Source organism: Oncorhynchus kisutch, linkage group LG1 (assembly GCF_002021735.2).
Source record: "Oncorhynchus kisutch isolate 150728-3 linkage group LG1, Okis_V2, whole genome shotgun sequence".
NCBI lineage: Eukaryota > Metazoa > Chordata > Actinopteri > Salmoniformes > Salmonidae > Oncorhynchus > Oncorhynchus kisutch.
This window is the reverse complement of record NC_034174.2, coordinates 58,545,744-58,617,832: the sequence shown is the minus strand read 5'-3', so window position 1 is coordinate 58,617,832 and position 72,089 is coordinate 58,545,744. Positions and strand designations below refer to the sequence as shown.

Genomic DNA, 72,089 nt, shown 5'->3' with positions numbered 1-72,089 from the left:
GGCTCCCGTCTTTGCAAAGCCAGGTAAAATGAGTCAATCTAGATATCCTGCAATGTCCTGGCAGATAGGAACACCGTTGAGAAAAGTCCAATGGCTCTATTGAACAAGGACAACCATATCTACCTGCGTGATCGTGCAGTCGGCGAAACACAAAGGACACAATAATTGCTTAGAAACGTAACTCCATTCATTTTTTGATTAGACAGCAAGCTCAATCAACCAATGACATCATAATTGTCTGAATCACCCTCTCATCACTCTCTGGAAAAACACCCCAAAAAGTCTCTAGCGGTGAAGTTTCCCTTTAAGGGAAGTACACAAACGCTGGCTATCCTTGCATAGGAAAGAGAGTTGTGAGGAGGGCAAAGCACTGCCACTATTGGTTGATTTCTTCCACAGGTGGAGCCCTACATCTCGCTCAAATAGGCAGGCTTTCAGCTTGTGATGACTGGACAGGCTTTCAGCTTGTAATGATTTTACTTTACTGTAACCTACATCCCAATACAATAACATTAATGTTGTTATTTGGATCATGGACATTCGTGTAGTGAACTTGTATGAAGGGTACTCTATAATGATAAAGTTCAATGATACACTTACTGGGCAGTTTATTAGGTAATACCCGTTCATGAAAGTGGATCGCTCCATTTTCCGTGGCTTGCTACATTGTCTTCAGAAAGTATTCATACCTCTTGATTTATTCCACATTTTGTTGTGTTACAGCCTGAATTCAAAATTAATTAAATAACATCTACACTCACCCATCTACACACAATACCCAATAATGACAAAGGCAAAACATATTTTCTGAGGTTTTTGCAAATTTATAGAAAATTAAATACAGAAATGTCTAATTTACATAAGTACTCACTACACTTTTGGCAGCGATTACAGCTGTGGGTCTTTCTTGGTAATTCTCTCTAAGAGCTTTCCACACCTGGATTGTGCAACATTTGCCCATCATTCTTTATACAATTCTTCAAGCTTTGTCAAATTGGTTGTTGAACATTGCTAGACAAACATTTACAGGTCTTACCATAGATTATCAGTAGATTTAAGTCAAAACTGTAACTTGGCCGCTCAGGAACATTCACTGTCTTCTTGGTAAACAACTCCAATGTAGAGTTGGCCTTGTGTTTTAGGTTTTTGTCCTGCTGAAAGGTGAATTAATCTCCCAGTGTCTGGTGGAAAGCAGACTGAACCAGGTTTTTCTCTAGGATTTTGCTGTGTATTTAACTCTATTCTGTTTCTTTTTGATCCTGAAAAACTCCCCAGTCCTTAACGATTACAAGCAGCCATAACATGATGCAGTCACCACTATGCTTGGTATTATATGAAGAATGGTACTCAGTGATGTGTTGGATTAGCCCCAAATATAACACTTTGTATTCAGGAAAAAACGTTTTTTCTTTTGCCACATACAGTATTTTGCTGTATTACTTAAGTGCCTCATTGCCAACAGATTGCATATTTTGGAATAGGTTTATTCTTTACAGGCTTCCTTCTTTTCACTCATTTAGGTTAGTATTGTGGAGTCACTTCAATGTTGTTGATCCATCCTCAGTTGTTTTCTCATTTAACATATACTAATAGGTGCCCTTCTTTGCGAGGCTTTGGAACCTCCCTGGTCTTTGTGGTTGAATTTATGTTTAAAATTCACTGCTTGACTGAGGGAGCTTATAGATAATTGTATGTGTGGGGTACAGAGAGTAGGTAGTCATTCAAATGTATTTAGGCTTGCCATAACAAATGGGTTGAATAAAAAAAAAAACATTCTAATTTGACATTATTTGTTTGGTATTTTATTAGGATCCCCATTAGCTGTTGCAAAAGCAGCAGCTACTCTTCCTGGGGTCCACACAAAACATGAAACACAATACATAATACAGAATTACATAATACAGATCATTAGACAAGAACAGCTTAAGGACAGATCTACATACATTCTTAAAAAGGTACACGCTACGTGTACCTTGTGCATCCACACAAACTAGGTCAAATTGGGGAGAGGTGTTGTGCCGTGAGGTGTTGCTTTATCTGTTTTTTGAAATCAGGTTTGCTGTTTATTTGAGTAATATGAGACGGAAGGAAGTTCCATGCAGTAAGGGCTCTATATAATACTGTACATTTTCTTGAATTTGTTCTGGATTTGGGGACTATGAAAAGACCCTGGTGGCATGTCTGGTGGGATAAGTGTGTGTGTCAGAGCTGTGTGTAAATTGACTGCAAATAATTTGGGATTTTCAACACGTTTCTTATAAAAACAAGGGATGCAGTCAGTCTCTCCTCAACTCTTAGCCAAGAGAGACTGGCATGCATATTATTAATATTAGCCCTCTGATTACAATGAAGGGCAAAACGTGCCGCTCTGTTCTGGGCCAGCTTCAGCTTAACTAGGTATTTTCTTGCAGCACTGGACCACACAACTGGGCAATAATCAAGATTAGACAAAACTAGAGCCTGCAGAACTTGCTTTTTGGAGTGTGGTGTCAAAAAAGCAGAGCATCTCTTTATTACGGCTACACCTCTCCCCATCTTTCCAACCATTGAATCTATATGTTTTGACCATGAGTTTACAATCTAAGGTAACGCCAAGTAATTTAGTCTCCTCAACTTGTTCAACAGCCACACCATTCATTACCAGTTTCAGCTGAGGTCTAGCACTTAAGGAATGATTTGTACCAAATACAATGCTCTTAGATTTAGATTTGTTAAGGACCAGTTTATTAATGGCCACCCAACTCTTTGTTAAGGGTTTCAGTGACTTCATTAGCTGTGGTTGCTGATGCATTTATGGTTGAATCATCAGCATACATGGACACACATGCTTTATTTAATGCCAGTGGCAGATCATTGGTAAACATAGAAAAGAGTAGAGGACCTAGAGAGCTTCCCTGCAGTACACCACACTTTACATGTTTGACATTAGAGATGCTTCCATTAAAAGAAAACCCTTTGAGTTCTAAAAGATAGATAGCGCTGAATTCACGATAAGGCAGAGGTTGAAAAGCCATAGCACTTAAGTTTTTTCAACAACAGGTTATGGTCAATAATATCAAAGGCTGCACTGAAATCTAACAGTACAACTCCCACAATGTTCTTATTATCAATTTCCTTCAACCAATCATCTGTCATTTGTGTCAGTGCTGTACATGTTGAGTGCCCATCTCTATAAGCATGTTGAAAGTCTGTTGTTAATTTGTTTACAGAGAAATAGTATTGTATTTGGTCAAACACATTTCTTCCCAACAGTTTGCTAAGAGCTGGCAGCAAGCTGATAGGTCTGCTGTTTAGAACCAGTAAAGGCCGCTTTACCACTCTTGGGTAGCGGAATTACTTTAGCTTCCCTCCAGGCCTGAGGACAAAGACTTTCCTCTATGCTCAGATTAAAAATGACAGATAGGAGTGGCTATAGAGTCAGCCACCATTTCCATCTAAGTTGCCAATGCCAGGAGGTTTGTCATTATTGTTAATGATTGTTAATCGTTAACAATCATTTTTCCACCTCTCCCACACTAACTTTACAAAATTCAAACTTGCACTGCTTTTCTTTCAGTATTTGTTTTTTATACATACATATAATTGCTCACTTTTTGTTGAGGGAATTTCCTGCCTAAGTTTGCCCACTTTGCAAATGAAATAATCCTTAAAATAATTGGCAACATCAAATGGTTTTGTGATGAATAAGCCATCTGATTCGATAAAAGATGGAGTTGAATTTGTCTTTCTGCCCATAATTTAATTTAAAGTTCAAGTTTTTTTCCATCATTCTTTATATCATTGATCTTGGCTTCATAATAAAGTTTCTTCTTTTTGTTGAGTTTAGTCACAAAATGTCTCAATTTGCAGTAAGCCAGCCAGTCAGATGTACAGCCAGACTTATTAGCCACTTCTTTTGCCCCATCTCTTTCAACCATACAGTTTTTTAATTCCTCATCAATCCATGGAGCCTTAACTGTCAGTTTCTGAACAGGTGCATGTTTATCAATCGGAAGAAGCAATTTCATAAATGCTTCAAGTGCAGCGTCTGGATGCTCCTCAATCACATCAGACCAACAAATCTTTTTAACATCATCCACATAAGAGTCACAGCAAAATCGTTTGTATGATCTCTTATACGCTATTTTAGGCCCAGCTGTTGGAAATGTGGCTTTCCTGGATATAGCCACTATATTGTGATCATTGCATTCAATGGGTACGGATATAGCTTTAAAACAAAGTTCTACAGCATTAGTAAAAATGTGATCGATACATGTGGATGATCTTGTTTGTGTAGTGTTTGTAAACACCCTGGTAGGTTGATTAATAACCTGAACCAGATTACAGGCACTGGCTACAGTAAGAAGCTTCCTCTTGAGCGGACAGCTTGATGAACACCAGTCAATATTCAGGTCCCCAAGAAAGTAGACCTCTCTGTTTACATCACATACACTATCAAGCATTTCACACATATTATTTAGATAGACTGCTAGCACTTGGCGGCCTATAGCAACACCCCAAAAGAAAAGGCTTTAGATGTGCCAAGTGAACCTGCAATCACAACACTTCAAAAACACTTGACAAAAGATCTTCTCTAAGCATTACAGGGATATGGCTCTGAATATATACAGCAACTCCTCCCCCATAAGCATTTCTGTCTCTTCTATAAATGTTATATCCTTGTATTGCTACTGATGTATCATCAGTAGCAATTGTGTGTAGGCCAGTGACCCAAAAAATCTAAATGTAATACATTTCAAATTCAGCCTGTAATACAACAACATTTGGAAAAGGTAAAGGGGTGTGAATACTTTCTGAAGGCACTGTATAAAAAGCAGGCATACAGGCATCCAGTTACTGTTCGATTGAACGTTAGAAAGGGCAAAACGAGTGACCTAAGCGACTTTGAGTGTGGTGTAATCATGTGGCAGGTGCACCGGATCCAGTATCTCAAACGGTCGTCATCATGGGTATTTCACGCACGACAGTGTTTAGGGTTTACAGAGAATGGTGCGACAAACAACATCCAGTCAGCGGCAGTCCTGTGGGAAAAAATGGGTCATTGATGAGAGAGGTTAAAAGGATAATGGTAAGAATCGTGCAAGCTAACAGGCGGGCCACAAACAGACATAACGGTGCAGTACAACAGTGGTGTGCAGAACGGCATCTCGGAACGCAGAACTCATCGGGCTATTGCATCTGATGACCACACTGGGTTCCACTCCTATCAGCTAAAAACAAGAAGCGGCTCCAATGGGCACGTCCACTGGAAAATTGAGGAGTGAAAAAACATTGGCTGGAACACGACAGCAAGTTCAGTTTGATCGAGTGGCCTGCGCAGACCTCAAACCTCAATCCAATGGAGCATCTTTGGGATGAGATGGAACGGGCTGTTCACAGCATGAATGTGCTGCTGACCAATCTGCAGCAACTGCGTAATGCAATCGCGTCAGCTTGGACCAACATCACTGTGGAATGTTTCCGACACCTTGTAGAATGCCCTGAAGACACCTTGTAGAATGCCAATTCAGACTGTTAAAGAGGGAAAGGGGGGTCCGACCCGGTACTAGATATGTGTACCTAATAAATTGTCCGGTGAGTGTGTGTTGCATCCATGTTGAGAAAAACAACTCTGCAGATCCTCAAAATATTTTTTATATTTAAAACTACTGAAAATGTTGACACAGTTGGTTCACAAAATTATTTTATTTCTGTCTTTGATGGGATGAACTCAACATTGTAAAGGTTGACTATAATTGACATATATGGTGGCCTTTAAGTGCAATTTAAAAGTTGCATTTAGCAAACTAATCATGTCAAACTTCTGTTGTGGGTTAAATGATAACAGAGCATTCAAATGACTTCTTCAAACAATAAATAAATGGCATAACAGGCCTCAGAATGACATTTAAAACTGTGAAGATATGAATGTTACAGGTCAAATCAAGCACGTTAGAAGTTGAGAAGCTACTAATTCCTTTAGGGCAGGCCTCAGGGTGGATACTTGCTGCGGTGCTTTGTCGCTGCTCTGGCAGTCAGTAGCGAGTGCCAAAGCCATGGATTTCCAGTTTGGGGATGTCCCTCTCGTTAGAGAACTCGGCGTGGTCAATGCGTGAGCTGGGACTCCCCACCTTACTCAGCCACACCTTCCTATGGAAAGAGAGAGAAAAGGCCCACAATTCCGAGTCAAAACAACACCTCACAAACTGTCACTGGTATTCAAAACCAGGACTATAAAAGACACGCAACATGATTTTCAGTTTCAGGCAATAATCTCTTCTGATAATATAGTATGTAGTTCAGGTGTTTTAATTAGGCTTTTGGGACTACTCCATTGATTCCATTGTACTGGACTAAACAAAATAAAGGGCAGACAATGTATTAAACAATCTATTTGACCCAGGTCTGGTGTCAATGCAATAACAATAAATATTGCCAGCTACAGCCAAGATTTGGCTGTAATAGGCCATATGTTTTGAGTCCCCAGCATAACGCAAACACAATGGGAGCAATTCATGTTGGTGATAATCATCTCATGGGTGCAAGCGATGAGCTACCACCAGAGGACCTATGTTCCCTTTCCTCGCAGTCTGTACGCTACATCCCTCATGCTGTATTCAAGTGAATCAAGAGGTCACTAAATGCATTATGGTCCTCTGAGGGCCCATCACTCCATTCTTATTGGATGAGTGCGAGCAGGAAGGCGCACCGTTTGGCAGTCGGAAGCTTTTTTTCAAGGTGTGTCTGTGTTGAGACTGCCGGGAAACATCTTGCGTTGGAGGCTAGGATGGAGGAAATTGACTAACAACCAAAGAGAGATGTATGTGTCGTTGCCATGGAAGAGATGTCTCATTCTCTCTTACAAGGGTGCATTGATATTCCCTTTCAATGAAATACAAGTAATTCTACTGGTAGTTCACTAGGCTATGTAATATCAAGTTGAGCACAGAGAGTGTCTGAGCTTTGGGAATACAGGATTTTTTTTAAAGCCTAGAAAATACAGACTACCCAGTAATAAAAAAATGCTGTCTAGTTAACTCTGACAATGTAATACCGCAGTGCTGTCAAATATGTTGATTATTGTGCATTGTCCCTGACATAAACTATATAAATAACTCAAATGTTATCAATACTGACATTGTAAATATAGGATACACACCAAGGTGTATAAAAGAGAAAAAAAACACTGAAAATTACAAATCTACTAAATAAAAAAATAAACGCAACATGTAAAGTGTTGGTCCCATGTTTCATGAGCTGCAATGAAAAGTCCCAGAATTGTTGCATACGCACAACAAGCTTATTTCTCTCAAGTTTTGGGCACAAGTTTGTTAGTGAGCATTTCTACCTGACAGGTGTGGCATATCAAGAAGCTGATTAAACAGCATGATCATTACACGGGTTACACCGAGTGCTGGGGACAATAAAAGGCCACTAAAATGTGCAGTTTTGTCACACAACAAATTTGTTTTATTTAACCAGGAAAAGCCCATTGAGACCCATAGTCTCTTTTTCAAGGGAGTCCTGGCCAAGAAGGCAGCAACAATCAATACATTACAGAATTAAAACAAACAACAATACAGCATGATCCAGCCTACAAAAGCATTTACACTCCTCTGTAACAGAGTCTCCCATCAATATTTTAAATTCATTCAGTGGCACTAACATATCTAGATGAAGCATGGATTGTAGACTATTCCATGCCTCTGGTGCACAAGAAGAGAAGGCATTCTTGCCTAATACTGTAAATGTCCTGGGGACTTTAAGTAGCAACCACCTATCAGACTGGGTATAGTAACTGCTGGTGGTGAAGGAGACCAGACTACAGAGGGAGTATACCCAAAAGGGCTTTGTAGATGAACACATTCGAATGTAGCTTTCTGCGCAAATAATGTCTCGAATTTTGAGGGAACTTTCTGACACAGATGTCTCAACTTTTGAGGGAGCGTGCAATTGGCATGCTGACTGCATAAATATCCACTAGAGTGGTTGCCAGAGAATTACATTTTTTTTATTTGTCTACCTTAAACCACCTCCAAAGTCGTTTTAGAGACTTTGACAGTACGTCCAACCGGCCTTAATCAAATCAAATTTTATTTGTGACATACACATGGTTAACAGATGTTAATGACCGGAGGGTTGCAAGTTCAAACCCCCGAGCTGACAAGGTACAAATCTGTCGTTCTGCCACTGAACAGGCAGTTAACCCACTGTTCCTAGGCCGTCATTGAAAATAAGAATTTGTTCTTAACTGACTTGCCTAGTTAAATAAAGGTAAAATAAAAAATAAAATAAAAAGGGCCTAATCAATTTATTTAAATTGACCGATTTCCTTATATGAACTGTGTAACTCAGTAAAATCTTTGAAATTGTTGCATGTTGTGTTTATATTTGTTGTTCAATATACATTGACAAACTACTATAGCACATTTCTGAATCACAGACCACACACACACAAACAGAGCATTTTAAATAGATACTACATTCGGACACAGGCTATTACAGTATTATACACAATGTATTAAGTGCACAGATCTGCCCAGTTTTTCAGGAAACTAAACCCTAACAAAAGAAAACAGGGAAATTGGAAAATAATTGCACTTGCTAGCTGCCGAGGGAGGGAGGTATTTAGTCAAATTAATCCTTTATGAACACCCACCCTTGCTTGTTTACATTTCCCTATCTCACATCTCTGAGTGGTTGGCAGAGGAAGACCTTTATTGGATGTCTATAACCTTTCTTTCCCCTTTGCGTTTTCTATAGAGGTGTGAGTAAGAGCTTTGAAAACATGCTCCTTCTCTCTCACTCTACCACATCCGCTGGTCAATAACCCCCCCCCCCTACCCCATGTACACAGTGGAGCCCATCTGTGTTCTCAAGCGCAGGCTGCTACTCATTGTTTTCAAGGGAAGAACTGGGAGGTTCCAACCCTCTCACTGGTTTGGGGAAGTTAGATAGCATTGAAAGTGTGTGTGTGTGGGGGGGGGGGGGGGGTGTTTCCCACATTGCTGTTCCTGTAAAGTGCCTTCATCATAAAGTGGTACCATTACTTTGTGTACTGCTTGACAAGAGCTCTTTGAGACATAGCTAGATCTAACATTCCAACAACATCTTGGATTAGTTCAAATTAAGCTAGCCTTATCTCCATACTACTGAAGAGGATCAATTCAGATACAAGGCCCCAAAAGATACAGATAAAGTGATGAAGTGGTAGATATCAGGACTAAGACATGGAACAAAAGGAGTTAAGTCAGCAGACTAGCAATTCCAACCCTGCCAAAGAGAGGTGGAAAGTAAAGACAGGGGAAATATTTATTGTTCATGAAAGAGAGAAAAAAGAGGGGGGGAATGCAGGCAGACTCCAGCAGATTCCAACCCCGCCTGCTCTGTCTGTTTCAATATTTAATGACCAAACACATTTCTGTTCTCACATCTCGTGTTCGCAGGCCGGAGTGAAAAGGAACACTTTTTTTTGTGCAGCAAAAGCTCAACCCTCAAAAGGCAATGTCAGGCACAGTTGAATGACTACAAACACTGCAGTGTGTACATAAAAAAATACACATACTTCAAGAGGAACCCTCCCCCCAAATTTCAGAGCTAGATAAATACTCTATAGCCAATGGGTGGAGGAGCTGCCCAGAGAGATTCATGTTTAGGTAGTTTAGGGTAGTTTTTATAATGTACCATTTTTCATCACATAGCACATTTACCATTATGTAAGTCACAATACAATAGAAATTAGAAACAAGCCAAAGGATTTGGAGGATCCATTGCAATCAATATCACACACACACACACACACACACACACACACACACACACACACACACACACACACACACACACACGGCATTGTGAAAGGAAATACTCCCCTGCTGGCCGGACCCTCCTCCAGCTCTCCAGTACATCTTGTTCCCATTTCCCAGTTCGTAGAGAACCTGGTGATGTAATCCACAGCTCGACCCAGGCTGACTTACTTTCCCATGTACCTCGGTTTTATGAACTACAGGCTGAGCCACACCCACCAAACAGGTCAGGGAAGTAGTAAGATGAAGTTGCCCCTCAACACTGATCTGAAGTCAGTTTAGCGTCCTTCAGTTTTGTGCAAGCATGGGCAAAAGGAAGTTCCCTGAGATAAACAAATGAGAAGCCGGCACACTGAATATTGCTGCTCCGCAGTGCTTTATTTCTGCACCCAAATACTAATTCCTTTTTCTCAGTAATATCCATTAGTCCAGCACCGGTATTCGCAAGTTTAGGATGTGCATATCACCCTCCTTTTCTTCAGAGGGAGTTTCTACCATACACCAGTCTATTCCTTTTAAATCCATGAGGGGGAGTTTGTGAGCGCACCTTTTGGGGATAGAGAATCAGGCCACATCCTGTGACTAGGCATGGGAAGCTCTATTCTAGAGTATTCCATGGGGCAGGGATCATCAACTAGATTCAGATGTGTGCCAATTCCTTCTTGAGCAGATGGTCAGGGGGCCCGAACATAAAAATATTTTTTAGACTGCAAATTGCCCGCAAGAAGCACAAACAGATATAACATTTGACTAAAACATAATCCTTTCAAACCATGCTTATATTTGTATATGATCACATATATCTCTCTATTAAATCCCCCCCAAAAACCCACCAGTTGGGGAACCCTGGCAAGTCTGGGCATATGATGACACCTACTGGCAAAGTACTACTTTGCATTCTAAATGAACAAAGGTATTATCTCTAGTAAAGACAGTAAGTAAGTAAGTAAAAATGTATGTCCTCTGTTAAGCTCTCACAAGTGTGATGATATTAAAGTAGCTGCATGGTGTCAGTGATACTCTTGCCTGGTTTCAACCAATGTAACTGCTCTGAGGTATGCCTACATTTTATTACGTTTTTTTTGCACTGATTCTTGCATAGGCTCGATGTACACTCACTGGACTCTAACCACACACTCACACATACTACACTGACACTAACACACACACACACATTGACGCCACACACACACACAAATTCACACTCTTCACATACACTGCTGCTACTCTCTGTTTAGCTATAGTCACTTTACCTCTACCTACATATTACCTCAATTACCTTGACTAACCCCGTACCCTTGCACATTGACTCGGTACCCGTACCCCTTTAATATAGGCTCGTAATTGTTATTTTATTGTGTTACTTGTTTTTCCTTTAGTCTATTTAGCACATGTTTCTTACTTTATTACAACTTTGCATTGTTGGCTAAGGGCTCGTAAGTAAGCATTTCACAGCAACCTGTTGTATGCGGCGCAAGTGCAAAAAACTATTTTATTTGATACATGTAGTATAGGTATCATTAAACACTTTACTTACATGTATGAAGCGGTATTAGTTGTTAAAAGCATGTATGAGCCTTTATGATTAGAATAAGGCTTATAATATGTTCTCTCTCTGTGTGGCAACCAACTCAAACTGTCTTTAAATGGTAATGTAGAATACAAATATTGAGTGTTGTGATGCTGAGGGCAAAATTCCATTGAACCAGCATTGCAGTATCATATAAAAATTCCCCCAACAGATTGGGGTGCTGTAAAAAATATAGAATAAGATGTGTTCAGCAGAGGAGGCTGGTTTGATTCCGTTCCATTGATTCCTTTACAAACATTTCAATGAGCCCTTCCTCCTATAGCTCCTCCCACCAGCCTCTTCTGGTGTGCAGTAGTTTGTAAACCAAGGCATTGCTTATGCAGTAAAATGGAATGATTCATTGAATCGTGTCCTGTCTAATGAATTGTATTGTCTATCTCAGAGTGGACTTACATTTCCTTGACCTTGTCATGGGGCCCCTGTAACTGGCCAACCACGGTTCCTTCTCTTGTGTTCTTCACCCAGCCATTAACACCGAGCTTCTTCCCCTGGTCTTCTGTGTACTGGAAAACAAAGGACCAAAAGAAAGGAAGGAAAAATGGCACAGGGGGTGTCATGTCAGTGCAGTAACTGGGGTTATCTTCTTATAAAGATAACACTGTACAATGTATTTTAGAAACGGAACCAAAGATGCTCTACACTTTGTGGGCTAAATGAAAACGCTAACACACTTCACTTTATCAATACGTATGGAACACAGAATTTAAAAAGAAGAGTACAGTTTGATGAAAAAGGGGAAAATACTAACACGTTGCAAATCAAAATGGAATGTGATAGGTTTTAAAATATATATTTGGTTCTACTTTTATTTTATTGTTAAAAAAAATAAAAAATCCTCAACATGTTAAAGGCTAAGTGAAGTTGCTCACCATTCTGAAGCAAACACCTGTAAGAACAAAAGAAACATGAAAAGAAATTGGGGTAATTCATATCCAAATATTCCAGATTAGCTATATCTTGCTTTATTGACTTGATGACCTGATCCTTTCAAGAGACTAGAAACTGTAGAGAATCCAAAGGGCCATACACAGTCCTCTTTGGATCTCATTCAAACCATTGACCACAGCACGGCCAATGTGTACAACAGTAAATTCATGCGTGTAATACGGTTTTGGAAACATCAGAAATTCTACTTTCATATCACGCCCAAATATTTTTTTTCAAATGCAAAATATACACTTACTGTGCACCGTTTTAACACAGATTCCAATTCCCTTTACCTGAACTATGACACTTCCTGAGCTAATGGAATCTAAGGCAAAACAAAATTATAACATTGTCTCGAAGCTATTACACTTCTTCCCCTGGTCTTTTGTTGTGTATCTTTTATATTTGTGAAGTTATTTTGGGATGATAATTAAATTCGCATCAAGGATAAATTGTTTTTAATTAAGAGCATTTCATGCCTAGATCAATTCCCCTCAACAATATTCAATGGGCTAACTTGCACCGTGCAATAGGGGGAAACAATTGCATTTGAAAATATGGATAGCAGCATGCTATGTTTCGGGTCGCACAGTGAAAATTGTTACCAAACTTGCCTACTCAGTGAATCTACTTCAGGCAGTGTGCATTGTGTGAGTTGACCATTTTACATACAGACACAGGCTCACCCCCCAAGGCAGACAACTGAACATGCGCAGGGTAGCCTAGTCAGCCTACCTACCCTGGACGTTCCCGAATATCTCGAAATCTACAGAGGCAAGCTTTTCACCTCCAACATCAACGTTGGAAGACATGGCAAGCAAAATAACCACTAAGGATAAAACTAAACTATATAGGCTTCCCACACTACCCATACAATAAACCCAGAACCTCTCCCGGCTAACAGATGTAGCTACTTTAGTTGCTTTCCTCAAAGATAAGTCTGAGCTATGCCCTGCTCACTGCCACCATTTTTCTTCTGCTTATGCGTCTTCTTCTAATTTAAGCAACTTTAGTGGTGAATTACTACCACCTACTGGACCAGACAGAGAAGGTCTAAAACCTGCTTAATCTCTGAACCCCTGATTTTAAATAATGCGTAAATGCGTCATATCCTCCATACTGTCTGTCCACGAGAGGTTAAACCCTGTGATAATATATTCTTTTTTTTGTGGGGGGCCTATGTTTGTCCTGTTACACACAAGTGCGTATTGGTAATGTATTATTTTGCATATCCCAACTCCCCCTGAGACACCCACAATTATAAAGGACCTCTGGGGCAATTAGGGCTAAAGGCCATGCTCAAAGGTACAGCAAAATATCTATAAACAGCAACCTTTACAGTTACTGGCTCAACACTCTGACCTCAAGGCTACCTGCCATCCCTTATTCTGATGTTTAGCTGATGTTTAGCTGACACTGATTTTGTGCTCAAGTACTCAAATTTTAATGTTAGCTGTCCCCCATGGCGGAAGCACCCCAGCTGCTGGTAGAAAAAGGTTGAGAAACATTGATTTAGCATACATATTGGACGGTACAAAACTATCTGTAGATGAAGTCTCAATAAAAGGATGGCAAATATTTTATTTAGATCTTCATTCTTTATGCATTAGGGTTCTGGTTGGCTCAGTTGGTAGAGCATACAACTTGCAATACCAGGGCTGTCGGTTCAGTTGCCATGGGGGCTCAGTATGAAAATGAATGCACTTACTACTATAAATTGCTCTGGATAGAGTATTTACTATAATGTTTTGACGGTACAGTTGATTCTGTAGATCAGTGAAACAAAATCATAATTGAATGAATTTACGTTTTAATGTATAAGGTCACTAAATGTGAGTAATTTCACACAGTACATTGGAATGGATATTGTACAGTAATGTACATCATTCTCAACTCATAGGTAACAGCTTTGAACATGTTCCAACATTTGTTGAAAAAATAAATAGGCTACAGTATATTTTCACGTATCAGTATTACCAGTACTGCAAATAACGAATATCATTTTTCAAGTTTACAGTATATTTTGTCTCCTGTGTTAAAAAAAGTGTTTTATTGCGGAGATGTCAATCCCAACTAGGGCTTGAACCCACGACCTTGAACCTGTCAACCCAACAGCATAGCTGTTACGCCAAGAGATATAGATTTCTTCAATATAGGATGGGTTGTCTGGAGAATGCATCTTTGTGCTTCACTACTCCACGTACCTCGAGAGGGCCACAACCGGGGGCCCATCCCACTACTTACACGGATGTTGCAAATGGCGACAGTGCAACGTCCTATAGGTGTCTCGAAAGGTCTCCTAAATAGGATTTACCCACTTGGGGAGATCATAATTAGGGTCCCTACAATATTATGATGGCGATTTATCTTGACTGTGAATGCCAATGTGGATATATGACTCGTGATGAGCAATGTGGCCTATCAATCTTAAAATAAGCCCCTTTGACACTTGTTCAGGAGGGTAGGCCACAAATATTTGGTCATGTGCATTTTCCGAAAGTAAATCTGATCAACAGTCTATTCCCACCACCAGAGTTATGAGAAAATAACTATTTCTTAAGCAATAATTTTGCTAGGACTGTCTGGGAGGGGTCTGAGTGAGGAGGGGAAAACTGAAAACTAGCTGTTATTGACAAAGAGGTTTGGAACTCTCTTTGTTATTGATCTATTAACCAATTTACCGCTTGGTGATCTCACCATGGAAAGCCGAAACTTCTGCACATGCAAACCTGCTGATTAGAAGGTCCTGTGTATATTGTATTTCCAAACAGCAACTAACACTGATCAAATTCTGTCACACTTTTACAGTGTTAGTTTCATCAGCTGTTGTACAATATGAAAAAAATGAATTTTGACTGCACCGGTCTTTTAAAATATTTCTCAAACTGTGCAGCACCTAGCTCAAATCAACACTATTGATCAAGCAGTTTGTGAGGGGGTTGGCAAAGGAATGGTATTGTGGTTCAGTTTTGTTGTATTCCTGCCCCTGCAGGAGTAAAGGGAAATGATAGAGTAGATCTAATCACAAAGGGTGCAGTGAAAAATAATATAGTGGATCAGTTGGGTAGAGGTGTGGTAAAAACATTGATTATAAAAGACTGGGTTGGATTGCTGGAAGAGACAATGGGATTTGAGTAGTAAGGGGAGACATTTCTATAGTATAAGGACATCTGTACGGGAGGTAGTGTCATATAATGGTAACAGAAGGGAGGAAGTTGTCTTGTGCAAGATGAGATCTTATGGGATTAAACTCTTCTTTAAATTTATACTGAAACATGACACTGGAATGTGCAATGGGTGTATGATAGATACAACTTTTGAGAATGATTGATTATTGTGAAGCGTATTAGCGAGCAGGCGCTCCACGTTAAACGAATGGGGACAAGAGAGTTTAAATGTTCTGCTCTTAAGAAAAGGAGAAAGGAGTGATTACTGGGGTATTAGTAAATGTGAAAGTTGACCAACCGAAGGGGAAGATTCCCGGTGTTGGTGATGCTCGTCATTTGGTGCAATGTAGACCAGGTGTCGTGAGAGGTGAAACAGAAGAGCTGTTGTCTTTTGAGTTTTGATGTTGTCTTTTCCCGACAAAGTGATGTTAGGATATATAAGTTATTCTGTATGAGCTTTTGTGCCGAATACATTAAGTTGTTACAGGTGTCAAGCTTAGGGGCATGTGTCAGCAGTGTGTAGGAGGGAGGTTCCCACATGTGAGAAGTGTGCAGAAGGGCATGAGACAAAGAAATGTGTGGCATTGGGGAAAGTAGTGGTATGTGTTAATTGTAGGGGTGCCCATGGGGATGGGTATCAGAAATGTCCAGTGCGAGAGAGGCAGGTTGAGGTTTCCAGGGTTAGAGTAGTGCAGAAGCTGTCACATGCTGAGGCAAGGAAGAAAGTAAAGGAAGATGGGTCAAGGGGGAGCGATCCTGAGAGTGGTGTCAGTAGTAGATATGTACCCGTACAGAGGGATATGCCAACAAGTGATATATGCTTCAATAAGATTGGATGTTTAGCGTTTTATAGCAATGGTTATTAACCAATGGAACATAAGTCAAAGAAAATTGAGGGTGTGGTGGCAGCTGCATAGAGGTATTTGGGTGTATGAGACTTGACGTGAGAAGAGTTACAGGGTATGTTGAGTGGTGGTGTGCCCTCTTTCAGGCTGTTGGTAATACAATACATTTAAATCTCTCTAGTCCTTACTAGAGAGATTTAAATGTATTGTATTACATGTATTAACATGTATTGAATGCTGTTAAACCTCAAATAAGTAGTTTGGAACAGAGTTTAACAATTTATTTATTTAACTAGACAAGGCAGTTAAGAACAAATTCTTATTTACAAGATGGCCTACCCCAGCCAATTGTGCACCACCCTATGGGACTCCCAATCACAGCCAGATGCGATACAGTCTGGATTTGAACTAGGTACTGTAGTGATGCTTCTTGCACTGAGATGCAGTGCCTTAGACCACTGTGCCACTTGGGAGGCCCTGAGGTAAGAGGCTAGACCTGCTATCTCTTTAAGGTGCAGGTGTTACTTGTTTTTATAGCCTTTTTAGTATATTCTATCCCCTTTGTCACCCCATCTGTTTTAAATCAATATTCATACATTTTTTAATTACTTTTGAGTGTAGTTGTATTTTGAACTTATGTGTATGGAGTGACTGCCAGCTCCGTCACAGATTTAGATTGGAGAGTTTGTTTGATAGGGTCAGAGAGGTTGGCCAGGGATAGGATTTGGATGGGGGATTAGTAAGGTTTGTAAGGCTTTATTTTATTAGAAATACTGGGTTAAGTAAGATAATGTGGTGATAGAGTTATAGGATGTGTTGAGTGGTGGTGTGCTTTCCTTTCAGGTAGGTGGCGGTGTAAGCACCTTTCAGTTGGTTACGATCCACAAGTGCACATTTTAAAGAAGAAGAATCAGCTCGCGAGCTACTTCCTTCTACAGAAGCCAATGAGAACTTAGTAAATGGGCACGAGGCATCTCCTGACTGAAGTTCATGGTCTGTTGTCGTTGCAGAGCGTTAGTAAGTTGTTTCAAAATTATCAAGTGCACATTTTAAAGAAGAAGATTCAGCTCGCGAGCTACTTCCTTCTACAGAAGCCAATAAGAACTTAGTAAATGGGCACGAGGCATCTCCTGACTGAAGTTCATGGTCTGTTGTCGTTGCAGAGCGTTAGTAAGTTGTTTCAAAATTATCCTACAAAGTTATATTTGCCCTGTCGAAACAGCATGTATCACTCATATGAATAGTTAGATATTTAATTGCAAATATAACGTTATGTAATGAATCTCCGTTGCACACGTTTGCTGTGTAGATCAATATAGTATTTGCTTGTAACAACAATTTTGCACGCTGAATAGTTCAAACAAAAGAGTATGATTCTAGCCATTGGATTAACTTGCAAATGAATAACAAAGTACTATAGGAAAGTGTTTTAAACTGCGAGGAAATGCCATGGTAAAAAAAGAGATGAGGTTGACATGCCCTCAATTCTTGTCAAACCTAGCCCAATATGGTACTAAAGGAGCCTAAACATTACTCCTTAGTCCAAGGACCTTACCTCAGTTTCAAGATGCACTATGCAGAAATCGCTCAGCCATTTCCTGGTTGCTAAAATCTAATCGTTTACCTAATTTCAGTTTATGTAACTAACAAGAAAGTACAGTAACAAAGTAAAATCTTTGAAATTGTTACATGTTGCGTTTTATATTTTTGTTCAGTATCTAATTTCCATCTATAGTTTGATGCATGTAGATTCTCTTCTGTCATAACTTGTTGCCCCAGAAGACGAAAGTAGTGCTCACCAGAATGTCTTACATCGATTAAATGAATGCATTAGTAATCTAATTGACACCGGTAAAGTTGTATGTTTTGTTTAGGGACCGGGGGAGAACGCAATAACTCCAAAACAGTGGAAAGATGGGTCCTGTGCAAAATGGCCAAATGTCATCAGTTTGACCAGTTTTAAGGAAATTTAAAAGCTGAGAAAATTAAGACACATTTCTGATTAGACTTCTGTTAGTTTTGGGTGCATATTTTGTGGTTGAAATACTGTCTGCTTCCATAAGTGTCAAGTTACACGCAGATTCATATTTTCTCTAGAGATGCCGGAAGAAAGAAATCATATTTCTCCACTCATGTTCCTGAGATAATTAACATTTGTATAGTTTTACTGCAAGAAATGCATAATTCTGCTGGAGTTAATATTATATTACGCTATGTGAGAGGTTGTAGGCCTACAGTCCGTGTCCGTATTTCAGTTACTATTCCATTTAACCCATATAAACTTAAATGAGTATTCTGAAAAGGGTGTCTACTTTGAAAAATCTCAAATATATAATATGAAATAGTAAAAAATAAAGAAAAACCCTGGAATGAGGTGTGTCTGAACTTTTGACTGGTACTGTATATATGCGCACATCTCAGTGACCTAATCCATTTCGGAGGCCTAGACTAAAAGCCAATTTATGCTTGATCTGAAAATGTGGTCGGAGGCTCCATATGGAGGGTGTGACGCATTTGCTGAGCCTTCAAAGGCATGCAGATGCCAAATCGAGCTCCGTACCGCATCGCTATGTGCTTCCCAAATATTCTAACAAAGCGGAGGGCTGACTTCTACTGAGGCCATATCACCTTAACTGCTGCATGGCCAATGCAGATGTCGGATTGAACATGCACTCAGATGCACAATGCACTTCTCTCTCCAGAATGTGCTCTTTCCTGCCAATTTGTGCACATTCATTGTTTCATAACTTCATTGTGTGAATTTTTGCATTTGAGTGTTAGTGTATATCAATTCCTGCCTGAGTGCAAATGTAGGCATATAAATGTGCACATTTGGGGATCTGATAATATTTCTGATTGGCTTAACGCACCACCACACACCACCTGTGAAGCTTCTCAAAGTAATGTTTTATTTACCTCAAACAGCAAGCAAACAGTGTTTTTACATCCATTGATAATTACAATAGTTCCTCAATGTATTTGAAAAATCTTTACAGCTCTCTCCCTTTTGTTAAATGTCATAAAATAAGTTACTTATTAGTGCTTGACTTGGACTGAAATAAGTCCCTGTACTCATTTTGGGTGCTGGCACTGTTTATTTAGATGCAGGAGCTCCACAATACTTTTGAACTAATATTCTATAAGAGTAACAGCAGTAGACAATTTGAGGTGCCGGTAATCAGCTCCGGTGAGCTCCTGCCCAAGTCACAGTTGTCTGTCCCGAGCTAACTGGTGCACAAAATCTGAGGGCCCAGAATATTTATTCAATGTTGCAAGTTCCCTCGTGCAAGCTTTTGGCTGGACCCAAGTTAATAGTTGATACAATATTAAAAATTTTGTTACACATGGCCTGTTTTTAACAATGTGATTTATAAGATTTTTTTTTTTGTCAGGATATTTTCTACATCAGACTGCAAGTTTTTAGTTGTTGGCAATAGAATTAACTTTTTAGGTTTGTGTCATTTGGATAGAATTTTGATTAACCACATGACAATGATTATGAGATATGAAGACGTTCTAATAACTTTTTCACAATTTGCACATGAACACCATAACTGGCATGCAGATCGTTAGAAATTGTAAGATAAATTGGCATTCAACGTGAGAAAGGTTGCAGATTCCTTGTGTAGCCTATTACTGGCAACTTCAGGAGAGTAATGGCAGAATCTGCGAAAGCCAGCAAGAGCGGAAGGAGAATAGTTGGTTGAGGATATGTTGTTTTGTTTTTTTCTCTCGCTCTCTCTTCTGATTATCTAGATCTCTGGCGCCCTCTTGAGGCATTTGACTTATTTAATCAAACCTCAAAGCATCAGACAAGTTCAATGTATGTAGTTGATTTTATTAAAACACATAGACACCCTATCAAATCGAGGCTATATACAGGGGGTACCGGTACAGAGTCAATGTGCAGGGGCACAGGTTAGTCAAGGTAATATGTACATGTAGGTAGAGTTAAAGTGACTATACACAGATAATAAACAGATAGTAGCAGCACTGTATAAGGGGGTAGGGGGATGACGACATTGCAAATAGTCTATGTAGCCATATGATTAGCTGTTCAGGAGTCTTATGGCTTGGGGGTAGAAGCGGTTAAGAAGCCTTTTGGACCTAGATTTGGTGCTCTGGTACCACTTACCCTGCGGTAGCAGAGAACAATGTCTATAATTAGGGTGGCTGGAGTCTCTGACAATTTTTAGGGCCTTCCTCTGACACCGCTTGGTATAGAGTTCCTGGACTGCAGGATTCTTGGCCCCAGTACTGGGCTGTATGCACTACCCTCTGTAGTGCCTTGCTGTCGGAGGCTGAGCAGTTGCCATACCAGGCAGTTGCCATGCAACCATTCAGGATGCTCTCGATGGTGTAGTTGTAGAACGTTTTGAGGATCTGAGGACCCATGCCATATCTATTCAGTCTCCTGAGGGGGAATAGTTTTTGTCGTGCCCTCTTCACAACTGTATTGGTGTGTTTGGACCATGATAGTTTGTTGGTGATGTGGACACCAAGGAATTTGAAGCTCTCAACCTGCTCCACTACAGCCCTGTCGATGAGAATGGGGGCGTGCTTGGTCCTCTTTTTCCTGTAGTCCACAAATGTCTCCATTGTCTTGATCACGTTGAGGGAGAGGTTGTTATCGGTGATCAGGCCACTGTTGTTTTGTCTGCAAACTTAATGATGGTGTTGGAGTCGTGCCTGGCCATGCAGTCATGGGTGAACAGGAAGTACAGGAGGGGGCGCCAGTGTTGAGGATCAGCGTGGCAGATGTGTTGAAACCTACCCTTACCACCTGGGGCGGCCCGTCAGGAAGTCCAGGATCCAGTTTCAGAGGGAGGTGTTTAGTCCCAGGGGCCGTAGCTTAGTGAGATTGCGTCATCTGTGGATCTGTTGGGGTGGTAAGCAAATTGGAGTGGATCTAGGGTTTCTAGGATAATGGTGTTGAACTGAGCCATGACCAGCCTTTCAAAGCACTTCATGTCTACAGATGTGAGTGCTATGGGTTGGTAGTCGTTTAGGCGGGTTACCTTGGTTTTCTTGGGCACAGGGACTATGGTGGTCTATTTGAAACATGTTGGTATTACAGACTCAGTCAGGGACAGGTTGAAAATATCTGCGACAACACTTGCCAGTTGGTCAGCGCATGCTCAGTGTACACGTCCTGGTAAATTGTCTGGCCCTGCGACCTTGGGAATGTTGACCTGTTTAAAAGGCTGACTCACATCGGCTACGGAGAGCGTGATCACACAGTTGTCCGGAACAGCCGATGTTCTAATGCACGCTGCATTGTTGCTTGCCTCAAATTGAGCATAGAAGTAATTTAGCTAGTCTGGTAGGCTCGTGTCACTGGACAGCTCGCAGCTGTATTTCCCTTTTGTAGTCTAATAGTGTGCAAGCCGTTTCACATCCGAGGAGCGTCTGAGCCGGTATTGACGCTTTGCCTGTTTGATGGTTCGTCGGAGGGCATAGCGGGATTTCTTATAAGCGTCCGGGTTAGGGTCCCGCTCCTTGAAAGCGGCAACTCTACCCTTTAGCTCAGTGCGGATGTTGCCTGTAATCCATGTCTTCTGGTTGGGGTATGTACTAGAGGTCGACCGATTATGATTTTTCAACGCCGATACCGATTTATTGGAGGGCCCAAAACGCAGATTCCGATTAATCGGCCAATTTCTTATTTTTTTTTTATTTGTAATAATGACAATTACAACAATACTGAATGAACACTTATTTTAACTTAATATAACACATCGATAAAATCAATTTAGCCTCAAGTAAACAATGAAACATTTTCAATTTGGTTTAAATAATGCAAAAACAGAGTGTTGGAGAAGAAAGTAAAAGTGCAATATGTGCTATGTAAGAAAGCTAATGTTTCAGTTATTGCTCAGAACATGAGAACAATGAAAGCTGGTGGTTCCTTTTAACATGAGTCTTCAATATTCCAAGTTAAGAAGTTTTAGGTTGTAGTTATTATAGGACTATTTCCCTATATACCATTTGTATTTCATTAACCTTTGACTATTGGATATTCTTATAGACGCTTCTGTCCCTCTCCTCGCTCCTCCATGGGCTCGAACCAGCAACACAACGACAATTAGCGCACGCTAACTAGATAGCCATTTCACTTCGGTTACATAAGCCTCATCTCTGGAGTTGATAGGTTTGAAGTCATAAGCAGCGCAATGCTTGACGCACAACGAAGAGCTGCTGGCAAAACGCACGAGAGTGCTGTTTAAATGAATGTTTACTCGCCTGCTTCTGCCTACCACCGCTCAGTCAGATACTTGTATGCTCAGTCAGATACTTGTATGCTCAGTCAGATACTTGTATGCTCAGTCAGATACTTGTATGCTCAGTCAGATACTTGTATGCTCAGTCAGATTATATGCAACGCAGGACACGCTAGATAATATCTAGTAATATCATCAACCGTGTGTAGTTAACTAGTGATTAAGATTGATTGTTTTTTATACGATACGTTTAATACTAGCTAGCAACTTACCTTGGTTTACTGCATTTGTGTAACAGGCAGTCTCCTTGTGGAGTGCAACGAGAGAGAGGCAGGTCGTTATTGCGTTGGACTAGTTAACTGTAAGGTTGCAAGATTGGATCCCCCGGGCTGACAAGGTGAAAATCTGTCGTTCTGCCCCTGACCAAGGCCGTTAACCCATCGTTCCTAGGCCGTCATTGAAAATAAGAATGTGTTCTTAACTGACTTGCCTAGTTAAATAAAGGTATAAAAAAATATTTTGGCAAATCGGCACCCAAAAATACCGATTTATGAAAACTTGAAATCGACTGCTAGCAAAACAGTCCTGTAGCTTAGCATCGGCGTCATCTGACCAGTTCGTTATTGACCGAGTCACTGGTGCTTCCTGCTTTAGTTTTTGCTTGTAAGCAGGACTCAGTAGGATATAATTATGGTCAGATTAGCCAAATGGAGGGCGAGGGGGAGCTTTGTACACGTCTCTGTGTGTGGAGTAAAGGTGGTCCAGGTTTTTTTTCTTTTTTTCTGGTTGCACGTTTAACATGCTGGTTGAAATGAGGTACAACGGATTTTAAGGCCACCAGGAGCGCTGCCTCGATTAGTGTTTTCCTGTTTGCTTATGGTCTTATTCAGCTCATTGAGTGCGGTTTTAGTGCCAGTATCGGTTTGTGGTGGTAAATAGTGTGGTCTAAGCTTATCATGAGATTCTCTACCTCAGGCGCAAAACCTAGAGACTTCCTTAATATTAGATTTCGTGCACCAGCTGTTTACAAATATACACAGACCGCCACCCCTTGTCTTACTGGAGGCGGCTGTTCTATCTTGTCGATGCAGCGTAAACCACTCCAACTGTATGTTATCCATGTCGTTGTTCAACTATGCCTTGGTGAAACATAAGATATTACAGTTTGTAATGTCCCGTTGGTAGGATATTCTTGATCGTAGCTCGTCTATTTTGTTGTCAAATGATTTTACGTTGGCTAATAGGACTGATGGTTGAGGCAGATTACCCACTAGCCGTCGGCTCCTTAGAAGGCACCCTGACCTACGTCCCCGATATCTCTTTCTCATGCGAATTACAGGGATTTGGGCCTTGTCAGGTGTCTGAAGTAAATCCTTTACGTCCAACTCGTTAAAGAAAAAATATTAGTCCAGTACAAGGTGAATAGTTGCTGTCCTGATATCCAGATGCTCTTTTCGGTCATAAGAAACGGTGGCAGAAACATTATGTACAAAACAGGGCACAAATAACAAACAAAAAATACAATGGCACAATTGGTTAGGCGCCCGTAAAACGGCAGCCATCTCCTCCAGCGCCGTTCTATCACTTTATGGAAACATACACGTTTTTAAGAATTTCAACCAACTGATTGGTTGAAAGAACAGACGACTTTTGGTTGACCAAGATTTTAATTGTTGGGGACAACCCTAGCACCTTTTTCCCCACTTCTATGGAATATTTTTTTTTATTATAAAGTCATACAAGTTTTATTGTGCATGAAGTTTCAAATGCATTCTGTCATTACTAAATGTGTAATGTGATAGGTATTTTGACATAAAAAATTACAAACATTTAATGAATAAAATATTGAATCAGTCTTCATCAAATGAAGGGAATGATACAATCTTTAGTAGAAGGTCCTCAACTCGCAGCTCAGACGCATCATTCACTAGAAATGTTGATAGCCCTGAGTTAAACTACTCTGGCCCAGGTTATTTCTGAAGGATTCGCTGCCATAGACATTGACCTGGCTAAAAGGTGAGCCACTTTCGTGGTGCTGGTTGTCCCGAGTTGAACTCCAATTTGACTAAAGTTACCTCGCTAACTCGAACCAAGTACGTAGTATAGGGCTTTGGGGTGTGAGAATACCTGCTGCAGCTGATAATGCAATTTTACCCAACCAATTAACATCTTTCACACCCAAACATTTCACAATAATAAAGCATTATGTTGCCTAAATGTGTATTTAAGAACATTCCACCACTGTTTTTGGGTAATAAATCCACAACGGCAACTTCAACTCTACCTTGACTGTGATCTTAACAACAATAATGACATTGTTTTTGTTCACATGCAGAATTGCCTGTAGAATTAAACACTGCATCATCATGGGCCGCCTGGATGGGAAAGTCATTGTGTTGTCAGCAGGAGCCCAGGGCATTGGAAGAGCTGCAGCCATTGTAATATTTACTTAATTTACCATTCACTACACAGCTAGGCTACATTTGCTAAAGAAGTATACACTGAGTGTACAATACATTAGGAACACCTTCCTAATATTGGGTTGCACCCCCTTTTGCCATCAGAAGACCATTTAATCGGGGCATGTACTCTACAAGGACTCTACAAGGTGTTGAACGCGTTCCACAGGGATGCTGGCCCATGTTGACGCCAATGTTTCCCACAGTTGTCAAGTTGGCTGGATGTCCTTTGGATAGTGGACCATTCTTGATACACACAAAACTGTTGCGCATGAAAACCCAGCAGCGTTGCAATTCTGGACACACTCAAACCAGTGCGCCTGGCCCCCACTACCATACCCCATTCAAAGGCACTTAAATATTTTGTCTTGCTCATTCACCCTCTGATTGGCAAATACACAATCCATGACTCAAGGCTTAAAATTACTTCTTTAACCTGTCTAGTCCCCTTCATCTACACTGATTTGAAGTGGATTAAACAAGTGACACCAATAAGGGACCATAGCTTTCACCTGGATTTATCTAGTCAGTCTGTCATGGATAGAGCAGGTTTCCTAATGTTTTGTACACTCAGTGTAGATATGGTGAATTTGATTGTCAAGGCTCTCAGAAACACCCTCTGACAGGGGTCGGCAACAAGCAGCCCACTTGCCAAATTCGTCCTATTAGCATTTTTATTAGGCCTCACAAAGACTGTAACCAAGAATTCCATTCCCAACTATTCCCAACAAATGGAGACCTATGTGATCATGTCTCAATTGAGGTATGATATATTTTTGCATCTATTTGGGTTTACTTGCAGTCAATTTACGCGGCTAAACCTAGTTGCCTACCCCTACTCTAAGACTTGTACAATGATGTAAAGTATTCATGATGTATTCATTTGAACATTTTACTGATATTGAGTGAACTGTAAATAACCATGAAAGTAATATTATGTCATTTTAACTGTAGGCCTTTGCCAAAGAAGGAGCTCAAGTCACCGCAACAGATATCAATGGAGAGAAGCTGAAGGAACTGGATGGCCACCCTGGTACAGTTTATTTTTGTTTACTACCTTCATTTACTGGGCATCCTGAGAATTAAAATGTGCCCTTCATTCATATCAAATCTTAAAGACATTAGTTTGAATGCAATATCCCCAGTACACCCCAATGAATGTTCCTGTTCTATAGAGTCTATAGAGTCCTGCCACTGTTTTGGTGAACTGCTGAGAGATGGGGCTGGAGAAATGTAATTACTCTCAGGTTCATAGAAGGAACTATGTGAGGACTGACCATCCGTGATATCAAAAGTATAGTTTTAACCATGTTTGTTTACAAATTACATTATTTACAAAAAAAATGTAATATAAGCTTATATTTTGGGTTCTGATGGGGTATCTATATTATACCGTGAGCCACAAAATTGCAGTGGGATGGATCTCCTACAATTTTGCTTACATTTTCTTCATTTTAGGCTCAAAAGAAGCATGTCATCTGGGGAAATGCAACTGGCCACTTTGTTTTGAATTGCAGTCTCACATTTTCTAACTTTTCTTTAGACATATTATACATTTGAAAGGGGGTAAAGAGGGGAGATAACCTGGAAGGGTTAACTCTGGAAAGAAACCCCGGTCTCTGGCAGGGAGTTGCATATGTGATGAGCACAGGGAGCGTTACCACTCAGCCATAGCTCTGCACGTTTTAAATAAACCAGAAGTTGCAAATAGCTTATTAGCAGCCTGAACTTGTGCTTTGCAGTGGGGGCTATTGAGTGAACAATTCTGTGATGGTTCCAGTCCACAAAGATGAAATTACATTGAATTGGATTGGAAAGGATAAGTTTATTAATTTAAAAGTGCAAAATTGATGTACCATTTGCAGATTGCCCCTTTAAGTTATTAACGCTTACCTTTTTGAGGATAGCAAAACCCAGGTATTTTCAAAGGCTACATTAAAACAATGTCCATGGTTTAATCTGTTTAGGTGTAATGGGTAGTTGTATTTTTTTTAGGGGTTATGAACTGCTGTTATTACAATACATTCCAATGCTTAAATGCATTTCTATGACACATGTGCAATGATCACAGTACACAGTGTACCGCTTTCCTTCCATGCACGTTCATCTTCCCACACTACTAATGTATTACAGACATGCAGCGGGATCTTTTTCAAATCTCACGATTTGGACACAAAGTGCCTATGTATGGTTCATACATGCATTATATACCATCTGGTGTCCTGTCCTAGTGGATAAAGCTACTCAAGCTACTCAACATTTCATGCCTGTGCCCTACACGTTTGTTCCTTCCAATTTGTGGCTGCGCTCTGAAGGTACACTGGGTTGCCCACATACTTAGATATTTTGGATAACAGCGAGAATAAATGGATAAAAGGAATGCACCAGAATTTAGAATGCTGCCGATATTAAAGTTATAGTATATCTATAGTATACAGATTTTGGATAATTAAATACTTATCCAAAATGTACCAGCCTGTGGGCCTGAAAGTAAAAAGTAAATAAATTATATAATTTGTGTGTGGGGCTTTAGCTGGGATTGTTCTTTAGAGTCAAGCATATATGTCAAGGCCTCAATTGTTCCTTGATTAGCACCATTCATTCTCGCTGTCGATAATTATGTTATAACGTCTAATAGTAATTGTATCTACTTTAAGAAACATAATATATGCAAAGCATTGAATATTTAAATTCATGCACTTCTAAATTAATTGTAACTTTGCCTCAGAAGAATTTAACTAAAGGGCACTCCCACTTAAATACAGTGTGCGAACAAACTTAACATTTTATAAATGAATGGTTCGGATTACGGGATGCCAAGGTAATATTTTTCCATATTCTGTTCCAGTTAAAGGGTTGTTCCGATTCAATTAGATCTGCGGAACATACTTTTTTTTAATGGCTAGCTCATAATGAGCTTTCCAGAAGTTGATATATTTTTGAGAGCCCAGAGTTTATTTATAAAACCAATAATTGGATGGTTTGGTAGTTTGGTTTCCCAAGGGACTCCATAAGCCAGTGTAGCTGACCTAAGTTGTCAACATATAAAAAAGCAGTTGTCTGATAAGGTGCATGTATCTTTCATATCTTGGAATGTTCTCAAACTATTACTGTCCATGATATCGGTAAGTGTACTGATTTTACATTTGGACCAAAGGCCACCCTCCAAATCGTAAGGCAATATTGGGAGTATGGCCATGCCATTTTGATTCCAAGTGAAATTGTTTTTCAATTTTTCGGCAAATAGAAATTGTGTTAGCAATAATGGGACCAAAGCGTGATATAGGAGACACTATACTAAGAAAAATCATGTCTAAACCAATTTAGGATGGGGCAAAATGCTCGTGCCTGGAAATACAATTTAAACTTTCCTCCGAATAATCCTCCTACTTCTTTACTTCTGTAAACTACAGAAATTCAGCCGTGACAATATATTCATTTTGACTATAGATAATGTGCGGTTTAAAGCAACTGGGTTTATTAAAGTTGTACTTTTCGTGATATCCAATTGGTAGTTAGTCTTGTCCCATCGCTGCAACTCCCGTACGGACTCGGGAGAGGCGAAGGTCGAGAGCCATGCATCCTCCGAAACGTGACCCTGCCAAGCCGCTCTGCTTCTTGAAACACTGCTCGCTTAATCCGGAAGCCAGCCGCACCAATGTGCTAGAGGGAACGCTATACAACTGGAGACCAAAGTCAGCATGCATGCGCCCGGCCCGCATGCACAAGGAGTCGCTAGAACACGATGGGACAAGGACATCCCCGTCGGCCAAACCCTCCTCTAACCCGGACGACGCAGGGCAAATGGTGCGCTGCCTCATGTGACACAGCCTGGGATTGAACCACCTCTAGCAATGCGTTGCAGTGTCTTAGTCCGCTGCCCTTCTCGGGAGGCCCCCTGTTCAAGTTTCTGCCAATGGTTTTATCTAAGGAAGGACATATATATGTGTTTTTCTATAAATAATGGGGCCAATATGTGACATTGTGATCAACATTTGTAAATGGTTTGAAACTAAAATAACAATTTTCATGCAGTTCCACTGGTGTACTTGCAAATTGGCCCATAACTCCACCTGTACAGCCTAGGACTATACATCCTTTAAGTGGTGTTCATACAGACATTGACAAGTCTAATTCAAGGAGTTTCAGAGATATTTTCAACCACTTAATTGTAATTCAAGGACCTCAATGTTATATAATTGTACATATATAGGGCCTAATACACCCCCAACTTTAAGAATATATATATTTTGTAGGCCTTGCCAATGTATTGATATTTAAACAGTGGTGGTCGGTGCCGTTTAAGTTAAGGGAGGATGATACTTTTGAGCATGGCCTTATTTTTATTACAGCATGTTGGATGACAGTCATTCATATTCCATTCAATGTAACATCGATAGGTTTAGGCTACTACATGATACTCAAATTGTCCCAGCAGCTATCATGAGGTTGCTACAACCTAGCCTATAAATGAAAGTTTACAACATACAGTTTGTACAGAATTGTACATACACCTTAGCCAAATACATTTAAACTCAGTTTTTCACAATTCCTGACATTTAATCCTAGTAAAAATTCCCTGTCTTAGGTCAGTTAGGAACACCACTTGATTTTAAGAATGTGAAATCCCAGAATAGTAGAGGAAATTATTTATTTCAGCTTTTTTTTCTTTCGTCACATTCCCAGTGGGTCAGAAGTTTACATACACTCAATTAGTATTTGGTAGCATTTATTTACAGACAAGATTATTTCACTTATAATTTACTGTATCACAATTCCAGTGGGTCAGAAGTTTACATACACTCAATTAGTATTTGGTAGCATTTATTTACAGACAAGATTATTTCACTTATAATTCACTGTATCACAATTACAGTGGGTCAGAAGTTTAAGTACACTATGTAGACTGTGCCTTTTTTAAACAGGTTGGAAAATTCCAGAAAATAATGTCATGGCTTTAAAAGCTTCTGATAGGCTAATTGACATAATGGTGCACTTCACAAAATATATGGCCTCGTGAGGCAGGAAAATTGTGGATTTATTGAAGCAACATCTCAAGACATCAGTCAGGAAGTTATAGCTTGGTCGCAAATGAATCTTCCAAATGGACAATGACCCCAAGCAATCTTCCGAACTCTTCCGAAGTTGTGGCAAAATGGCTTAAGGACAACAAAGTCAAGGTATTGGAGTGGCCGTCACAAAGCCCTGACCTCAATCTTATAGAAAATATGTAGGCAGAACTGAAAAGGCGTGTGCAGCAAGGAGGCCTACAAACCTGACTCAGTTACGCCAGCATTGTCAGGAGGAATGGGCCAAAATTCACCCAACTTATCGTGGGAAGTTTGTGGAAGGCTAGCCGAAATGTTTGACCGAAGTAAAGCAATTTAAAGGCGATGATACCAAACACTAATTGAGTGTATGTAAACTTCTGACCCACTGGGAATGTGGTGAAAGAAATACATGCTGAAATAAATCAATTTCTCTACTATTCTGGGATTTCACATTCTTAAAATACAGTGGTGATCCTAACTGACCTAAGACGGGAATATTTTTACATGTCAGGAATTGTGAAGAACTGAGTTTAAATGTATTTGGCTAAGGTGTATGTAAACTTCTGACTTCAACTGTAATTGATTCCAACATTTTAAATAGACCCTAGGAGGAATTACTGTCCCATCCAGGTGATGTGCCTTTATTCATGCTATTCAATGCTCTTGAGTTCGAGAAAGGTGGATTCCTCTGTTGAGAGAAGAGTTTTAAATTATTTTAGAAAAATACTTAGTTTTCCTTGGTATGGATATACAATCAGAGGTTTAGTTATTTATAGAAGGAGAATCTTAGATTAATTATGGTTGTGATGATAATTCCCCTGTTTTAGTAGTTGCTATATTAGCTCATTGCTCATTACTGCATAGCTTGTTGGCCAGTAAACGACTGGTTACCGTGGAAGTAATGGTTGAGTCTTACTCGATGGATGGTAAATTCGTCTCTATCTTATCAATAAAATGAAGTTCTGTCTTGACTTTGGAAAGCGTAATAGCTACCTGGTCTGAAAAGTGTTTGTCGAGAACGCTCCAACACAGTTAACATTTCCAAATCTATGTAGAACTTTTAAAATCTTGACACTTCACATGACCCAGCCCGCATCCACCTATTGTTTTTGTGGCTAATCTGACGTATCTCCTAGGTATCAAAACTAAGGTGGTGGATGTGACCAAGAAGGACCAAGTGGAAGCGCTGGCCAAGGAGTTTGACCACATAGATGTGCTGTTCAATGTTGCCGGGTATTTTGTCTTCACATTTTCCTTCTCCACGTAGGGAACCTGCACAATTTCAACAGGTCACATTTCACACTTTTTAAGACCACTGCAAATACAATTTAAAGGGTTACTTCGGGATTTTGGCAATCCAAAATTTACCACTACCCATGATCCCTCCCAGGTTTGTCCATCACGGCTCCATCCTGGACTGCGAGGAGGCGGACTGGGACTTCACCATGAACGTCAACGTCCGCAGCATGTACCTCATGAGCAGGGCTTTCCTACCCAAGGTGACCAACCATCCCGCCACTTTACTCCACCGACCTCTGACCCCAGAATTAAGGAAGACAGTCCTCACCATATGAATTTCAACTGTGAAGCTACAGTGCCTTCAGAAAGTATTCATAACCCTTGATTATTTTACATTTTGTTGTTACAGCCTAAATTCAGAAACAGTCCTGTAGTTTAGCATCTGCTTCTTCTGACAACTTTTTTTGTATACAGAGTCACTGGTGCTTCCTGCGTTAATGTTTGCTTGTAAGCAGGAATCAGGAGGATAGAGTTGTGGTCGGATTGACCAAATGTAGGGAGAGCTTTGTGCGTGTCTCAGCTATTCATTTTCTTTATCAATATATATTTTTCAAATCTACAAACAATTCCACTTTGACATTATGGGGTATTGTGTGTAGATCAGTTACCCAGTCTAATACATTTTAAATTCAGGCTGTAACACAACAAAATGTGGATAAAGTAAAGGGGTGTGAATACTTTCTGAAGGAACTACATTTATTTTATGGCCACATTTTTTTATTTGAGATTAAATTATGAATATGAGGTGACTGTACAGAATGTCACTTTTTTTTAAGGTATTGTCATTTCTATGTATGAAGTCTGTTTCTCTCCCCCCCCCCCCCCCGAAGAAATCACAAGTATTTGGATAACTTCACTTATAGTATGTCAAGTAATCCAAAGTATTGTATTTGATCCTTATGGTGGATGCGTGGATCCCTTGCACACAATGACTGCATCAAGTTTGTGACACTAGGGCCTCCCGAGTGGCACAGTCTAAGGCACTGCATCGCTGTGCCACGAGAGATCCTGGTTCGAGTCCAGGCTCTGTCGCAAACGGCCGTGACCGGCAGACCCATGGAGCAGCGCACCAGCGTTGTCCGGGTTAGGGGAGGGTTTTGTATGGGAGTTGTAGCGATGGGACAAGACTTTAACTAACCATTTGGATATCACGAAATTGCAAAAAATATATATAATAATACAGGAAAATAACTTAAATGTTTCTAAATACGAGTCATCGGATTATCTCTCATTCCATGATGGGTATATAGCCAGGGATTTCTGTAATGTAACATTTTTAGTAATTTAGCAGACTCTTATCCAGACCAATTTACAGGAGCGATTAGAGTTAAGTGCCTTGCTCAAGGGCACAGACAGATTTTTCACCTAGTCTACTCTAGGCTACCTGCCAGGTTCTGGATAAAATTATGTCATAGCCTACATACTGTAGATAAAAATGAGATGTCTGCTCACTGTTTTGCTGCTGCCAAACAACCTTTTTAATAAAGCTTTTGTGATTTAAGATTTATTTCAAAGCGGTCTCACGAGCCAAACCCTTTATCGATTGTTTTGACTACTTGGCGAATGCATTGGCCATGACCGTGTAGGGGCATTCTTTTTGTAGTTACTGCAGCAGATATTGTAGTGGAATTGTCTTTTAAATTGGATCACTTACTTGGATAACTCTGTCCTGTTGATCAACCATTTTTTTCTCGACTCAGATGTTGGCCAAGAAGTCTGGGAATATCATTAACATGGCGTCTGTGGCCTCCAGTATAAAAGGTAAGGATGTTTTTTTATTTTTTGTAATACTGAACTAAAATATAAATGCAACATGCAACAAATTTGTGCACAACATTTGAAAGAATTTTGTGCGTATGGAACGTTTGTGTACAGGGTTGGGTAGGTTACTTTCTAAATGTAATCTGTTACAGTTGCTTGTTACTTGTCCAAAATTGTAATCAGTAACAACTTTTGGATTACCCAAACTCTGTAACGTATTCTGATTACATTCTGTTACTTTTAGAGTTCTTTCCCCTTAAGAGACATTAGAAGAAGACAAAAATGTATGTTACCAATTAAACGGTATATATTGCAGGATAAACCAATGTTAAAGTTTACATAGCTGGCCATATATGGATGTAAAATGTTACTTTATGGGTTGGTTATGTAGGCTTCTTCTAACCCATCGCTTTCTACTAATTATAACAATATGATTTATATTATATCTTTACATTAAAAACAAGTCTATCAGAATTCCAATAAATGTTATACCCCTTGATCTTCAAGAATAGGACTTGGAAATATGGAAGTATAGATTAGTCAAATTGTTTTACCTGAGCATAACTACTCTGTTTATGATTTTGTTGTTATGGAGGACTGAATGGGCTCATTGATTCAAGTTGAAAAATAACTGCTGCGTTCATGGAATGGCATTCTTTGAGCACTACTGAAAGTGCTATTTACACTGGGAAAAGAAATGCCATATGTTTACTTTTTTGTTGGTGACAACAAAATATCTTCATAATATGAAGTTGTTTAAAGGGCAAATCCACAGATGAAACAGTAACATAATGTTCGCCCTGCCTCTGTTTTGGTAAAAAGCTGAGGGAAGGGACTGGATAAATGTAACCATTCTCAGATAAGAGACAACTATGGATGCAAGGACTGACCATCCATTATATCAAAATGATTGTTTTCACCATGTTATGAGGCTACACAGTGTTTGTTTATGTTTACAAACATTGGAGAAAAACTAGCTTGTATTTTGGGTTTTCATGGAGTGTGACAGTTGAACTAAGCTCATGAGGCATTTATAAGTTATATTCCTCAAGTGTGTGTGTGTGTACACACTAGTCAAAAAAATAAAGGGAACACTTAAACAACACAATGTAACTCCAAGTCAATCACACTTCTGTGAAATCAAACTGTCCACTTAGGAAGCAACACTGATTGACAATAAATTTCACATGCTGTTGTGCAAATGGAATAGACAACAGGTGGAAATTATAGGCAATTATTAGCAAGACACCCCCAATAAAGGAGTTGTTCTGCAGGTGGTGACCACAGACCACTTCTCAATTCCTATGCTTCCGGTGCTGGCGGTGCTTTCACTCTAGTGGTAGCATGAGACGGAGTCTACAACCCACACAAGTGGCTCAGGTAGTGCAGCTCATCCAGGATGGCACATCAATGCGAGCTGTGGCAAGAAGGTTTGCTGTGTCTGTCAGCGTAGTGTCCAGAGCATGGAGGCGCTACCAGGAGACAGGCCAGTACATCAGGAGATGTGGAGGAGGCCGTAGGAGGGCAACATCCTCCAGCATGACCGGTTTGGTGGTGGGTCAGTCATGGTGTGGGGTGGCATTTCTTTGGGAGGCTGCACAGCCCTCCATGTGCTCGCCAGAGGTAGCCTGACTGCCATTAGGTACCGAGATGAGATCCTCAGACCCCTTGTGAGACCATATTCTGGTGCGGTTGGCCCTGGGTTCCTCCTAATGCAAGACAATGCTAGACCTCGTGTGGCTGGAGTGTGTCAGCAGTTCCTGCAAGAGGAAGGCATTGATGCTATGGACTGGTCCGCCCGTTCCCCAGACCTGAATCCAATTGAGCACATCTGGGACATCATGTCTTGCTCCATCCACAAACGCCACGTTGCACCACAGACTGTCCAGGAGTTGGCGGATGCTTTAGTCCAGGTCTGGGAGGAGATCCCTCAGGAGACCATCCGCCACCTCATCAGGAGCATGCCCAGGCATTGTAGGGAGGTCATACAGGCACGTGGAGGCCACACACACTACTGAGCCTCATTTGGACTTGTTTTAAGGACATTACATCAAAGTTGGATCAGCCTGTAGTGTGGTTTTTCACTTTAATTTTGAGTGTGACTCCAAATCCAGACCTCCATTGATAATTTTTGTGCGATTTTTGTTGTCAGCACATTCAACTATGTAAAGAAAAAAGTATTTAATAAGAATATTTCATTCATTCAGATCTAGGATGTGTTATTTTAGTGTTCCCTTTATTTTTTTGAGATATATATATATATATATATAGCTCAAAAAAATAAAGGGAACACTAAAATAACACATCCTAGATCTGAATGAATGAAATATTCTTATTAAATACTTTTTTCTTTACATAGTTGAATGTGCTGACAACAAAAATCGCACAAAAATTATCAATGGAGGTCTGGATTTGGAGTCACACTCAAAATTAATATATATATATATTAGTCCAAAAATGGATGTAGCAACTACATATTGCCCCTTTTTAAGTCTATCAGAAGTGTTTGAGGATGTGTCCATTAGACCTATGATTTTCTATTTTTAAAATCAGACCCACTTTTATTTCATAGATTGTGATCCACACTATGCAGCTGTTGCAAGAGTGCATTTTTCACTGTCTGTCCACTGGTTTAAAAAACAATGATTGATTGGGCAGCTTAATCTTCTTGAATTCAACCATTATTGGGTTCAAATACACTTAGATTTGTGAACGGACATCCACAACCACCACAATTCATGAGGTGCAAATAGCTAAATGAGAGAGAAGCAGTGTGATTCACATCAATGCGCTATGTAGATATCAATAATAAGTGATATCCATATCGCCGCACATTACACCTTACCATCCTTTCATATTGGAAGCCATAGCTTGGACTGTAGCCTACAAAAGCCTATTCCTGGTCTTTTCCCGTGATCCATCAAACACATTTGGTGTCATCATAGTGGTCTCTGACTTGTGGTCACACTCACTCAGGTGGAACAAACTTTAACTTGTGCCTTTTTTCAATGCTGATTTGAATGTCATTTAGAAACAGAATTGCCAAAGATTTTTTTTCAGCGAACATCCTTTCTGGATTTAGAAGTAATCCTCAAAGTAATCGTCTAGTTTTTCAAAAGTATCTGTAATCTGATTACAATATTTTAGCTGGTAACGGGTTAGTTATCGTTTTTTGTAATCCCTTACATGTAATCCATTACTCCCCAACCCTGAGTATGTATGGTAATTCATCATGAACATCCAACGAAATTTGGTCACAGTCCATGTCTACTCTATCCAATCCTCTGACTATGTATTTAGTCAAGCAAAACCTGTGTGGTTGCGTGTGTTCCCTCCATAGGTGTGGTGAATCGATGCGTGTACAGCACCTCCAAGGCTGCTGTCATTGGGCTCACCAAATCTATAGCAGCCGATTTTCTTGAGCAAGGCATTCGTTGTAACTGCGTATGTCCTGGTAAGCACTGCACCCTACATTCCTTGTGTAAAATCTGATTAACATGCCTTTCCTTTTTAATCATACCCTAGCATGACTCAGGCCCTGCTTACAGGAATGCTATACTGGACAGGGAACTTTTGTCAATCATGATACGCTCCCATTTATTTAAATGAAACCTGGGCATAAGCCGAGTGGCTCGCGCTGCTCAGCTTAAAATTACGCTCTGGTTATATTTTCAAGAATTTAACATGCCGCTCACACCAAAGACAAGTTCACAGTACAGAGATATCTCCCTGTGAAAAGTGTATTGTTTTTGTTTAATCATTGTGATGTACCATACACTGTATAAAGAATAGTGATTATGTGCAAAATGTAAGTGTCCTCTCTGCTAAACAGGGACCGTGGACACCCCGTCTCTGAGGGGGAGAATCCAGGCTCAGCCTAATCCAGAACAGGTACTCACTGTCTTCCACAACTACTGTCATATTGTTTTAGTGTATAACAGGACAGCCTAAAATAAGCTCACTGTGCACCATATGTCTGTGCATTAATTGATAAATAAATAATAATTTACAGATTTGTCAGTGTTGCATGTACGAAGTACCAACGCTGACTAGATTCGATGGCTATTTTACGTGGCCCTTTTAACCCACCGTGGGAAACGCTCCATTAGAAAGATGCCAATAGTAAATATATTTTACTGCTTCATCTCTGCAGGCCCTAAAAGACTTCATGGCGAGACAGAAGACGGGACGAATGTGCACTGCCGAGGAGGTGGCACACCTCTGTGTCTACCTGGCCTCAGATGAGGTGAGCGCATTCATGGTCTGCAGAGCCCACAGCAACACCAACAAAGTATCTGAATGTTGGGTTAATGTTTTGTTTTTGTTACCGTGCGTTAGCATGCCACTGGGTGCTTAATGACAGCTGATGTAGCCAGGGGTTTAGTTATGTTCTTCAACAATTTATTTGCAACATCTGTTAAGCTAAGTTATGACGTTGTCGCCCTTATGACTGCTTCCAAGAAGGCTCAAGGTCATTGGCCACAGATAAAATGACATCAAATGATGTTATATGTACAGTAGATTTGGTTGGACTGATTATGTCCAAGTAAAGTGTAACTGTTTATTCCACCTCCCTCTAGTCTGCCTATGTCACTGGAACTGAGCATATCATTGATGGAGGATGGAGGCTCTGAAGAACCTACAGTACAGAGCACAAGGAAGCTCGAGAAACCTGCCACAAGTTACTGTTAGTTACAGTAATAGAAATTTCAGTGGCCTATGCCTTATATGTTATGCCAAAATCTTGACTTATTTTGAAATCATGTTTTTTCATAAATTTTTCATGAAGTGTTTGATTATGTGGTGTACATTCAATATAGTCTCTAAGAATAATGACTTCTGGTTTCCTTGTTTTGTAGCACCAATAGTACCTCGTATGTGTACAATAATATACTGTAATCAACTAGTTTTAAACACCCATCTCATTGTACATGTGATTTTGAGCTCATTGACACAATGATTACATATAGCTAATAAACACAATGCAATACTTGACTGACTTTTGTAACTCATTTTTTTATTTTTATGTAATGTGTTGTAACTGCTTATTTGTGAAGCATAATCACTATTGTTTATAGTGTTTGGGTCTTTGCAAGCAGTTGATTGGCTGAGTGAAACCAATCATGTGACAACCGCTATCCTTCTGTGCCGTCACACTGTGTATAGCTTTAACGTGTTTTTCTCTGTGATCTTCTGTGTGAGTTACTCCAGCTTAGCTTCTCAACCCAGCGTCCTCCTGCTCCAGTTGTTCCAGGAGTCCTTTAGTCAAACTCACTTCAGTCTTCTCCTGAGCTCAGAGCGCCTTCTCTCAATAGTGCTGATCAGCTCAGTAAAGATCCTCACTGTTATCCACTGCTGCCTGTGCAGAGCCTTTCAAGCGCCTAGCACACAGCTCAGATACCATGCATCAAATCAAGTTTGTCACGTGTGCTGAATACAACCTTACAGTGAAATGCTTACTTACAGGCTCTAACCAATAGTGCAAAAAAGGTATTAGGTGAACAATAGGTAGGTAAAGAAATAAAACAACAGTAAAAAGACAGGTTATATACAGTAGCGAGGCTACACCGGTCCTTCAGGCTGATTGAGGTAGTATGTAGATATGGTTAAAGTGACTATACATATAAGTGTAAAAGAGGGGTTGGTAGATGGGACAATGCAGATAGCCCCCCCTATTGGTCATAAATCATGCGCAATGATCGTAGTCATAGAGTATGCAATGTAGGTCAAGTCACCAAAAGAGCAAACATTTAGTATGCATGGAAAGGGTACACCCTGATGGTCATTGTAAAGCAACGCATTTACTTCTCCATCCACATTACCTTGTATTTTGATTTGATTTATTAGGATCCCCGTTAGCCGACGCCAATGGCGACATCTAGTCTTACTGGTGTCCGACAAAATAACGAAAGACAATACAGACCAAAATACTTCAGCATACTTGATCTCTCTCATTTGTTTACAATAGGAAAAGTGAATGCGAAAATAAGTTTCCTCACCTGTAAATGTCTTATTTTTTGTTACTCAGTAACTTGAAACCTAATTGCTGGGGTAATTTTAAAATTTCAGGCTTAAATCAATTGGACAAACTTTTCTGGCACAAAGGTGTTTTAGGGACCGTCGTAAAAGTGCAATACCGGTGATTGCATGTAAGCAAATAAATGTTTTGTCTCTCCCATCCAGGAGGATTAGCCCTATATGAATATTACACACACTGCAAAGGACCTTCAGTTGCTAAATGACCCAACATTTCTATTGGTTACCTGTAACTGCTGTGCTATATTTGACCCATTTACAAGGATACTATTCAAAAGCTTCCTATCCATTGGAGATGTAAAAACCACAATATGAAGTCACTGACACCCCCCCCTCCACACACACACGCACCCTATCCATGCTACATTCCTTAGAATTCCAGTTCACCACTTCCCTGATTTCATAAGCATATTTCTTGTGATAGGTCTGCAGTGCCTTCAGAAAGTATTCAGACCCCTTGACTTTGTCCACATTTTGTTAGGTTCCAGCCTTATTCTAAATGGATTAAATAGTTTCCCCCCCTCATCAATCTGCACACAATACCCCATAATGACAAAGCAAAAACATATATATTTTTTTCTGGAAATCTGGGGATTTTTTTCAGAGGCAGGGACTGGGAGCCTAGTCAGGATCGGGGCAAAGATGAACAGAGCAAAGTACAGAGAGATCTTTGATGACAACCTACTCCAGATCTCTCAGGAACACAGACTGGGGCAAAGGTTCACCTTCCAACAGGACAACGACCCTAAGCACACGGCCAAGACAACGCAAGAGTGGTTTAGGGACAATGTTTTTGAGTGGCCCAGCCAGAGCCTGGACTTGAACCCGATCGAACATCTCTGGAGAGACCTGAAAATAGCTGTTCAGCGACGCTCACCATCCAATCTGACAGAGCTTGAGAGGATCTGCCGAGAGGAATGGGAGAAACTCCCTAAATACAGGTGTGGCAAGCTTGTAGTGTCATACAGAAGATATCCATACTTTTTGGGGGAGGCGTGTCTGTTTTGCATGTTATTTTGGCATTAATACATATCAAATATCAGTTTACAAACAATGTAAAAAACAATCATTCAGTTATTAAAGCTGCATACACACATGGTCTCTTTTTTGTTTTCTCCAGTAAGGCAGCTCCAAAATGCAGGTGTTTCAACATAGCTTAATGCTTTTGTGGTGGTGGGTCGAGCCAGCAGAAAATATAGGCATTGCACCGTGATTGGCTCAGTGTTAGGTATTTGGTATTTTATTAGGATCCCCATTTGCTGTTGTACTCTTCCTGGGGTCCACACAAAACATGAAACATAATACAGAATGGCATAATACAGAACATCAATAGACAAGAACAGCTCAAGGACAGAACTACATACATTTCGTTTAAAGGCACACGTAGCCTACATATCAATGCATACACACAAACTATTTAGGTCAAATAGGGGAGAGGCGTTGTGCGAGCTGTTACTTTATCTGTTTTTTTAAACCAGGTTTGCTGTTTATTTGAGCAATATGAGATGGAAGGAGGTTCCATGCAATATGGGCTCTATATAATACTGTACGCTTTCTTTAATTTGTTCTGGATTTGGGGACTGAGAAAAGTCCCCTGGTGGCATGTCTGGTGTTCTGTCACTCATTGGGATAGTACGTCATCACCAAGTTTAAGTCCTTTGTAAGGGTAGACATCCAAAATTCTCAGCCCTTTGTGTCCTGCCATAGAGTTATATTACAAGTGCCCTTCCAAGAAGGCTCAAGGTCATTGGCCACAGATAAAATTACATCAAATTACGTTATATGTACAGTAGATTTGATTGGACTATTCAGCAGTCATCATCATGAATCAAGTTGACAATCTACTGGCAAATTCTTTTTTATCCCTGTCATATGAAAAGAAATGATGAAGAGCAATTATAAATAACACGTATCCGTGCTCATCGGCCAGCGACAGAATTCAGAACATGGGCCGTTCTTACAGTGTACTCCCAGTACAACAAGTCAGAACCATAGGATACATAAAGGGGGCATATAAACATACAGTATGTTGAGATGTACAAACTATGGCATAAGCGGACAACAAGTATTTTACTGTACTTTATATGATGATTTAAGAGAAACCATGTTTGAAAAAATGCAACAACAAAAAACAGAACTCATTTTATTTCTAAAGTTTGGAAGATAAGTTGTATAGCTGAAATGTTTTAGTTTTTCTTTTCAATTGTTTTAATTTCAGTAGGAATGCAATTAGGTATGTAGGTATGTGTGCAAATAAAAGTATGATACTTTTACAACAATACAACTGTGTCTTATTAGCCCATGTGGGCAGGCCATCATGAAGATACATGACTCTATAATAAAATCATTCAATCGTATATTTCCTACCTAGGTTTTTTTTCTACCAAATCTTTACCCTCTTGTGATTTGTGTTCTATTATTTTTTTGCCACTAGGTGGAGCCTTTGACTACAGTACCGCTTACCCTGTCGACCTACTTGTATTGACAGCCAAACCTCTGGTTCCTTGCTTAAAGTCTTCCCTTATCCCTATGACCAATGTACATTTCCATTCCGCCTGTGTCATTGTTTTGACGAAGGCCATTGATGAATCCTGAAACATTTTGCTTAAGTTTTTAATGGTGAGCGAGCTCTGCGCCTTTCCTTTTCCATTATGATACAATAGTCAATATACTCAAATCAAATCACATTTTATTAGTCACATGCGCCGAATACAATAGGTGTAGACCTTACAGTGAAATGCTTACTTATGAGCCCCTAACCGACAGTGCAGTTTCAAAAAATATGAATTAAAATAAGAGAAAAGTAACTAGTAATTAAATTACTCGCTTTGGTTATTTCGCCTTCCACTTCTTTACACATTTTAAAACTAATATTTCATAGTTTAAGGTCACTATGACCACTCTGCAACATTAAATTCCTTCACCCCAAATGCTGACTTGCCTCTGCATGAAGTGAACTGTACAGACTATATGGTTAGAAATGTAGTATTACACACCAAATGGTCCTGGAAGTGGTGTATGGTCTAATCCCAAGTCTACCCCTAGACCCTATACCCTATAGATCTGAGTGGATACCCTATAGAACTAGTGTATTTGCTCGAGTAGGTGCAACAATTTAGTTAAGTTACCTCTCCCCGCCCCAAGTGGTTGCACCCCACTATTTGGTAAACGATGACTCAATGGATAATGACTCAATTCAAAAGGAATAGAGACAAGGTAGTACAAAGTGTGCATATGTTTATTAAACTTTAAAGTACCTAATACACATTATACATTGGGTGGTTCGAGCCCTGAATGCTGACTGGCTGACAGCCGTGGTACATCAGACCGTATACCACGGGTATGACAAATCATTTATTTTCACTGCTCTAATTGCGTTGTGCTTAAGAACAGTCCTTGCCATGGTATATTGGCCATATACCACACCCTCTCGTGCATTATTGCTTAAATAACCTATCAATTTGGGAAATAAATATACTAATAAATATCAAATACAGTAATTACATAAATGTCACACATTTCTAATTTAAAATCACAAAATAATCTGAAAACCTACAAAAATCCTTTGTAAATTCACATTAATGTCACATTGACAATGTCACATTAACAGTTGGGGGTAAGTCTTCATAAACATGTTGAAATTTAGCAATAGTAAAGAAAGGCCATATTAAACACCAACTCATCTAACAGTCATTCTGCATTCTGGCTACTTATTAAACCCCCCTTAAGATTGACTTTAAAACCACTCAAAATATAAATCATAGCATTTATATATTCACTGTAGGCCTGCCTATAGATGTTTTGCACATAAAACGTTTTGGAATTCAGGAAAATAGAATGCAAAAATGTTAATTGCATTAAAATGTAAATAACTACTTAAATTCAATGAGTAAATTCAATGTGTGCTATACCTTTGAAACTGTGTAATTGTAAAAACATGTTGATGGCACTATTTCACTTTCTAGCTCTCAATAAACGTACAATTTCTGGCTTTTTTGTTGGTGGTTCTGAAAAAAGATAGGACAATGTCGGGGAAGCTACTGTGAAAACATAGTTCACCAAGCTACCAATTACTTCATACTGGAAAAAGGTATACACTAAAGCGAACCTTGAAAAAAATTGTTTACTTCTTAAAGTTAATTTTAAAAAGTAGAACATCCAAAATACTTTCTGATAAATTATCATATTGAAATCTGAAATGCCATAGACCACACTCATGTCATTTGGACAGGAAGCTATTGAAAATGAAATCTGTACATTAATTAATAACCACAGGTCAGGAATTTTGAAAAAAATAAAAGGTGTACCCTTTATAAGAGAGGTCGAAGAACCCACCACATTGTAGATCTATAGCTCATATGGACAGTGATCTATTGAAAATTATATCTATCACAGGAAATATTAATGGGAAATCAGTTAATAAATGAAAAATAGCATTTCTAATGGGTGCACTATGGAGGAGGGAGGTCAGTGACCAAACATCAAGTGGTTATACATGTACAGTTGAAGTCGGAAGTTTACATACACCTTAGCCAAATACATTTAAACTCAGTTTTTCACAATTCCTGACAATTAATCCTAATACAAAATCCCTGGAATAAATCAGCTAGGATCACCACTTTATTTTAAGAATGTGAAATGTCAGAATAATAGTAGAGAGAATGATTAATTTCAGCTTTTATTTCTTTCATCACGTTCCCAGTGGGTCAGAAGTTTACATACACTCAATATGTATTTGGTAGCATTGCCTTTAAATTGATTAACTTTGGTCAAACGTCTCGGGTAGCCTTCCACAAGCTTCCCACAATAAGTTGGGTAAATTTTGGCCCATTCCTCCTGACAGAGCTGGTGTAACTGAGTCAGGTTTGTAGGCCTCCTTGCTCTCACAGGCTTTTTCAGTTCTGCCCACCATTTTTCTATGGGATTGAGGTCAAGGCTTTGTGATGGCCACTCCAATAGCTTGACTTTGTTGTCCTTAAGCCATTTTGCCACAACTTTGGAAGTATGTCATTGTCCATTTGGAAGACCCATTTGCGACCAAGCTTTAACTTCCTGACTGATGTCTTGAGATGTTGCTTCAACATATTCACAAAATGTTCCTACCACATGATGCCATCTATTTTGTGAAGTGCAGGAGTCCCTCCTGCAGCAAAGCACCCCCACAACATGATGCTGCCCCGTGCTTCACGGTTGGGATGGCTTGCAAGCTTCCCCCTTTTTCCTCCAACAAACATAAGGATGGTCATTATGGCCAACCAGATATTTTTGTTTCATCAGACCAGAGGACATTTCTCCAAAAAGTACGATCTTTGTCCCCATATGCAGTTGTAAACCGTAGTCTGGCTTTTTTATGGCGGTTTTGGAGCAGTGGCTTCTTCCTTGCTGAGTGGCCTTTCAGGTTATGTCGATTCAGGACTTGTTTCACTGTGGATATAGATACTTTTGTACCTGTTTCCTCCAGCATCTTCACAAGGTCCTTTGCTGTTGTTCTGGGAAATTTTTCACTTTTTGCACCAAAGTACATTAATCTCTAGGAGACAGAACGTGTCTCCTTTCTGAACGGTATGACGGCTGCGCGGTCCCATGGTGTTTATACCTGCGTACTATTGTTTGTACAGATGGACGTGGTACCTTCAGGCATTTGGAAATTGCTCCCAAGGATGAACCAGAATTGTGGAGGTCAACAATTATTTTTCTGAGGTCTATGCTGATTTCTTTAGATTTTCCCATGATGTCAAGCAAAGAGGCACTGAGTTTGAAGCTAGGCCTTGAAATACATCCACAGGTCCACCTCCATTTGACTCAAATTATGTCAATTAGCCTATCAGAAGCTTCTAAAGCCATGACATCATTTTCTGGAATTGTCCAAGCTGTTTAAAGGCACAGTCAACCTAGTGTATGTACATTTCTGACCCGCTGGAATTGTGATACAGTGAATCATAAATTAAATAATCTGTCTGTAAACAATTGTTGGAAAAATTACTTGTGTCATGCACAAAGTAGATGTCCTAACCGACTTGCCAAAACTATAGTTTGTTAACAAGATATTTGTGGAGTGGTTAAAAAACAAGTTTTATTGACTCCAACCTAAGTGTATGTAAACTTCCGACATCAACTGTATATGTTGGACTGGAAGCTATTGAAATTTTTATCTGTTTGTCAATTTATAGCCATAGCTCCAATAGGATAAATATTTTTAGAAAATCAAAGAGGATTCATTTTGAAAATTCACTATAATAACAGAGGTCAAGAAACACAACACACTTCTCTGTAGATCTCTAGCACATGTGGATCAGAAGCCATTCAAAATTATATTTATTTATAATCTGTTAATTTTAAAATGGGAATTCTAATGGATGCATCATGGATTAGGGACATCAGTCACTTTGCTACAATTGATTTTAGCTCTCTAGGTCATGCAAATAGGCTGCAGTAGTTTGTGTATGAGTGAGAAAGATCTTAGAGCCTATTTATGTTTTTTGAGTTCGTATTTTTACATAAAATCAATTACAAATAAACAATCAAAATTTTAAATGTAATTCTTATGGGGGTTAAAAGGCTGTACCTTGCTTTCTATCATCATCTGATTCTAGTTATATCACCCTAATCATCTTAGAGGTATTGACGAGCTAACTCCGAATATCAAACCAATATCCCCAATTTGTTTTTTTTACTGCGGTACTTTCTTGGCCGCTTCATTAAGCAACATTAACGCTGATTTTGTCCAGTTTATCTTCTACACAGAAAGCCATTTGAAATCTTCAAATGTGTAAAACGAAGACAAGATTGGATTCTAAATATCTGTATTCATATAAAATATTCAGACCCCTTGAGTTTTTCCACATTTTGTTACGTTGCAGCCTTAATCTAAAATGGATTAAATTGTTCCCCCCCCCCCATCAATCTACACACAATACCCCAAATTTAGAAAAATAGAAAAATTCAATATCACATTTACAAATGTATTCAGACTCTTTACTCAGTACTTTGTTGAAGCACATTTGGCAGTGATTACAGCCTTGAGTCTTCTCCTGTATGACGCTACAAGCGTGGTACACCTGTATTTGGGGAGTTTCTCCCATTCTTTTCTGCAGATCCTCTCAAGCTCTGTCATGTTGGATGGTGAGCGTCGGTGCACATCAATTTTCAGGGCTCTCTAGAGATGTTCGATTGGGTTCAAGTCCGGGCTTAGGCTGGGCCACTCAAGGACATTCAAAGGCATCCCGAAACCACTCGTGTGTTGTCTTGGCTGTGTGCTTAGGGTCATTATTCAATGTGTCTAGGTCATGTGGTGAAGGAGCTATTGCATTTTAAAGTGATTTTCTAAAAATGTTTCTTGTCAAAACTAAACGGTGTGCAACATGCCTCTATATAAGGAATAATATAAAGGTGAATAGAGGTTTCCAAATCACGTGGTGAAAGAGCTATTGAAATTGTTATATAATTGTGTAAGGGCTTTATGGGAAAAAAAATATTTGTATAAAATTGTGTAAGGGCTTTATGGGCAAACCAAATGGTTTGCAATGTGTATCCCTGTCCTCTAAACAATCCAAATTTGGTTTGAGGTGTCTAGGTCACATGGTGGGGCAATTAAAATGTAAAAATATAATATAAAAATTCTTATGAAATAAGAACAAAGGATGTTCAGCATGTGTCTCTCCCTTCTGAACAGTTTAAAGTTGGTTTGAAGTTTCTAGGCGATGTCAGGGCTGGCCATAGACATATAAGCGATATAAGCGGAACTCAGTCAAGGTCTCAACTTACTCTTGAGAGTTAGAATAATAGAATACACAAGGTGCAATTTAAAAATGTGGTTGTGCACCAGTCACTTAATTAGCCCATGTCTGCTAAACAAATATGAAATGTTAAGTTAGTCTAGCCAGCTATCTAATCACGTCCGAATTACCGACCGAGCATGAAGGGCATGTGCCCAGCGGCCCTGACTTCCAGCGGGCCCCCATTGATTTTGCTACTCACTCTTACTCAGATATCATATTAACATGGCAATAGTCAATAGTCAATAGTCATTCTACACATGGCAAAATGTGTAGAATTTCAGGAAATTAGCCTTAAAACTGCAAAAATCCCCATGACAAAATGTGTAGAATTGCAGAAAACTTGCTTTAAAACTACAACATTTTCTCTACGCAACATGGCAAAATGTGTAGAATAGCAGGACGTTTACTTTAAAACTTAAAGGGCCAATGCAGCCATTTTTATATTAATATCAAATCATTTCTAGGTAACAAGGAAGTACCTTACTGTGATTGTTTTCCATTAAAATTGTCAAAAATGAACTAAATAGCATCGAAGCAAAGAGCAATTTCTCAAGCAAGAATTTCACTAAGACTGTCTGGGAGTGGTCTGAGTGGGAAGCGGAAAACTGAAAACTAGCTGTCATTGGCAGAGAGGTTTGGAATTTTCTTTCTTATTGGTCTATTGACTAATTTACTGCCTGGTGTTGTCACAGGCTTTCAAACATATCTTACACTAAAAGGGGATTATCATCACTTTCACAATTTCACAGTATTATTCCAACCTCATCGTGTGGAAATATATATAAAACACAATTTAAGAAAATATTCTTATTTTCAATGACAGCCTTGTTCAGGGGTAGAACAACAGCTTTTTACCTTGTCAGCCCGGATTCGATCTTGCAACCTTACAGGTACTAGTCCAATGCTCTAACCACTAGGCTACCTGTCGCCCCATTTACATCATGACTGCAGGAATGTCCACAAGAGCTGTTGCCAGAGAATTTAATGCTAATTTCTCTACCATAATCTGCCTCCAACATTGTTTTAGAGAATTTGGCAGTATGCCCAACCGGCCTCACAACCAAAGACCACGTGTATGGCGTTGTGTGAGTGAACGGTTTGCTGATGTCAACATTGTGAACAGAGTGCCCCATGGTGGCGGTGGGGTTATGGTATTGGCAGGCATAAGCTATGGACAACGAACACAATTGCATTTTACCGATGGCAATTTAAATGCACAGAGATACCGTGACGAGGCCCATTGTCGTGTCATTCATCCGCCGCCATTACCTCATATTTCAGTATGATAATGCACGGCACAATGTCCCAAGGATCTGTACACAATTCCTGGAAGCTGAAAATGTCTTAGTTCTTCCATGGCCTGCATACTCACCAGACATGTCACACATTGAACATGTCTGGGATGCTCTGGATTGACGTGTTGGACAACGTGTTCCAGTTCCCGTCAATATCCAGAAACTCTGCACAGCCATTGAAGAGGATTAGGACAACATTCCACAGGCCACAATCAACATCCTGATTTACTCTATGCAAAGGAGATGTGTTGCACTGCATGAGGCAAATGGTGGTCACACCAGATACTGAAATTTTTATTTCTGATCCACATGGCTTCCTTTTTCTTTTAAGGTATATGTGACCAACAGTTGCATATTTCTATTCCCAGAAATCCATAGTTTAGGGCCTAATGAATTTATTTCAACTCACTGATTTCCTTATATGAACTGTAACTCAAGTGAAATCTTTGAAATTGGTGCATATTGTGTTTTTTAGTTCAGTATAGGTGCATTGACCGTGCTGTAGGATGCGTACACCGTAGCCATGTTATTACAAGCTCGGTTCAGAATTGGGAAAATAAGACCTGAGCAACAATGTACACTTTTTTTCCCTTCATGAAGAGCCCAATCTGAGGTCTGTAACTTTGAATGCTCGAATGTCCGGCGAATATTGAATATCAAATAAACGTTTTACCACGGTAAAAAAAAACGTACATATTTCTAAGCTACAATGAGTGCTTGTTCATAATTAAAAAAAATGGATAATACAAAGTGAAGTTATTTGAAACGTATTAAAGTAATTTTGTCCCAGGGCAGGCTCAAGTCATCATCTTCATGCCCCACCCGCGCGAACCCAGAGAACGGGCAGTCGTTGCCTGGTAACGGGACGCGTATCCTTGGAGTGTATGAATGAACAACATGCAGAGAGCTAGCTTAGCTACTGGAGCTAGCCAGCTGTCAGTGTCCTAACAAATGAGTCGCAGACATTTGGAAATTACAATCTTGTGTATTATAACTAAGCGCTTTTGACTAACGGGACAGGAAACATGGAGGTAAATTGTGCTGGTTTGTATAGCTAACGCTACGTTTAGTTTTGCCAAAACAAAAGCAACAGTGCAACAGGTGCTAAATTACTGTACGTTAGCTAACTTTGTCTTCCGCTGGGTAGTATTCATTAGTGGACACCGCAGAAAAACGTTTAGCAAAGGATAACAAACACAAGGCTTTCTTGTTGGAAAACTTCAGTCCGTTTTCTGGCGTCTAGTTGGTGACGAGTGAATAATCACCTACTGTATCGTGACTGTCTGTACACTGTGTGTGCAGAAAGCTCTCAATCCGATTCAAACTCCATTCACCAGCGGCAGCTCTGCAAGCGTTCGGCCTAATTCAAAATACTTTCGTTGATCGCCAAATATGAAGTTTCGTGGAGCAACTATATTAATTTAAGGCCGGTATGCACTTCCAAAAAAGGTCTACATAAAAAAATTGACAAGCAATGCCTTTTCAGCACCTCCAATGACAGTACATACCGGTCATAACGAGTAAATTAAGATAATTGCTCAGCGAAACTCCATATTTGGTGATCAACGACGAACGTATTTTGACATTAAAACGCATACAGAGCTGGTGAATGGGAGTTTGAATCAGCTTTCTGGGCGAGAGGTCTCTAACGCACAGATCGATAGATACTGGTTCGGGATTGCAGTATGTTAACGTTGCAGAACTGTCAAGATTTCTTCGTTAACTTTAATTTTCGTCCAATAATTTTTATTCGTGTCACTGCATTTCTATAGTAGGCTTATAGTAACTAGTGACAGTTAAGAATCAATATATCTTTATTGTCACAATCAGGTCATGTGTAGTATAGTCAGGGCAAAAAAACAAGATCAACTGCAACAGATACACATAAGATGAATAGAAAACAGATCAGTTACAGTAGTTATTGCAGGAGTGAAACCATACAGAGAACATAATGTGTCAATTTCAGTGCCTTGCAATTAGCTTACTCTCTCAGATTTGACAAGTGCTTGATTGCAGTTTGTGTGTCTTTTCCCAGGATAAAGGTCAAAAGCCAGAAGCAGATGAGAACAGTTTTGAATCACTGGAGAAGGAGTTCCAGGAGGTTCTCGATGAGCTGGTGGGAGACAAGAGCCTGGACAAATTCCGGGTTGAATATGAGAAACTGACCAATGCCCTGAAGAAGTCCCACGAGAGCGAGAAGAGGCTGATGACAAAATGCAGAGAGCTGAATGCAGAGATAGTGTCCAATTCAGTAAAAGTTGCTACTGCACTGAAGTTGTCCCAGGAAGATCAAACAACTATAACTTCTCTGAAGAAGGTAGGCATTTTATGGTGAAAACACGAGTAGCTGCAGAGATGTGTAATAGGCCTACAGCCTAAGGTTAGGACGAAGGTTGTCATTAGTGTTGTTGCCAATAAGCTCTTGTAGGCTATTATGGAGTAAAATATTCACACTTAAATTTTGAGCAGAATAGAGCAGTGTTTTAGAGTTGTGCTTTGTTTCAACATGTCCCAGATTTGTGATAGTAATATGGCCATACTGTACAATTGAACACTTTTTTTTCTTTTAGGAAATAGAAAAGGCTTGGAAAATGGTTGATGCAGCCCACGATAAAGAGCTCAGAGCAAAAGAGACAATTCAAACATTGAAACATGAAATTTCAAATCTAACAAAACTTGTTGAACAAGGTGCTGGCTTGTCCGTGGGTCAAGAACATGGGTGAGTTGAGTTGTGCACACTCACACTGTAAATTGTCCACTTCCTTTGAATTAACCAATTCACTAGAGATTATTGTCATACCTGAAGGCCTACATACAATGCTTAATTTGAGCCGAGTCCTGCCGGAACAAGATCCCGCAGTTTTGGACTGCTTCGTTTTGGCACCTATTTGCCTGGATCCGGTACCTCATGGCATGACAAAACATTTCCTCTATTTGCAATGTAAAAATAAAAATATCCTAGTTAGGCTATATCAAGTTCCCTCAACGTTAATTCTCCTGCCCCCTAAAAAACGTTTCAGCCTGCACTTATTCTGAGAATTGATTTGGGTTGGGCTGGGCCCGGGTTTAAGTTTGTACAACATTGTAGCTTATGTTTTGGGACCAACCCTTGTCCATTGCTGTGGTGAGAGAGAGAAGCATGCACCTGTATCTCTTACAGAACTACATTGAGATTCTATTTTTGTGATCTCTCTGCTTTGATAGACATGTGTCTGTAACTCTCCATCTCGCCAGCATTGCACTTCATCATAAAAATATAAATAGGCCCTATTATGAGTATTGTAATTGAAATACAAGTACAGTATAATGACTCTAGGGGGACAACACTATTTTACAAAGTATCTTGTGAGATAATGGCACGAGCGCATCGGCCATTACTGGTGAGTGCACATCCACTAGCCTATCTTCATCATTGGGTGGCTCAGTCGTTTACATTGATCTCAGTTTGTCAATGTCAGAGTAGCCTGTCATATCGGTAATTTCTGTGGTCCCAAAAAAAGTTATGTAAAACGATGTAGAATTGCATGAAATGGACTTATAAAAGGACATTTTTGTGTGCAAGAAACGCTTCTGTTCTAGGCTACTCTATGCCAAATATGGCATAGAGTGGATGTGCTTCTATGGATGTGCAGGATTCTCTATTTACACATAGTCTCTGGTCTACTCGTAGAGAACAGACTACTCTGGAGAATATAGTGCTCGTTTGATAAAGGTCAATCAAAGCTGAATCAATATCTGCAAGATCACATAATGCCAAATATAATAGCATGGTATAAAGTTACTGTAAGACAAAAAACACCACAGAACATGATATTTCCAGGGTGACGTGAAGGGGCGGTTACCTACGGATCCTCAGCCTACAAATGGAGCACTGCCTACATCTCTAGATAACGATAACATTAGAGGAGTTTCAACTGAAATCTAATTTGTTTTTCAGTGTAAATGATCTGCTGAAAATCAAAGAGGAACTAACCAAGGAAAGAGATGAACTGCTTACGGAAGTGGTGACACTGAGAAAGAATCTAACAAAGGCCACCTCCAGTCAACAAGAGATGGAGGTTCAAAAAGAAAAGGCGATGGAAACCATATCTCAGGTAATGCAGAAACTCAACATCACCATTTACATTTACAGGTGTTTATTGTTAATCAACTTAATGACAGCATATTGAAGAAGTACAAAACCCCAAAAACGTGTTCTTGGTTGAACGGAGAACAACTCAATAGGATTTTTAAATGTAGTATTACATCTTAAACATCACCATTTAAAAAAAAATGATGTGGTGCATTTGCTTTACCTTCACTTAACTGGCAGGTAAGGCATTAGTTATTAGGTAGGTATTATGGCCATACACTTGGTAGTTGTCTGGATCCTGACTCTGTAATTGTTGATAATTTCAGTCCTCATTCCCATTCGGTTGCAAATAAACCAGTAGGCTTTATTTGCTGTACATTGTGTCCACAAGTCTTGGCACATCCAGCCCTAAATTAACTGGGGCCTTATTATATAGTAAGTCCACTCCAGTGCCTGCTTTCTGTCAAAATACTTGCTCGTAACAACATTGTTTTTATCCTATATTCTGTCCAACATAGCTCCAGCAAGACATTCAGGTCCGTCAGAACGAGTGCTCGCGGGAGACACGGCGGAAGGAGAAGCTGGAGAAGGAAGTGAAGCAGCTGCACACAGACCTGGACACCAAGCAGTCAGACATTAAAGTGCTGAACCTGCAGAGCCAGCGCAGCAAAGAGGAGCAGCAGAGGATGGAGCAGCAGCTGCGGGAGCAGAAGGTGAGGCCGTGACCAGGGGTGATGTCCCACCCGCCCTCCCTGTCCACCGGTCCTCTCCCTTCCCCTCCATCCTCCAATCTTTTCACAGATGGGCTGGGGAGGGAACACCAACTTGAGAGATGGTGCCAGTCGTACACACATGGAATACAACTTTTACATGTATGCTTTAGGGGGATTAGATTTAATGTGTGATTTGATTTGTGCCGTTTGTCCCCTCGCAGATTCTCAATGAGCGGGCCACAAAGGAGCTGGAGCAACTGCAAGTGAGAAACACCAAACTCCAGCAGGAGAATGAACAGAATGCCCTGAGTTTGGAGCAGCTCTCCCTCGACACACAGCAAAGGGCATCTGACCTTAAGGTAAAGTGTGTGTGTGTGTGTGTGTGTGTGTGTGTGTGTGTGTGTGTGTGTGTGTGTGTGTGTGTGTGTGTGTGTGTGTGTGTGTGAAGCTCCACATATGACAGAAACCAATAGAGAGCCCTCACAAAGTGCTGCCTACTGTTGATCGAAACATCATTCCAGTAAAACCTTATATTAATCATGGGACCCCATGGTTGTTTTTTGGCTGTTTTTCGCACACCATTGCAAGGCAGCACATATGGGCCCATATTCAAAAAGTGTGGCAAAGTAGGAGTGTAAGGATCGATGCTGGAGACGAGAAGCAGGTACAGGGAGTAAACATTTAATGAAACACGGACATGAAACAGAAGAGGAGCAGCGTCTGGACAGGGGCAAAAATAACGACATCAATGCTGACACAGGGAGCAAACTGAGGAGCAGACAGATATCGAGGGGGTAATCAACAAAGCAATGGAGTCCAGGTGAGTCCAATATTGCATAATGATGGTGACAGGCGTGCGTAATGAAGGGCAGCCTGGCGCTCGAGAGGGGGAGCGGGAGCAAGCGTGACAGTACTCCCCCTCTAGGGGCGGCACCAGGCGTACCACCTGGGCGAGCTTGACGGGCCGGCCGCGGCATGGGTGCTGGACAAGCTGGCTGAGGCGTGGGAGACAACGGAAATTGGACAGGAGCCCTAATGTCAGCAACACAATAAATACCTATTCTCTCTCTCTCTCTGACCCCCCACCCCCTCTCTCTTTCTCTCTTCTCATCTCTCCTCCTCCCTCCTTTTGTTCCCACCTCCTCAGATGAAGGAGGAGGAGGTGAATCAGATGCGTCAGGAGATTGCCAAACTAACAAAGATGAGAGAGGCCACTCAGCGGAAGTTCCGACAGACGGAGGATCAGAAGTTGGAAGTGGAGCAGCAGAGGGACATGCTGAAAAACCAGATCGCTGGCCTGGAGAGAGGCAAGGATACACACACACTATGCACACTCACAAGATAATAAATACACACTATATACACACTCACACAACACCACACATGCACACATATACACACACCTTTACACTCATCATATGCTTCTGCTACTCTGTTCTTTAGTTTATTGTTATCTATCCTGATGCCTAGTCACTTACTCTGCCTTCATGTGCATATCTACCTCAAATACCTCATACCCCTGCACATTGATCTGGTACTGGTACTTCCTGTATATAGCTCCATTCTTGTGTATTATATTCCTCTTGTGTTACTATTTTATATTTTTTATTTACTCTGCGTCTTTGGGAAGTGCTCGTAAGCAAGCTTTTCACGTTAAAGTCTACACCTGTTATATTCGGCAAGTGACAAATACATTTTTATTTGATTTCAACATGCGCACACACACAGAACTAAACCAACACGGATATACACGCCCACACAAATGCATGCCGGGATGCATTTGTAGCCGCCATCCCTGAATGATGGCACTGACAGAGATGGTCGCCTCGCTTGGCGTTCTTAGAAAACTATGCAGTATTTTGTTTTTTTATGTATTATTATTATTATGTACTCCTCCTATTGGATATAAGAACTATTGGATATAAGAGCAACGTCAACTTACCAACATTACTACCAGGAATACGACTTTCCTGAAGCGGATCCTCTGTTTTGACCACCACCCAGGACAATGGATCGGATCCCAGTAGGCAACCCAAAACAACGGCACCGCAGAAGGGGCAGACGGAGCGGTCTTCTGGTCAGGCTCCGTAGATGGGCACATCCTACACCGCTTCCGAGTATACTACTCGCCAATGTCCAGTCTCTTGACAACAAGGTAGACGAAATTCAAGCAAGGGTTGCCTTCCAGAGAGACATCAGAGATTTCAGAGATTGTAACATTCTCTGTTTCACGGAAACATGGCTCACTCGGGATACCTTATCAGAGTCAGTACAGCCACCCGGGTTTCTTCACGCATCGCGCCGACAGAAACAAACATCTCTCTGGTAAGAAGAAGCGCGGGGGTGTATGCCTTATGATTAACGAGTCGTGGTTTGATCATAACAACATACCTGAACTGAAGTCCTTTTGTTCAGCTGACCTAGAATTCCTTACAATCAAATGCCGACCGCATTATCAACCAAGAGAATTCTCTTTAATTATAATCACAGCCGTGTATATCCCCCCCAAGCAGACACCTCAACGGCCCTGAAAGAACCTCATTGGACTCTATGTAAACTGGAAACCACATATCCTGAGGCTGCATTTATTGTAGCTGGGGATTTTAACAAGACTAATCTGAAAACAAGGCTCCCTAAATTTTATCAGCATATCGAATGCGCGACCTGGGCTGGAAAAATTCTGGATCATTGCTATTCTAACTTCCACGATGCATACAAAGCCCTCCAATCTGACCACAACTCCATTTTGTTGCTCCCAGCCTATAGACAAGAAACGCCCGTGCTCATGTCTGTTCAATGCTGGTCGACCAATCTGATTCCACGATTGTGGACTGGGATATGTTCTGGATAGCCTTAGACAACAACATTGATGTATACGCTGATTCAGTGAGCAAGTTTATTAACAAGTGCATCAGTGATGTTGTACCCACGGTGACTATTAAAACCTTCCCCAACCCGAAACCATGGTTTGATGGCAGCATTTGCGCAAAACTGAAAACGCGAACCACTGCTTTTAATCATGGCAAGGCGACCGAATACAAACTGTAGCTATTCCCTTCGCAAGGCAATCAAACAAGCTTTTAATCGTGGCAAGGCGACCGGAAACATGACCAAATACAATGTAGCTATTCCATCCGCAAGGCAATCAAACAAGCTAAGTGTCAGTATAGAGACAAAGTAGAGTCGCAATTCAACGGCTCAGACACGAGACGTATGTGGCAGGGTCTACAGTCAATCACGGATTACAAAAAGAAAACCAGCCTCTGTCGCGGACACCGACGTCTTGCTCCCAGACAAACTAAACAAATTCTTTGCTCGCTTTGAAGACAATACAGTGCCACTGACAAGGCCCACTACCAAAACCTGCGGGCTCTCCTTCACTGCAGCCAACGTGAGTAAAACATTTAAACGTGTTAACCCTCGCAAGGCTGCCGGCCCATACGGCATCCCTGGCCGCGTCCTCAGAACACGCGCAGACCAGCTGGCTGGTGTGTTTATGGACATATTCAATTGATCCCTATCCCAGTCTGCTGTTTCCACATGCTTCAAGAGGGCCACCATTGTTTCTGTTCCCAAGAAAGCTAAGGTAACTGAGCTAAACAACTATTGCGCCGTAGCACTCACTTCCGTCATCATGAAGTGCTTTGAGAGACTAGTCAAGGATCATATCACCTCCACCCTACCTGACACCCTAGACCCACTCCAATTTGCTTACCTCCCAAATAGGTCCACAGACGACACAATCACACTGCACACTGCCCTAACCCATCTGGACACGAGGCATACCTATGTAGGCATACCTATGTAGCTGTTTAGCTGTTTTTACAGCTCAGCATTTAACACCATAGTACCCTCCAAACTTGTCATTAAGCTCGAGACCCTGGGTCTCGACCCCGCCCTGTGCAACTGGGTCCTGGACTTTCTGATGGGCCGTAGGAAGGGTAGGAAACATCTCCACCCCGCTGATCCTCAACACTGGGGCCCAACTCAATCATCAAGTTTGCAGAAGACACTACAGTGGTAGGCTTGATTACCAACAACGACGAGACGGCCTACAGGGAGGAGGTGAGGGCCCTCGGAGTGTGGTGTCAGGAAAATAACCTCACACTCAACGTCAACAAAACGAAGGAGATAATCGTTGACTTCAGGAAACAGCAGAGGGAGCACCCCCCTATCCACATCGACAGGACAGTAGTGGAGAAGGTGGAAAGTTTAAGTTCCTCGGCGTACACATCATGGACAAACTGAAATGGTCCACCCACACAGACAGAGTGGTGAAGAAGGCGCAACAGGTGAAGGCGCAACCTCAGGAGGCTGAAGAAATTTGGCTTGTCACCAAAAACACTCACAAACCTTTAGAGATGCACAATCGAGAGCATCCTGTCGGGCTGTATCACCGCCTGGTACGGCAACTGCTCCGCCCACAACCGCAAGGCTCTCCAGAGGGTAGTGAGGTCTGCACAAAGCATCACCGGGGGCAAACTACCTGCCCTCCAGGACACCTACACCACCCAATGTCACAGGAAGGCCAAAAAGATAATCAAGGACAACAATCACCTGAGCCACTGCCTGTTCACCCCGCTATCATCCAGAAGGCGAGGTCAATACAGGTGCATCAAAGCTGGGACCGAGAGACTGAAAAACAGCTTCTATCTCAAGGCCATCAGACTATTAAACAGCCACCACTAACATTGAGTGGCTGCTGCCAACATACTGACTCACATCTCTAGCCACTTTCATAATAAAAAAATAGATGTCATAAATGTATCACTAGTCACTTTAAACAATGCCACTTTATATGTTTACATACCCTACATTACTCATCTCATATGTATATACTGTACTCTATACCGTCTACTGCATCTTGCTTTTGCCGTTTGGCCGTCGCTCATCCATATATTTATATGTACATATTCTTCTTCCTTTACACTTGTGTGTATAAGGTAGTTGTTGTGAAATTTTTAGATTAGTTGTTAGATGCACGGTCGGAACTAGAAGCACAAGCATTTCGCTACACTCGCATTAACATCTGCTAACCATGTGTATGTGACCAATAACATTTGATTTGATTTGGAGACACACAAATATCTGGGTTGACACTTCAACACTCCTCTGCTCTGTCAAAAGCACTTTTTACTGTTTACCCTTTTTTCTCCCCAATTTCGTGATATCCAATTGGTAGTTACAGTTTTGACCCATCGCTGCAACTCACATACGGACTCGGAGAGGCGAAGGTCGAGAGTCTTGCGTCCTCCGAAACATGACCCCGCCAAGCCGCACTGCTTCTTGACACACTGCCCGCTTAATCCGGAAGCCAGCTGCACCAATGTGTCGGAGTAAACACCGTACAGCTGGGTCACCCGGTCACGGCCTGCTGCGACATATCCCGGGATTGAACCCGGATCTGTAGTGACGCTTCTAGCACTGCGATGCAGTTCCTTAGACCGCTGCTCCACTCGGGAGACCAAATGCACTCTTTTTGACAGGAAGATGACATTTTTTCTTACCTTTTAGTAACTCTGAAAATATTAAATGTAGTGGTTATGTTGTGGTGGGGTTTGTGTGCAAGGTACATCAATTATGTATACAGAATTTCTGTCATTCTCTCTCACTCAAAAACATGAACCATGTGTTGTGAACAGAAATGGAGTCCTCCAAAAAGCAGATGGAGATTGACAAGAAAGGCATTGACGAACTGGTGCGGGAAAGAGACATCCTGAACAAGGTATGTAGAGAATAATATAATTTAGGAGACACTTTTATTTGAAGCAACTTGCAGAACTGTCAACATTGACAGTGACAAACATCCCGTGTGTATTCCATGCAGAAATCAAACCGACAACCCTGGCATTGCCAGCACCTACTACTACATGACATTATGTGCATAGCCTATCATGTTGCAGGTCTTGTTTAGCATGATTTGTTTCATTAGACACATCTTAATGTGACAAATGTGCACCAAGCACACTCTCATCTGCTCATAACCCATTGTTAAAGTGTGTCTGTGTTCGTTTGTGCATGTACATTTGTGTGTGTGTGTGTGTGTGTTTGTTTTGTGCGCTTTTGCATGTACGTGTGTGTGTACATTGTAGAACATGATCAAGGCAGCTAATGCCACGGAGAAGCAGCTGAATGTAGTGAAGCTCCATGAGCAGTCCAAGAAGAACCTGGACCAGGAGATCATGAACTACCGCGACGAGGCCCAGAAGCAGCGCAAGATCATCTACCAGCTAGAGAAGGAGCGTGACCGCTATATCAACGAGGCCAGCGACCTCACACACAAGGTGCACTAAGATAGCTCAGGGATGAGTGGAGAGACCAGGGGCCTCATTTATAAACGCTGCATACGTACAAAATATTATATTTTGCGTGCAAAACATAACATGCACCCGTTTTCAGTGCATTTATAAAAACTGAACTTGCCTGGAGAATGTGCTTACCTCCACGCAAAGTTCAGACCATCCAAAGCACAACTTCTTGCTACTTATAGTAATTATTGCATTGCAAGCAGGCAAGTAAGTACTTTGTGCAAATGAGGAATGGTTAGGTTGACACACTGTTCATAAAACAACAACAACAGAAAAACATAATGACAAAACAAATGCAGCTTTTTGTCGTTACTAAGAAGAGCGAACATCTATTTACTTTATATTTGCAATCTAATTGATAAATAGGAATTATTGAACCTTTATTTAGGCAGGGTAGTTCCATTGAGACCAAGGACTCTTTTACAAGGATGCCCTGCATGACAAGACCAAGCAGTTAAAAGCCGTTTTACTTAAATCTGTGGTGACAAAAGGAGTTTCAAGATTTAGCCATCCCTTTGACTGGATATGGTATCTCGTACATCTATTAGTAACCACAAAGACAGTACAGTATGAAGATAGGCAGAAACTGCTTTTCCAATAGAAATCCCCAAAGATGAAAACATTGTGGTAACACTTCCAAAACATTTGATGAAATGTGCCATTGCTTGTTTTTGGTGAAACTGTTCTGGCTTAATTTCAGTATATACCTCCAAATTATACAGAAAATAGGGTGTTATTAATCACCATAAAAGGTGAAAGTTTTCCAGGCGAATAAATAATGCTCATTCGCATGCACACAGTTTTAGGACGGGGCTGATTTTATAGTGAGAAACATGCGTATGTATGGTGTATGCCAAGTTTATGAATCTCAAATGTTTTTTTATAAGTAATGGGTTTTCAGAAATGGGTTACGTAGATATTTAGTGTGAGAATTACACAATGCTTATCAATGAGGTGCCCAGAGTGCTGGCAGGTCTTATTCATTGTGATCTAAAGGGCATAGCTGATCCTAAATCCACGTTGGATACATAACAGCCCCAGGGATTTAGGCTCAGTTACATACTGTACCAGTAATGTAGCACTAGCATTAATGTTGATGAAGCAGAGAAAATGGGAGGGAACTCCATTTGAACATTGCAGTTTATCAATTAGGATTTCAACACAGAAGACGAGATAATGTGATATGCGACGTGTGTTGCAACAGACTAAACATCGTTACATGTGGAGAAAATTTGAATATTACAGTTTATCATGTAGGACTACAACAAGCCGGTATTGTGTCTAGGTTGTCTTTTATAAACACCTCGCTATCAGCTTCTGGTTACGTAAGCCCAAGTCTTATATTAAGTCCCAAACTAAACCCCCTCTTGGGATGATTCTTTGTTCTCTCTGTTCTTTTCTTCCACAGGTGCTCCAACACATGGAGGACATTAAAATGAGGGAGATGCAGATCTTTGAGTACAAGAAGAAGATTGCAGAGGCAGAGACCAAGCTCAAACAGCAGCAGAACCTCTACGAGGCGGTCCGATCTGATCGGAACCTCTACAGCAAGAACCTCATCGAAGCCCAGGTTGGATTTACATAGGAGTAGTCAGTCGTGTGGACAGGCAGGCGGGTGATTGTCCGGTCTGTCGACTCACTCATTCACTCTCCGCCCTCTCTTTCAGGATGAGATTACAGAGATGAAGAGGAAACTGAAGATCATGAACCATCAGATTGACCAGCTAAGGGAGGAGATCAACAGCAAAGAGTCTGCCCTGGTCAAGGAGCACCTGGAGTTCCAGCGAGTGGAGAAAGAGAAGGAGGCTCTGAAGGTAATTTACTATGCCATGCTGACTGTGTGAGTGGCTAAAGTAACTACTGTGCAAATGTACTTTTTTTGCATTTTGTTTTACTCAAATATTAACACCAACCTGCTTTAGCTCTTTCAATCACACCACGGTGACACCCTCACCACCAGGGTGACACCCTCACCACCAAGATGACACCCTCACCACCAGGATGACACCCATCCTGCCTTCGTGAAGCAAATGCTGCATTCCAAATGGCACCTAATTCCCTTTTGTAGTGTACAACTTTTGACCAAGGCCCAAAGTGATTTCTTTTTCTTTACCCCTCATTTACCTCATGTTCAAATTCAAATTTTAAGTATAGGCCGTCTTTCCATTCCTCCCATAGGCCGAGCTCCAGAAAATGAAGCAGCAGGCTCAGGAGACTAAGCAGTTTATCGACAACCAGGAGGCCGAGGAGAGAAAGCTGCTCAAGATCATATCCGACGCTGATGCTGAGCGGCTCAGACAGAAGAAAGAATTGGATCAGGTAAGGGACAGAGAGAGGGGTGGAAAGGTGGCTGCCTGCTTTCACTGAGAACTCACTGCCCATTCAAAGAGACAAATAGTACTGTCATAGCGATAAAATAGTGCTGATTTGAATAAAGGGGCAGGCCCTTCCCGTAGAGGCCTGGGATGGAGAGAGATGTTTTCATCAGCCAGCAGATCTGTCATGCCTTTGTGGTCTCGCATCACATGGGTCAAAAAACATTGTGTTGATGTGGCTGCAGAATGTGACAGAGGTGCAGCTTTTCATTTCTTCCTAATGAGGTTTGTCTTTGAATGTATGAGACCAAGTAAAACATTATATAAATGTGACTTTCTAGGAAATAGCAGGTCCTTTGGCAGGTCATCTACCAGTATCCATTTAGATGGAAAATAATCAAACACGTTATCACAAAGGGCCAATATCACAAATATGTTTTATTTCTAAATATATTTTTACAGTCTTTGATCAAAGTAACCTGGGGTTTTTGTTGTTTGCTCTTTTGCCATCACCGTCTTGTAGGTGATCAGCGAGCGAGATATCCTGGGCACTCAGCTGGTGCGACGAAACGATGAGCTGGCCCTACTCTACGAGAAGATCAAGATCCAGCAGTCCATGCTGAACAAGGGAGAGATCCAGTACAACCAGAGGGTGGAGGACATTCGCCTCCTCAAGATGGAGATCAAGAAACTCAGACGGGAGAAGGGCATCCTGGCCAAGACTGTGGCTAATGTGGAAGACTTAAGGTGAGATTGAAAGAGGAAGAGGGAGAGGGAGTAAGAGAAAGACAGAGGTAGAGAGTGAGAGAGTGCAAGACAGCAAGAAAGTGAGGGGGCGAGACAGAGGGTGGGAGACGCTGATATAGACGGAGCGCAGGGGGGACATAGGGAACATAGGGAAAACGATTGAGACAAATTTCAGTTGGACTCCGAAGAAAGCCCAAGCTAGATTTATTCAACCATTTGATGATACAAGCACATACAGTGCCTTGCGAAAGTATTCGGCCCCCTTGAACTTTGCGACCTTTTGCCACATTTCAGGCTTCAAACATAAAGATATAAAACTGTATTTTTTTGTGAAGAATCAACAACAAGTGGGACACAATCATGAAGTGGAACGACATTTATTGGATATTTCAAACTTTTTTAACAAATCAAAAACTGAAAAATTGGGCGTGCAAAATTATTCAGCCCCCTTAAGTTAATACTTTGTGGCACCACCTTTTGCTGCGATTACAGCTGTAAGTCGCTTGGGGTATGTCTCTATCAGTTTTGCACATCGAGAGACTGACATTTTTTCCCATTCCTCCTTGCAAAACAGCTCGAGCTCAGTGAGGTTGGATGGAAAGCATTTGTGAACAGCAGTTTTCAGTTCTTTCCACAGATTCTCGATTGGATTCAGGTCTGGACTTTGACTTGGCCATTCTAACACCTGGATATGTTTATTTTTGAACCATTCCATTGTAGATTTTGCTTTATGTTTTGGATCATTGTCTTGTTGGAAGACAAATCTCCGTCCCAGTCTCAGGTCTTTTGCAGACTCCATCAGGTTTTCTTCCAGAATGGTCCTGTATTTGGCTCCATCCATCTTCACATCAATTTTAACCATCTTCCCTGTCCCTGCTGAAGAAAAGCAGGCCCAAACCATGATGCTGCCACCCCCATGTTTGACAGTGGGGATGCTGTGGTCAGGGTGATGAGCTGTGTTGCTTTTACGCCAAACATAACATTTTGCATTGTTGCCAAAAAGTTCAATTTTGGTTTCATCTGACCAGAGCACCTTCTTCCACATGTTTGGTGTGTCTCCCAGGTGGCTTGTGGCAAACTTTAAACGACACTTTTTATGGATATCTTTAAGAAATGGCTTTCTTCTTGCCACTCTTCCATAAAGGCCAGATTTGTGCAATATACGACTGATTGTTGTCCTATGGACAGAGTCTCCCACCTCAGCTGTAGATCTCTGCAGTTCATCCAGAGTGATCATGGGCCTCTTGGCTGCATCTCTGATCAGTCTTCTCCTTGTATGAGCTGAAAGTTTATAGGGACGGCCAGGTCTTGGTAGATTTGCAGTGGTCTGATACTCCTTCCATTTCAATATTATCGCTTGCACAGTGCTCCTTGGGATGTTTAAAGCTTGGGAAATATTTTTGTATCCAAATCCAGGTTTAAACTTCTTCACAACAGTATCTCGGACCTGCCTGGTGTGTTCCTTGTTCTTCATGATGCTCTCTGCGCTTTTAACGGACCTCTGAGACTATCACAGTGCCGGTGCATTTATACGGAGACTTGATTACACACAGGTGGATTGTATTTATCATCATTAGTCATTTAGGTCAACATTGGATCATTCAGAGATCCTCACTGAACTTCTGGAGAGAGTTTGCTGCACTGAAAGTAAAGGGGCTGAATAATTTTGCACACCCAATTTTTCAGTTTTTGATTTGTTAAAAAAGTTTGAAATATCCAATAAATGTCGTTCCACTTCATGATTGTGTCCCACTTGTTGTTGATTCTTCACAAAAAAATACAGTTTTATATCTTTATGTTTGAAGCCTGAAATGTGGCAAAAGGTCGCAAAGTTCAAGGGGGCCGAATACTTTCGCAAGGCACTGTATATTTATAACCTACTAGGCGGGGTCAACTCCTTGCACATCTACATAGCCAATGCATCTACGTTGCTAGGCAGGAACTAACTTGGTTCCTCTCAAATGGTATAGTCATGGCCTTGCCTGATGCTAGAACCTTTGTAGGTGTGGAAGTGAATATGTGTGAGATAGGACTGTAGTAGGATGGTTGTTGGGGTGGGCCCCTCTGGCCCCCCTCCAAGAGGTTTCTTCTCACTTCTTCTGTTGACTTGGACCTCAAGTCGAATGCCTCGCTCCTCCCTGGTTCCGCAGCTGGCCTGCTTTATCAAAGACTAACTGTTGCCCTTCGCCTCCCTCATTAACTTTCCATACACGTTCCTTATACACCTTTCAATGACACAGAACATAACCTTTTACGGCTAGGGGTTCCGCTACCGGAACATTTCAACAACATCCGGTGAAATGGCAGAACGCGAAAATCCCAAAGAATTATTCGAAATATTAAACTTTCATACATTCACAAGTCCAATACTCCAAATTAAAGCTCAACTTCTTGTTAATCTAGCCACCGTGTCAGATTTCAAAAAGGCTTTAGGGTGAAAGCAAACCATGCAATTATCTGAGGACAGCACCCCATCAAACAAACACATGACAATCATAATTCAACCCGCAAAACTCAGAAATAACGATATAATTCATGTTGGCCAATATGTCCCATAAACATCATAAATTGTCCTTTTGTTCGATAAATTCCGTCGTTATATCTCCAAAATGTCAATTTATTTGGCGCGTTTGATTTTTTTTTTAAACACCGGTTCCAACTCGCGCAACATGACTACAAATTATCTAATAAGTTACCTGTAATCTTGATCCAAACATTTCAAACAACTTTCCTAATACAACTTTAGGTATTTTTTAACGTAAATAATCAATCAAATTTTAGACTGGATAAACTGTGTTCAATACCGGATGAAAACAAAGTGGAGCGAGCTTTTAGGTCGTGCGCCCCAACCACAACAGTACACTAGACTCGACTCTCGTTCTGAACAGCCATACTTCTTCATTACTCAAAAGAAATTCAACCAATTTCTAAAGACTGTTGACATCCAGTGGAAGCGATAGGAACTGCAAGCAAGTGCCCTTAGAAATCTAGATCTGCATAGAAAACCCATTGAAAACACTGTCACACATTGGTGCGGCTGGCTTCCGGGTTGGATGCGCGCTATGTTAAGAAGCAGTACGGCTGGTTGGGTTGTGTATCGGAGGACGCATGACTTTCAACCTTCGTCTCTCCCGAGCCCGTACGGGAGTTGTAGCGATGAGACAAGATAGTAGCTACTATAACAATTGGATACCACGAAATTGGGGAGAAAAAGGGGTAAAATTCACACAAAAAAGGGAAAAAAAGAAAACACTGTCACCTAAAAAAAAAAAATATCTGGGTTTCGCCTGCCAAATAAGTTCTGTTATACTCACAGACATTATTTATTTGACAGTTTTAGAAACATTAGTGTTTTCTATCCAAATCTACCAATTATATGCATATCCTAGCTTCTGGGCCTGAGTAGTAGGCAGTTTACTTTGGGCACGCTTTTCATCCAAAATTCCGAATGCTGCCCCCTATCCTAAAAAAGATAAACAGTTATCATACATGTTATGTAATCAATAAGTTATTATATAGTGACAGGAATAAGTATATTTCAAATTAGAACCCAACACCGTTCGAAGAGCACAGCACACTAAACTCCTAATCAATGTCTGTAATTTATGCAAAATTCTTAATAACTTTTCACATTATTTCACTATTTAAATGTTTTTTTACATCCTTAATGACTAATGAAAATAGTGGAATTGAAGTCTGTTTTCAATCTATGCCCCACTTGAATTTGTTGTCATACAATATGTGATGAGGAAATGCCATGACATTTGATGCCCTTTTTTGGGTTTTGTGACAGACGTGAGGTTTACCACATGCAGAAGGAGCTGCTCAAAGAGAGGACAAGGTGCAGAGCCTTGGAGGAGGAGCTGGAGAATCCTATGAATGTACATCGTTGGAGAAGGCTGGAGGTGTGTGTGTGTGATTGAGTGTGTGTGTGTGCATATTTTGTGAGTGCTTGGGCTCAAAAACATTTAGACCTGTTTCAGTACATTAACTTCTTAATGCTTCGGCCTAGCTTCTGTGAGACATAGCCAGAGAACCTATTTAGGGTTATACATTAATGCCTCTTATTTGACTTTCTTCAGGCCAGCGACCCAAGCACCTATGAGTTGATCCAGAAGATTCACTCTTTACAGAGGCGTCTGATAACCAAGAGCGAGGAGGTGGTGGAGAAAGAGCTTTTATTACAGGTAAACTCCAGATAAATCTGTCTTATCCTGTTGGCTACCCAAACACTAGGTGCTCCCACAGGGAGTAGGTTGGGTCACTGCAGAAATCAATGGAAGTCTGGGAGAATTGTTTCACTACTTCTTAATCATAACTTTCAGAAATTAGCATGGACTGCATACACTGAGTAATACCAAACATTAGGAACACCTTCCTAATAATGAGTTGCAAGTTGCAAACCCCCCTTTTTGCCCTGAGAACAGCCTCAATTCGTCGGGACATGGTTGAGTGAAAAACCCAGCAGCGTTGCAGTTCTTGACAAAAACCAGTGCGCCTGGCACCTACTACCATACCCCGTTCAAAGGCACTTAAACCTTTGTCTTGCCCATTCACCTTCTGAATGGCACACATGCACAATCCATATCTCAATTGTTTCGAGGCTTAAAAATCCTTCTTTAAAACCCTTTCCTGGAGTCAAATGACCTAGTGACCTTATTTTTCATAATTTCTAAATTAATAAACTTTTTTTTTTTTTTTACACTGAAAATCTGGGGTTTCTATGTCAAACAGTTTTGATATATTTCAGTCCTCTGTGATATATAAAGTTAGAAAGCAAACTAAAAATTAAGTACATTTCAACTCTATATGTGACATGGTATACAGGTGTCTTATTTTTTGTAAGGCCATAAACACCATGTTTATGGCTCACCATCTGTGTGAGGTGTATACTTTTGTTTCAAAGTAGATTTCTTTAAGACTGCCAAGAGGCACTGATTTAGCCCACTGCAGTAAAATGTTAACCTGTCTCCTCTCCTTCATCTACACTGATTGAAGTGGATTTAAGTGACATCAATAAGGGATCATAGTTTTCAGCTGGATTCACCTGGTCACTCTATGTCATGGAAAGAGCAGGTGTTCTTAATTTTTATATACTCGGTGTAGATACAGTATGCATTATGTAAATAATGGGTGGGTCGAGAGCTGGTAAGGAGGCACCCAGTGGGATGTGTGCACGTTTTTAAAGAGCCCATCCCTGACTGAATGTTTGGCTGCCTAACGTCCCCTCTCTTCCACTTAAATGCTCAGGAGAAGGAGAAGCTGTACGTGGAGCTGAAGCACATTCTGTCCCGGCAGCCTGGACCGGAGGCAGCCGAGCAGCTTCAAATCTACCAGCAGACACTGAGGCAGAAGACAAAACAGCTCAAGGTCCTCTGTGCCTTTCATCTTCTTTTTGTACATCCCTCGTCTGTCTGTCTGCCCCTCTCTCTCTCTACTTCCAAGCAGCTCTGACCACTGGCAGAGAAATGGCCACTTCAGATACAGCAAGACCATGCACAGGCTTGCGAGCCAAGCTCACAGGCCCAGAGTAACTTTTTCCCTGCTATGTCATTTTCAGTTTAGTCCTATGCTGCTGCTTGAAGTTGATTTATTTTAGATGTCCTTTTAATCCCCCACATCCAGGCTTTGTCATCAGAGCTGAACATGTATGAGTCCCAGACACAGGAGTACAAGTATGAGATTGAGAGACTGGCCCATGAGCTGCAGAACATCAAGAAGAAGTACCTCAATCAGAAACGCAAAGAACAGCAGTGCAGGTAAAGATTATCCTGGTATAGTACTTACCAACCACGTGAATCACACTTGAGCTCATTCTGGGGTTTCTGATCTAAACTGATTGAACTGTTCAAGTAGGGCTGGGCGATATATCAAATTAATTTGAGTGTATATGTTTGTGTGATATTCCAAATGCCTGTATCGCAAGAATCAAGGTTTTGTTATTTTTCTTTTTTATGATTGTTTATGTCCGCTTGTTCTCATGTTGTATTTTTGGTCTCATCTCCTTCACTCCTCTGTGCTGTGTGCACCTTCCCATTTACACCAGAGATCTGTATATAATGACGAGTTGCACATCTCCGCCCTAACAATGGGAGTCGTTGTCACAAAGGCCGGAAGGCAGGTGACTAGCTTAGGTCCAAAATAAGCCCATAGAAACACATTGGCCTTATTTTGGACAGATTTTAGCGAGAGTGGAACCTCTCGCTTTGCCTCTTCCTCTATGGTTTACACACACACCAAGCCCCTCTCCCCATGCCACTCACGCCAACAAAGTTCAGAGATCACATCTTCTCTGACAAGTGGTTTCAACTCGCTATTTGTATTTGAGGTTTGGTCCAACAGAATTGGTCATCTGGACACCAAAACACATTTAGACATTATTTTACTATAATAGAGAAGTTAACTTTTTGAACAATATCCTTTTTATGTTTCAACTACTCAAATTGCGCACAGAGCAGACACTACTAAAACAGGAGTATCAATGAACATTGATTTGCGAAAATGAATACTCAGTTTGTCGCAGGACATTAGGGTACCGCTTGCAGCATTTTAACCAAATACTTTTATACTAGGTGGCTAGTCTGTGTTTTATAAACGTGCAATAAGCATAAAACACAATTATACAGTTGAAGTCGGAAGTTTACATACAGTCGTGGCCAAAAGTTTTGAGAATGACACAAATATTAATTTTCACAGTCTGCTGCCTCAGTTTGTTTGATGGTCAATTTGCATATACTCCAGAATGTTATGAAGATTGATCAGATGAATTGCAATTAATTGCAAAGTCGCTCTTGCCATGCAAATGAACTGAATTCAAAAAACATTTCCACTGCATTTCAGCACTGCCACAAAAGGACCAGCTGACATCATGTCAGTGATTCTCTCATTAACACAGGTGTGAGTGTTGACGAGGACAAGGCTGGAGATCACTCTGTCATGCTGATTGAGTTCGAATAACAGACTGGAAGCTTTAAAGGAGGGTGGTGCTTGGAATCACTGTTTTTCCTCTGTCAACCATGGTTAGCTGCAAGGAAAAACGTGCTGTCATCATTGCTTTGCACAAAAAGCGCTTCACAGGCAAGGATTTTGCTGCCAGTAAGATTGCACGTAAATCAACCATTTATCAGATCATCAAGAACTTCAAGGAGAGCGGTTCAATTGTTGTGAAGAAGGCTTCAGGGCGCCCAAGAAAGCTTCTGATAGGCTAATTGACATCATTTGAGTCAATTGGAGGTGGACCTGTGGATGTAGTTCAAGGCCTATCTTCAAACCTAGTGCCTCTTTGCTTGACATCATGGGAAAATAAAAAGAAATCAGCCAAGACCTCAGAAAAATAATTGTTGACCTCCACAAGTCTGGTTCATCCTTGGGAGCAATTTTCAAATGCCTGAAGGTACCACGTTCATCTGTACAAACAATAGTACACAAGTATAAACACCATGGGACCACGCAGCCGTCTTACTGCTCAGGAAGGAGACGCCTTCTGTCTCCTAGAGATGAACGTACTTTGGTGCAAAAAGTGCAAATCAATCCCAGAATAACAGCAAATGACCCTGTGAAGATGCTGGAGGAAATGGGTACAAAGTATCTATATCCACAGTAAAAATGAGTCCAATGTCGACATAACCTGAAAGGCTATGCACATGGGGACAAAGATCGTACTTTTTGGAAAAATGTCCTCTGGTCCGATGAAATAAAAATAGAACTGTTTAGCCATGATAACCATCGTTATGTTTGGAGGAAAAAGGGGGAGGCTTGCAAGCCGAAGAACACCATCCCAACCTTGAAGCACGGGGGTGGCAACATCATGTTGTGGGGGTGCTTTGCTACAGGTGGGACTGGTGCACTTCACAAAATAGATGGCATCATGAAGTAGGAAAGTTGTGGATATATTGAAGCAACATCTCAAGACATCAGTCAGGAAGTTAAAGCTTGGTCGCAAATGGGTATTCCAAATGGAAAATGAACCCAAGCATACTTCCAAAGTTGTGGCAAAATGGCTTAAGGACAACAAAGTCAAGCTTTTGGAGTGGCCATCACAAAGCCCTGACCTCAATCTCATAGAAAAATGGTGGGTAGAACTGAAAAAGCGTGTGAGAGCAAAGATGCCTACAAACCTGACTCAGTTACACCAGCTCTGTCAGGAGGAATGGGCCAAAATTCACCCAACTTATTGTGGGAAGCTTGTGGAAGGCTACCCAAAACATTTGACCTAAGGTAACCAATTTAAAGGTGATGCTACCAAATACATATTGAGTGTATGTAAACTTCTGACACACTGGGAATGTGATGAAAGAAATAAAAGCTTAAATAAATCATTCTCTCTACTATTATTCTGACATTTCACATTCTTAAGAAACAAGTGGTGATCCTATTTTTATTAGGATTAATTGTCAGGAATTGTGAGAAACTGAGTTTAAATGTATTTGTCTAAGGTGTATGTAAACTTCCGACTTCAACTGTATAATTTATGGTACAGTATGTCTGAAGCCATCACTGATCACCCACCTCACATTGAAGGTCGTCATCAGTTAGGATCACGCATTCAAACACACTCACTTCATTTTCGCAACCCTTGGGTGATACGGCCTAAAAATCATATCTACATTAAAAAAATAAAAAATAATGGGCAATTCTGTGTTTTGTGGTTGAAAAACAAGTTTTAATGACCCCAACCTAAGTGTATGTAAACTTCCGACTTCAACTGTATTTAGTATAGTTTTATCTGATTTATTTTTTTAAATATTTTACCATTTTTATTTTTCTGAAATTCACTGAGGAGGATGGTCCTCCCCTTCCTCCTCTGAGGAGACTCAACTGCTCAAATCAAAAAAGCTGGGAAGACGACCAGAGAATCAATTAGCTAGAGCTTAGGGCGACCTTACCGTGTGTGTGTGTGTTGACAGAGCAACTCTTAAATGCGTCTGCATGTGTCTGTGTGACAGATTTCCTGGAACTCTCTTGTGTGTCCGCAGGGAGAAAGAGAGGAGCCTGGCCCAGGTGGGACAGTCGGTGATCCTGCCCCAGCGCAGCGATGGTCCATGCTTCACCGGTGGAGGCTTCAGTCTTAAACAGCCTGGCAAAATCACCACCTAGAGGGAGAGACAAGAAGTTCCCTCCAGCCTTGACACACTGCCTCTTATTACCTTCTCATAGGACACTCATCGTTGTCGATACTGTTTTTAAGAGCTCTTATAAAGGAAAAATCAATATTACCAGAGTTGGGCTGTGATTTTATTCAATAAAATCGTACTTCACGTATCAGTCTGGCCTTTCTCCAATATTTGTTTGAAGTTAGAAAATGGCCAGTCCAATCAGCGTTCTCTCAGAAAGAAATGTGTGGGTTTAGGATAACCTCGGAAACCCTGAACTAAAATATTGTGTAATTGCGTCAGATGCTCCATTAGGTTCTGGAGAAAGGTGAATGAGAAAATTATACTAACGAGACTAGTGAAATCTCCACCCTGCTAAATGGAAACTCTCAGCCAAAGCCCTCAACCACTTCTGAAAACTTTCTGTTTGAAATCATTGCTTGAAATCCCCATCCCCACTTTAAGCACCACCATCACACAATCGTAATATGTCCAAATAACCAGTGATGTAAAACCAAAGCACAGGAAATACTGCACTTTAGTCGTCACATCAGTCTTTTGACAGACGATACCATTTATGTTACATAGTCTGTCCACGAGAGATTAGGTTTAGGACAACAACCCACA

The 72,089-nt window shown here is 40.7% G+C and overlaps 3 protein-coding genes across 4 annotated transcripts; 2 read left to right on the top strand and 1 right to left on the bottom strand.

Annotated features, from left to right (window-relative positions):
- Positions 1-5,666: 5,666 nt before the first annotated feature.
- Positions 5,667-13,299, bottom strand: LOC109890806 (acylphosphatase-2). The gene is made up of 4 exons (XM_020482847.2): positions 13,043-13,299; positions 12,246-12,262; positions 11,770-11,879; positions 5,667-6,129 (listed from the first exon to the last, which is right to left on the bottom strand). Exons 1-4 carry the CDS (start codon positions 13,173-13,175, stop codon positions 6,015-6,017), a joined length of 375 nt encoding a protein of 124 aa, XP_020338436.1. The 5' UTR covers positions 13,176-13,299; the 3' UTR covers positions 5,667-6,014.
- A 3,945-nt stretch (positions 13,300-17,244) lies between these two features.
- bdh2 (3-hydroxybutyrate dehydrogenase, type 2) lies at positions 17,245-38,101 on the top strand. Of its 2 annotated transcripts, none has more exons than XM_020482761.2 (10): positions 17,245-17,485; positions 24,872-24,974; positions 25,950-26,028; positions 31,183-31,279; positions 31,437-31,545; positions 33,046-33,106; positions 36,447-36,560; positions 36,939-36,997; positions 37,260-37,352; positions 37,687-38,101. In XM_020482761.2, exons 2-10 carry the CDS (start codon positions 24,903-24,905, stop codon positions 37,738-37,740), a joined length of 738 nt encoding a protein of 245 aa, XP_020338350.1. In that variant the 5' UTR covers positions 17,245-17,485; positions 24,872-24,902; the 3' UTR covers positions 37,741-38,101. The 2 variants fall into 2 exon arrangements, with proteins under 2 accessions (XP_020338350.1, XP_020338353.1); XM_020482764.2 differs by having other exon boundaries at positions 17,264-17,332.
- A 10,964-nt stretch (positions 38,102-49,065) lies between these two features.
- cfap58 (cilia and flagella associated protein 58) lies at positions 49,066-71,631 on the top strand. The gene is made up of 18 exons (XM_020482608.2): positions 49,066-49,246; positions 50,251-50,532; positions 50,786-50,934; positions 52,153-52,309; positions 52,806-53,000; positions 53,222-53,359; positions 54,148-54,307; positions 58,643-58,725; positions 59,093-59,284; positions 60,717-60,878; positions 60,976-61,122; positions 61,487-61,627; positions 62,147-62,370; positions 66,164-66,275; positions 66,453-66,557; positions 67,621-67,740; positions 67,996-68,129; positions 71,346-71,631. Exons 1-18 carry the CDS (start codon positions 49,241-49,243, stop codon positions 71,464-71,466), a joined length of 2,628 nt encoding a protein of 875 aa, XP_020338197.1. The 5' UTR covers positions 49,066-49,240; the 3' UTR covers positions 71,467-71,631.
- The last annotated feature ends 458 nt before the right edge of the window (positions 71,632-72,089 follow it).

What these genes read in the sequence shown, in the direction of transcription:
- cfap58 (XM_020482608.2), top strand. An exon ending in CCAGCGACCTCACACACAAG is followed by an intron (nt 59,285 to 60,716) that starts GTGCACTAAGAT and finishes TTTCTTCCACAG; the next exon opens with GTGCTCCAACACATGGAGGA. An exon ending in AGAAGAAAGAATTGGATCAG is followed by an intron (nt 61,628 to 62,146) that starts GTAAGGGACAGA and finishes ACCGTCTTGTAG; the next exon opens with GTGATCAGCGAGCGAGATAT.
- LOC109890806 (XM_020482847.2), bottom strand. Translation starts at nt 13,175, where the DNA reads ATGGGTAGTGTGGGAAGCCTATATAGTTTAGTTTTATCCTTAGTGGTT. An exon ending in CATGACAAGGTCAAGGAAAT is followed by an intron (nt 6,130 to 11,769) that starts GTAAGTCCACTC and finishes CTCTTTCCATAG; the next exon opens with GAAGGTGTGGCTGAGTAAGG.
- bdh2 (XM_020482761.2), top strand. Translation starts at nt 24,903, where the DNA reads ATGGGCCGCCTGGATGGGAAAGTCATTGTGTTGTCAGCAGGAGCCCAG. An exon ending in TTGGAAGAGCTGCAGCCATT is followed by an intron (nt 24,975 to 25,949) that starts GTAATATTTACT and finishes TTTTAACTGTAG; the next exon opens with GCCTTTGCCAAAGAAGGAGC. An exon ending in TTGTAACTGCGTATGTCCTG is followed by an intron (nt 36,561 to 36,938) that starts GTAAGCACTGCA and finishes TCTGCTAAACAG; the next exon opens with GGACCGTGGACACCCCGTCT.